This window comes from Cryptomeria japonica, chromosome 10 (genome assembly GCF_030272615.1).
Source record: "Cryptomeria japonica chromosome 10, Sugi_1.0, whole genome shotgun sequence".
In the NCBI taxonomy this organism is placed as follows: Eukaryota; Viridiplantae; Streptophyta; class Pinopsida; order Cupressales; family Cupressaceae; genus Cryptomeria; species Cryptomeria japonica.
The window spans coordinates 471,432,949-471,505,037 of record NC_081414.1 but is presented as its reverse complement, the minus strand read 5'-3'; the positions used below and the strand labels follow the sequence as shown (position 1 = coordinate 471,505,037).

The following is a 72,089-nucleotide window of genomic DNA, read 5'->3' as shown; positions in this document are numbered from 1 at the left end:
TTTTTTTCCTTTTTAGGATGAATGATCATCTCAAGAGGGAGTATTGTTTCCTCATGACCACTTTCGTATCTAAACCATATCATTTTGTATTTTAAATTCTATATCAACTGTTAAATACCAATTTTTACCCCACAAAGCCCTAAAATTATAGAAGTTAGTAATTTTTAGGGTCAACAGATTTATTTAGATTGTTTTGATGATATGGTTAATGTCACTCTCAATTTATGGTCAAATGATCTTATACTTTGGTTATTATATAGGCTAGATTTCAAATGAAGATAAAATTCCCATTTGTTATATTTGTATGATAGCATTCCTTTTTTAGTTATGGTGACCCCTTCTCAAGTGTCTCCCCAATTGCACAACATAGGGTTGTGAAAGCTCCTACTCAAGGATTTTAGTGTTCTCTACACGAAATGGTGGTTCTCATTTCCCTCATTGTTCAATCTATATAGATATTATTTTAATGGACAACTTTCAACTGCCATTGCAATCATATATTTAACTTTTAAGGTTCATGACCATTATTTGCTTCCATATTCATCTCTCCACCACCTTAATTCTCAAACTCTCTAGTCAAACTTTTGTCATCCTAATCCCATCTTTCTTTTGGGACCCCTCAATCTCCCTAGAATTTTCAATATGCTTTCCTCCTTAAAGGCACCCATTTATGGATTACTCAAAATATCCTATTGAATATCCCCACCTTAGGCTCGTATATTTCTCCTTCCAACAATTCATGTCTCCCTTGCTTAACCCCCTTAATACTCGAGCACTAACATGTCTATCTCCCCTAATTTTAGTGATTAGTGGTCTCTTTATCGTTACATGTATCATCATTTTCATCATTGCATAGAGATGTCATTTTTTACGAGTATCACTTCTTAATGTATCACCCTTGTAGGCTAAGCGATGAGAAGCCCAAAGTGGTTAATTAAATTTGGCATTCCTCCCCTATTAACAAATTGTTAATATTCTTGGATGCTAGGCCATTTGATAATTTAATTATGAATTCTTGTGAAATCCTTTGCCTACTTAACAAAACTAACTATTGTCACTTCCTAGTCAATGTTCCTTTTAGTGATTTTCCTTTTGAATCCTCTGTAAGTAATGCTGGCTCATAATAATGTCAAAATCAAATAATTTTAAAAGTAAGGATCCTCACAAAAAATTGGGGATAGTTCGCAATTAAGAATTTTGCTTGAAATTGAGGAAAGATCTCAATGAAGAATACTAAAGACTAAAAAAACACCCTATTGCCTCTAACACCATTAATCAATCCCTTAAATCTAAAACATCAATTTAACACCTTGATACTTATACATATCTCATAGACCTTATAGAACAAGCTAGACATTTTGTAATCTTCTCCATAGTATGTATTGGGTAATTTTCCTACCAATTGAAGAAAGTGTGTGGAAGAAACCCTTACATATCACACGTTAGAGTAACAAGATAATTAATATCCTTGGAATAATAAATCCTCTCACAAACATCAATTTTATCCTGTCAAGTCTAGATCACGCCCAAATACAAATATAGCTAAAGAAGTTAAAAATAAAGATTCTAATTATCTTATTTAATGGCTCAGATTAAAAGTAGCTTTAGGTGTATGCCAAAGTTGTTTGGAAGGATAAATGACAAACTATATTCAACAAGAAGTGTTAATAAGTGTGTAGAATTGAATAACTTACATAAAAATAAACAATGAAAAAATATGGAAGTTGCCTAAATAGAAAATTGGTCATGTGATTTGCACCATTTCTTGCACCAAATGTATTGAATCTATGACAAAAACTTGTGAGAGATTTGATCTTTCATAGAGTATCAATTATCACTTATTCTTCATTTTTTCTTAAATCTTATGAGATTCCTTGTGATTTCTTGTAAGTACTACAAGATAAAAACCAACATAATTTCTTAACTACATCTATTTCGACCAAGTATTTCATGATTTTATCTTTTTGTATCATTGTAAAAATATTACTCATCAATAGTCAATTATGTTCATAGTCAATTTTGAGAATTCTTGATAATGTGCATTATATCAAATATGTACAAATATTCTAACATGAAATAATAAAAAATTGACAACAAAATAACATATATCAATCTATTCTTAAAGAGAACAAAATAATAAATATTAATTTGTAATTACTTTTTTAAATTATTGTTTTGAATATTTGTGTGCCATAGGGTGGTTTTTTATTTCCCTTATCTTACCATTGAAGGCATACATGTGTTAATTTCACAACTTGAACTTATTTTCACAACTTGAATAATCGCATTTACCTTTTATTTAAATATTTACAAATTCTATAAAATAAAATAAATAGTTTTTAAAAAAAGTAATATTAATGTATTATATTTGAATATAAAAATTATACTATACAAATCACAAAAATATATTTAATGTGGGGATATTAAGGATAGTCTAGCAAAGCCATGAAATTTGATTGTTCTTTTTCCAAAAGGCTAAGATACATCATAAATGTTTGTTATTATTCCATAGTACCAAACTATGTCGATATATTTTTTATCATGTTTGGAACATTCAGCCAATAATGTGTGTTCATCATAACATAAGATATAGTCATCAGTACACACATCATGGGACAAAGAATACAATTCATGCAAGATTTAATCTCCTAACACCTTGACCAACTAACTGACTTGGGTTCACAATTTTTAAAATAATGATAGGTAATGGAGTGACAAACATAAATTTATCTTAATATGTGTGGTAACTTTATTCATTCAACCATGAAAATGTAAATTTCATGTTCATCAACAAGAAAACTATGGGCATACATAACAACATTTTTTAGCATATCTCTCAAGACATGCTTTCAATTTGATATTGTAATCAAGCTCTTTGTGTAAGACATACAAATTTTGCATGTTCTTCATTATTATTGACCATCCTCATCAAATGATGATTCAAGATCATACCCGCCATATTTTTATCATCACATGTGTCAACTTTTATCATGGATTGGGACACTAGATCAACATTTCAAGACATTAATTCAATCAACATTGGATGAGGGTATGGTGTATGGTGACTCGTGGGTTGACAAAGAAGGTAGAAATATGGTTGCATCTCTTCAACAGGTAATGAAGGATGTGGCTAATTTGAAATCTGATTATGAAGGGCATATTGTGGCTCTAGAAACCAAAATGGAGAATATCAATGCCGATCTGGTAAAGTTGGTTAATTTTATGTACAATGTGATTAAAGGGTTTGCGAGTGATGTGGGGGTATCCCCTCTCTGTGAGCAATCTTGCATCAACCAAAAATATTGCTTTTTGTTCTTGTTGCAATTTTTGTGTTCTTTCAGTATATTCTGATAGTTGTTCCTTTTTCATTGTGGATCAAATTTTTGGTTTCCTGGCATGTTTTTGTTCCTTGTTCCAGATTTCCAGTTCATTTGGATTCTTTTCCGGCAAGTTATTCCTTATGGAGTGTCTATTTCTTGGTTTTGGGGCAGTTTTGAGCTTATCGTCTATGATGGAGATTTCTTCTCATGCAGAGAAATTTCTTGGCTTGCAGATCAATTTGGCACCACGCTCGATGTACTTAGGCCCTTGGTCAACCCTCCTTTGTGGTCCTCACTTCATGTTTGTTCTCAGTGGATGAGATCTTCACGTTTTGGGGCCAACCTATTTTACATGTTTCATTTTCCTTCCTTGGTAAATGTAATCTATTGTGGCTAACCCGAATGTGTTCTGAATGGTATATATATTATTGTATGTGATCCTTTGAGATATATTGTAATTCGGATACTTCTTGGAGATCCGGATGAATTGTGTTTCGGGATGTAGTCTGTAACTGGGCATGTTAGCCTGCATGTAACTCGGATGTTATCGGATGTTCTATGATGAATATATGATGATGCGGATGTCTGATTTTTAATTTTCTATGTTATGTGTGGTTTCTTCCATTGTGTTACTCTTGTTGCATGATTTGGATTGTTCTCCTTGAGGACCCTCTGGATCATAGTTGTGTCAGATAGTACCAGAGTTGGTTGTGAACCTTGAGGCATTCCTTTGGGTGATAGATTGTTGAATTGAGGCAGGTTGCAAGTGTGTTCAATAGATCGCTGACAGAGAGGTAATTGAAACCTTGTAGTCAGATCGTCGAGCTGAGGAAGTTTCACTAGAGAAAAGGAGGAGATGTCATCAAGAAGGATGAACCCTAGGAGGGTAGAGCAGATGATGGAGGATTTCAATAATGAGATGAGGAATGAGATCCAAAATGCGATGGCTGGTTTACGAAGGAATATGGAATTAGAGGATGAGTATGAAGAGGCAGGGGAACAGCTAGAGGCTGAAGAGGTTGAAGGACCAATAGATGAAAGAGAAGAAAGACTTATTAGAGTGGTGGGGCAAGTGAGTCAAGTTCATAAAGTTGAGGTTTCTAACTTTCCAGGTTCATTGAATCCAGAAGACCTGATAGACTGGATCGAAGAGTTGGAGGACTACTTTGAGTTTGAAGATGTTAAGGACCCACAGAGAGTCTAGTTAGCACAAACTAAGTTAAAAGGGCATGCTCCTTTATGGTGGAAAGAGTTGCAAAGAGATAGAGTGGAGAATAGTGAGATGAAAATCACCCAATGGAGGTAGATGGTCGCGAGATTGAAGGCAAATTTCATTCCAGGAGACTATGAGTTGGAGTTGTTCAAAAAGTTGCAGAACCTAAAGCAGAAGGACATGCGTGTGAAGGAGTATACTAAATAATTCTACAAGGTAATGATCAGATCTATTCATCGAGAGATGGATAGGGAGAAGGTGGCTAGATACATAAATGGACTTCAATTTAACATTCAAGATGAGATGAGTATTTTGAAGATTTCTACAATTGAGGAAGCCTATCAATATACTTTGAAGGCTGAAGATAAAGTGAAAAGGAGAAAGCAAAATAACCCTAGAGGAAAGGAGAGATATAAGGGGCAGGTGAATGGCAATATAGAGAAGCAGAATGTTGAAAAAGAACCAAAATATAAATCGATTAAAGAACCGGTTCAGAAGACACGGAGAAAAGGTAGTGGTAGTAGAAGTAGAGAATTTTTAGGTAGATGTTCTAAGTGCGGAGAAACCAGACATAGATCTTTTGAGTGTAAGCAAGGAATGGCAAGAAATTGCATGGCAAATGAGGATCAGGAAGCTAGAGTTATCAGAGAAAATGTGTTAGAACCATAGTAGGGAGAGTCCCTTTTGTTCAGAAGAGTCTTGATGGAGTAGAGAAATGAAGATATCGGGCCTACTCAAAGGAAGAATCTTTTTCAGGCTGTGTGTAAATCAGGAGGTAAGTGTTGTAAGGTTATTGTGGATAGTGGAAGTACTGATAATCTAGTATCAGAAGAAATGGTAGAGAATCTTGGCTTGGAGAAGCTTGAGCATCCTAGCCCTTACAAGGTGAGTTGGTTGCAAGATGATCCTAAGGTGGAAGTGAGAGAGTAGTGCTTGGTGAATTTTAATATTGGACCTTTCAAGGATGAAGTATTGTGTGGTGCTTTGCCTATGATGGCTTGTCATGTTTTGTTGGGTAGACCTTGGTAGTTTGATAGAAGAGCTATTTATGATTGTAGAAGAAACCTGATCACTATTGAGAAGGATGGGCAGAAGTTTACTCTGGCTTCTTTGAAGGAGAAGGAGAAGGCGGTGAAGAATTTGAGTCTTGTGAAGAATTGTAGTGTTGAGAAGTAGGTTGCAGGGGTTACACTAGATGGTGGCATGGATTTGCAAAAGGATCGAGTGGATAGGTCTGATAGCAAGGTGGTACTGGATGGAAAATTAAGTTTAAGGTGATGGTGGTAGACTGGATGAAATTTTGTGGCAGAAATAAATCAGAGTTGCAGAAGAGAAATAGTCAGAGACAGTGTGGAGGTATGAAATAAGTAAAGGGGGATAAAGAGAAATAGAAGCTAGAGAATTTGGTTGAGGTTCCAAAAGAGGTTAGGAAGAAGTTTGCAGACAAAGAAGACATTTGGATCATAAATGAGCATTGGATCTATATCCCGAATCCTCTTCAATGTTCATGAGTTGCCTCTCACATAACATCTTTTTCTACCTGGGGTATCTTATGCAGGAGCATCCCCGGTCTATGAGCAATCTTGCATCAACCAAAAATATTTGCTTTTTGTTCTTGTTCCATTTTTTGTGTTCTTTCAATATATTCTGGTAGTTGTTCCTTTTTCATTGTGGATCAAATTTTTGGTTTCCTGGCGTGTTCATGTTCGTGTTCCTTGTTCCATATTTTTCAACTCATTTGGATTCTTTTCCGGCAAGTTATTCCTTCTGAAGTGTCTATTTCTTGGTTCTGGAGCAGTTTTGAGCTTATCGTCTATGTTGGAGATTTCTTCTCATGCGAAGCAATTTCTTGGCTCGTAGATCAATTTGGCACCACACTCAATGCACTTAGGCCCTTGTTCGACCCTCCTTTAGTGTCCACAGTTCATGTTTGTTCTTGGTGAATGAGATCTTCACATTTTTTGGCTAACCTATTTTACACATTTCATTTTCCTTCCTTTGTGAATGTAATCTTTTGTGGCCGACCCGGATGTGATCTGAATGGTATATATATTGTTGTATGTGATCCTTTGAGATATAGAAAAGTAGTATGATGATCTAGATTCATAAATTGTAATTCGGATACTTTTTGGAGGTCTGGATGAATTATGTTCTGGGATGTAGTTTGTAACTAGGCATGTTATCTTACATGTACCCGAATGTTACTAGATGTTCTATGATGAATATATGATGATGTGGATGTCTAATTTTCCATTTTCTATGTTCTGTGTGGTTGCTTTTGTTGTGTTACTCTTGCTGCATGATTTGGATTGTTCTCCTTGAGGACCCTTTGGATCATGGTTGTGTCAACGAGCAATATGAGGATGTTGGTCAAAAAACTTAAAAGATTGCAACAATGTAAATCTCAATTTATCAATATGGAAGACAAAAGTAATCAGATTGGTGCTAGAGATGAAAAAGGATCATGTACCCGTACCAAGATTCATCTCAAGAAGGTTGCAAATTAGTCTATGAAGGACTTACAAGATATTAAGAAACTTGTTCAGGAGGCCTGCCAATGTGAGGTTGAGGCAGCTAAGGCCTTGAATAATCTTAAGTAGCCCCTACTATTTGAAAGGTCTAGCGAGTTGATTCCTTTAGAAGAGTAGGGAACTGGCTCGGGGGAACTAAAGATTCCTATGCAGGGGCAACCAAAGCTTCATGAGAATAATGGCAGTGTTCATAGGCAATATAACCCCCCACCCATAACTAGAATTCTCGGGTATGCATGCCCCTCATGAATAGTAGGGCCCCCTAGTTTGTTGTCTTTTCTATTATTGGCCTAGTGCCTTGTTGGTAGTATGCTTTGTGTTTCTGGTCTTCTAGCTGGCTGCCATTTTCTTGTTGTTTTGTTGATATTTTGTTGAAGGCAGCATTTTGTACATAAGGTTTCAGGTCCCTTCAAAACTTGTTTGACCCTTTAATCAAAAACATTTCAAGACTTGTAAGATATGAATATCAATTTATATTTATAATGTCAATAAAAGAAACCACAAACTTTTAGCAATTAAACAAAAATAAAATAAACATAACTATGAAGTATGAAAGCATTTTCATAATAACTCTTCAAGGAGAATACTACAATAACTATATCTACAAAAAATACACCACCATATGTCAACAATAGTAAAGAAACAAATAATAAGAGAGATGGAATAGAAACAACCACAAGAATTAGAATGATATAATTATACCTTAGGAAAACATTTCTTGAAAAAATATAGCATCCAAAGTAGGAAATTAATGTATCAACCGGACTACTATAGCAAGAAGCATTTTCGAGCGAGCCTCTGGGATCTCTTGTGAACCTCCCTATGATGTGGAAGAGGGGGCATATTAGGGGAAGAAATGATTGGAGATTCCCCTACGAAGAGCCAGATGAGGGGGGGCCTTCACATCCAGTTTGGAGAGTGAAGATATCTCGACCCTACTATCACTATGCCTTTGCAATATCATTCAACAATAAACAATCACAATACAATATGAAGTTATTGCCTTAACATGAAGATCAAAAACCTCTTCCTTTTGGTGGAAAACACCTTCCACATATCCTCCATCTCGTGCCTCTAATATGTGGACTTTAAAAGGCCCAAAAAGCCACCATAAAATAATGTGGGCCCAAAACAAAGTCTCAAATTAATATGGTATGTATTCTTGTGATCCTCACATTTGGAATAGAAATGCAACCTCCATTATGAAAGTTGGCATATGTAATTTCAAAGCATTTCCCTATGTCTAACTAATTGCATCTCATATCTAAATAAAAATAGAAATACTCTTAAGTCCATTATGTAGCCCCATCCTCAATGCTCTTATGTGTCATAATATCTCTTACACAACTATCTTTGTCATAGATGATCTTACACATCCCTCATAACAAAATATCATTTTAAATGTATATTTACACATGCAATATCAATTATTATACATGGTATAGGCATAAAGTGAGACATCTTATTTCGTGAGAATACACAATATAAAAAATAATTAAATAATACAAACATTAAAAGTTGTAAAATGTATGACACGCCTAATCCTAACATATAGTAAAAAATAATAAAAATTAAACAAAGGTGAACAAAAATTTATCTACTGTGATGGCTCCCACTCCTCCAACTAGAAACTTTTTGAACCGCCATGTTCCTGCCTAGCTCATTGCAATTGGTTTTGTCATGGGGTTACCCTTGCTACCATGGGTGTGCCCCCGACCTGTCTCTAGATCTGCCCCTTCTGTGGTGTTTGAAACTCCTACGGATATAGTGAGTGATGTGGTTCCCCTTGTTGTCTCTTCCTCTGCAACTATCATGCATGAGACTCCTCTCCTTGCTACAACTATTTCTCATGAGGGGGTTTGCCTTCTACTGTGGTTGTGGGTGCTAGGGTGCCCCCTCTATAACTTTTTTCTTCTGCTAATGGATGAATTTTTGCTCATGTTGCCAACTCTATTGCTACTCATCCTCCCTATGGGAAATCTCACCCTCTTTCTTATGCCAAGACCTCCCCTATTGTGGTTTGTGGTCAAGATGTGGTGGGCAATGTGAATTTCTACCAATATGTGGGTTGGTGTGTATATTTGTTGGTCTTTGGCCTTCTCTCTCGAATATGCATCAATGGGTGGTGGATTCTTGGAAGCCCTTGGTTGCTAGTAACATTGAACTTTTCTCTTGTGCCAAGGGTTTCGTTGTTGCTACTTTTGTTTCTTTGGTTGACCGTGATTTGGTATTGTGTAAGCTATGGGTTTGGGGCATTCACTCCCTCTCAGCTAAATTTGAACAACTTCCTTTAACCCTCTTACTAAACCACTCAATGTGTGTTTGGTGTCGGTTCGTCTCCCCAATCTTCCTCTTCATTTTTGGGAGAGCTCTTGCTTTAAGGCCATTGGTAACTCTATTGGTCGCTTCTTGAAAATTGATGATACCATCTCCTCCATGGGTCTTTCTACTTTTGCATGCATCCTAATTGATATTTTCATCTCTATTCCCCTTCTTGGAGATGTGGTTCCCATGGTTGGGGATAGGCTACAGACTCAATCACTAGATTATGAGGAGCCCCCCTTTCAATGTTGTCACTACTCTACTAGTCATTTGGCCACTAATTGTTCTCTCTCATGTCGTAAGGACACTGCCAATTGGTGGAAGGATGCCAATGATGATCACCTGATTGTCCTAGCTTCTGACTCTTCCTCCAATAACTCTTCACAAACTGTTGATGAGATCTCCCAAGTTGATGTTCCTCCTGCTAGTTGATTGGCCTCCTCAAACCCCATGGATTTGTCTCTACCTCTTGTTGTTGGTGTAGCCCCCTATATCCTTATGGACTCTTCTCTTCTTGTTACTCGTGTTTAGCTCCAACCTTTGGTAGTTGACATTTCGCCTTGTTAACATTATAATCCTTGTGCTAACAGTCTCACTATGGGGATTCCCCCTCCTAATCCCCCTTTTGATGGCATTCCAAATGATAGTATTGTTTGGATTGTTGTTCGTCTATGAAGGAGAGATTTCTCTTCCTCCCAAACTCTTCCTCGGATTGTGGATGTTTTTTCTCCCCACCCTTGATATGGGTTACTAGTTGTTCTACTAATGTGTTGTAAGTGGTATTTTTTGGCCTTTGTTGTCAATGGCATGCTCTAGACCAGTTGTTTGTGGCCTTTTTAGTATGTCTTTATACAAGGTCGGGTCCCTTGTTTTGTTGCTTTTTAATCAAAAACAAATATTAAATAATTTTTTTTAAAAACTACTTATGTATTCTCTCATCTCTAAGCCTATTCACTCAACATTTATCATAAATTATATGTGTGTGTATGAAAAAGTGAAACAAGTCTGATAGTTGCAGGCACAAAACTTCAATTAAGTCATTACATGTATGATTAAACAAATATAAGCATGAAGATGAAAACCATAACAAATCGACTAATTGCCTTCTAAAAGATGTGAGTATAAGATTGCTCTCAAATTTGTATAAGCAATACCAGTGACTAGACTACACCAAGACGAACGATTTAATCTATATGAGCATGATATTAAGCTAAATGGATGCAAGATGGATGAAAGACTCAAGCAATATGGATTCAAGCAATCATGAAATATGCAAAAAGAAATTAAACTAAGATGCAATAATCTCAAAAAGCAAGCACAATATATTCAATGACTCTAGAGCAAAAAGTGTATAATAATAAATTTCCAGGGTGTTTTGAATGAGAGCTAAAGACTGAATTTATATAGAATTACAAGAGAGATCAAGAAAAAGCACAATTTAGTATTAATTGAAATAATTGAGAAATCAGATTCAGTTAACCATGAGATAGATTCCAATTATAGCTTAATTGAAATGCATTCAGAAAAGAAGTTTGAGTTGCATTAGAAATAAGATTTAATTAATTCCATGCATTTGTGATAAAAATAGGTAATTCTTTGATTTATTCAAGAAAAGAGTCTTTTAAATGCAACTGAACTTATTTTTCTCAAAAGCTTTGAGTTCCAATTTTAGAGAATAATTAAATTCCTTTTAATTGTCTGATTTCAAGTTCTCAATTTAGAATAAAGAAATAATATCTCAAGTTTGATTTATCTCTCAATTCAATTCTTTTATTTTATTTTCAATTTAACTCTTGCTTTGTAATTAATTCCTCTTTTGTAATAAATTAATTATTTTCTTTATGATTAATAGCAAATTTATTAATTAATTAAATATGCTAGGATATTTAATAAATTAAATAGGATAATTGATCAAAAAGATATCCTTGGAATGATCCAATTAATTAAATAAATATTTAATTAATATTGAGCTATTGATTTGCAATGTGACATTTAATAATTAAATAATCAATTAATGTGCTCAAGATTGATTTAATTGCCTTTGGTTAGGACCTTGGTGATGTTGTTGAGATTAGGGGTCCATGGTTTAAATGACCATTTTTAGGGTATTACATTTGCCCCTCTTTGAATTAATGTGCAAGCAGCATGTTGGTTCAAATAATAGTTGATGTCTAGGAGATACCGGTTTTGAACTTGATTGATCACGAACCAGATGAAGAGCAAGGTGTTTAGCTTGATTTGAAGCGCTGAAGCTAAACAGAGTTGATTAAAGTGATACCGATCTCGAACTTGATAGAACTAGGAACGATAGAGAGCGAAGATACCAAACTTGAACTTGATTGATCAAGAAGCGGATCTTATTGATCTAGAAGTTGATTGAACTAGACACAGTGAGCGAAGATAAAATCGGTCTTGAACTTGATGGATCAAGGCACGATGAGTGAAGATAAATTGTCCAGCTTGCTTTGATGTGATGAAATTGAACACCTTCTTAGATTGAGTGTGTGGTCAACGATACTCTTTAAACTTTTGATTGAGTTTAAAAGAATAATCAACTTGATGAAAAGCGATGAAACTATTTAACGTTAAGAGATTGATTCAGATGAAGGCAAACATCAACTTGATTTGAAGCGATGAAACTGATATGTCCCTAGTGATTGATTCGATTTAGATGATCGAGAGATCTCAACTTGATATGAAGCGATGAAGCTGAGATGCCCCTTAGCAAGAAGAATTTGATTTTCTTTAGTTGAAAAGATTTTTGCTCGACTTTTCATGAAGATTTGAAAATTTTCTCAACTTTGAAGATGTAAGGTCATAAGGTCATGAGTATGCCCCCTTAGGAGCGAAATTGAAAGATAGCAAGGGTACATGATTATAGGCAATTTTTGGCGATGATAAGTGATTTGAGCACAAACGATTCAGAGGAATTTTAGAAAATTTGGCATTGATTGATGAGAAATTGAGTGCAAAATTGATTTGTAGAATAAATTGAGATTCAGCATTGATTCATGAGAAATTGAGCACAAATCGAAGAAAGATTGAGTTTTTAATGAAAAGCGCTAATTGGTCCAAATTTTGGAAATTTACTAGCAAAATGATCTTGAATTTTGATTTCGATCCCGAAAATGGAATCAGGACAGGCAAATTAGCTAAGGGTACAATTTTCATGTCCATCGAAGCAAGTTGAAAAATTAGGGTTTTGGCTATATATGGTGTGGAAGTGTCATTTTAACCCTCCATGTTTGAAAATTCAAAAAGCCTTCTATGAAGGAAAATGGTGGTTCCCACTCAAGTGCATCGATTCAAGCACCAGAGATGACATAATCAACCTCGGAAGCGGTAAGTGATCTATCTTGAGCCTGTTATTCATTTCAATTTTGAACTTTTTTGTTGAATTTTTCAAATTTTTGGCATGTAGAAGTCGAACATTCTCGTTTTGTCGTGCGAGACATGATCCTGTCTCATACGACAAACTGATTAAGTTTGTTTTATCGTTTAAGGTCATTAGTTTTGTCGTACTGCAACTACCCTTATGTTGTACGAATACCTTCAAATGAGCCCATTTTGTCATTCTAGGGCTATTCCTGTGTCGTATCAAACTATTTTATCGTACGAAGCCTATTCCTGACTCGTATGAGTTACTGTCTCTGTGATGTTTTGTCGTTTGAAAAACAGTAAGCATTTTTAAAGGTGCAAACTTGAAATTTTGATTTTGCAATTGATGTAGTTGGATTTGCATGATGTTTTGCTTCTCTTATAGGCTAATTTGAAATGTTTCCTGATGCGTTGTTGTTTGATTTTTGCAGGTTCGATTGCCCCATGTGTTATTCATATGTGTATATCCACTGACTATGACACTAGTTTGTCAGTTATCTCATGTAGATTGGGCTCATATAGATTTGTGTGGATTGACTCATCTTCTCGAGTTGCCTGATATCCGTGTGAATCACGGTATGCTCACTACATTAGTTAAGAGGTTCCATTTAGAGCATAATACATTTCATTTACCAGTTGGGGAGATGATGATCACTCCCAAGGATGTATACAAGATTCTTTGTATCCCTTTTGCTGGGGGTAAGGTAGATTATGATGTAGCACAACGTCCTGGGCTACTAGCTGTGAGACAGGTATTTAGGGATGCAGACATTTTGACACGTTCTATCAGTTGGGACGTTATGATGACCAGGTACAGTGAGAACTTTCCACTGGCTTGCATCTTGGCAGGTTTCATTAGCTTCTTTCTTATGCCGGACAGGGGACAGCAAGGCTTTTTATGTGGATGGGCAGGTTGTTGGAGAGACTTGTGGAGCAGCCCCAGAGGTTAGGATGGGGTTCATGTATATTGGCACACATGTATCGCGAGATGCATGAGATTGTCTACCGAGAGGGGACGAGTATGGCTGCAGGACTTTTGATACTACATATATGGGCTTGGGAGCATCTCCCAGTATGCAGACCAATTATGGATGACGCCAGAGATCCACAGTAGCCTATTGTTTACCATTATTCTAGATATATTACGTAGCCGCATCTGGGAAAGACTGATTATTGGAGACGGCAGCTAGACTACTTGACAGTCCTGATATGGAGACCGTATGGGGGTCTGGAGCCTTGGGATGATTAGAGAGTTGTGCGCAGAGACCTCTTCATGACACGGCCTCTCATAGGCAGATCACAGATAGTGGTCGAACAGTTTGTTGTTACTCGAGTGATGAGGCAGTATGGTAGACCTCAGGGGATCTCACAGGAGTTTACTGCATATGCGCGTTATGCAAATGAGGAGAGCCAAGGATGGGCGTTAAGGCTATCTTACGTCTTAAGCATACAGGAGTTGACTGGGTTACAGCAATTGAGATGGGATTATCTGGATGATATTGCAGATGCGGGGGTATTGCCCCAATACAGGGATTGGTTTCAGCAACATCCTTTCCGAAGATTTACTGATCGAGCAAAGTTGGCACCTCGTATAGAGGAGGTTGAGGATGATGCCCCTGCATAGGCACAGGGATAGGGACAGAGGTAGGTACCGAGAACCAAGGCTCCGAGGCGAACAGGTGGCGATCCTGGCACTAGCAGCAGCAGGGTGCCAGTTGGTGGTAGGCAGCAACAGCAGGATGCCAGTTGGTGGTAGGCAGCAGCAGAGAGGAGAGGGTGGATCCCTAGGGACTGTTGGGGTGAGACTTAGCGGAGCGAGGGTGTTGGAGGGTGGAGGTGAGGAGAGAATAACTTCGAGACAGGTCTAATAAAGGAGATATGAGCAGGGTGGAGCCGGAGGTGGAGATGGAGGAGGTGATGGTGGCGGAGATGAAGGCGAAGAGCCTACGAGGGATTAGGGGGCTAACACAGCACGGTCGATAAGAGCATGCCTAGTGGGTTTACAGTCATAGCTGACAATGGCAAAGACTCAGTTGGGGGAGAAAGACCAACAGCTAGCAGAGATGAGGGTTGAGCACGATCGTCAGATCGCATAAAGGAGGGCAGAGACAGACGCTTTGCGGTAGGAGGTTCTTCATTAGATGAGTCAAGCAGCCTATTATGTTGCGACTTACAGCATAGCAGTTCCATTAGCACATCAGGTTGTACCGTATTCTCAGTATATGGCTCGATCAGAGGGAGCTCAGACACCTAGGCAAGATCCAGGTCAGCAGGCACCACCTCCTCCACCACCTGGCAATGAGGGAGAGGCAGAAAGCTAGATCTTTTTGTGTAGCTCTTAGATTTTTTTGTAGACATGCCCATTTTTTGTAGCCCTTATGATTCTTGCTTCGATGGGAGATTGTATATGTCAGTTGACATTATTTTGTACCTTGAGACTTGATCATTATATAAATACGAGATCTTGATTTTACTTTATTGTACTTGTGTCGATCGATTTATGAGATGTCTTTCTATATGTTTTATTCTATATGTATGCATATCTTTTCAGAATGGATGTAATCCAAATGAATATGGATGTTTGTTTTTGTTTCTTTTCATATGCAAATAAAATGAATGAAAATGAGTAATGAGTAACACAAAAAAAAAAAATCTATGCAATAATATAAATGTAAATGAATGTATGAATCTATATAAGATGATTATGTATGCAGCTAACATCTCAATACACAAGTACTCGATCGGAGAAGTGATGAAAAAGAAACCACTTAGCTAAGAAATGATGATGCTTCCAACTCTCATTCAGAAGATAAAGAGATAATTGTTACCATACTGAAATCACTCGAAATTTACAAAATACAAAATGAAATGCAAAATGAGATGCAAAATGAAATGCAACCTAAACCTAGTCACTGGATTTGAAATGCTTAAGTTTCATCACTGAGCATTAACAAACATAGCAGGCATATTAGAGTTCCTTTCTTTTCATGTGCAATATTAATTATCTTGTCCACAATGACCCTTTTTTCATTCATATCCTTGGACAGATTTCACAAGGACCCGTAGTGCATGATAAAGAAATTCCCTCAAAACAGACAAAGAAATTATGTGAACCTCCCTATAGCATACAAATAAGCAGAGTCAAGGTATGTGTGGCAATTTCACCTCGATGTGAAGGCTCTTATCACAGACACCTATCTTATTAGATGTTTCCAGATCATCGGAATCATTCCTACAAGCAAAAAACAAAGAAAATATTATTCCCCCAATCCTTGCTCCTCTTAGTCAAGATAGGCTTCCTCGAGTTACTCAGAGGGATAATAATCGAAAACCAATATAAAGGACAACACACAAAGAAAATTTTCATGCATAGCTAAAACTGTTTAGTTATTGTTTTCAGTAATGTTGTTTGCTTGTGTACTCAGTGATAAAACTCTTTTGTAGTCAGGAGACAGGTGACTGACTCGGAGTGGACGACCAGGTTTCATTGACATAAAGTTGACTTGGTTGATATTGCTTAGGACATGTAATGTGCTCTGTCGATTAACCTAAGACTAGGACATTAATCAGTTTCAAGCCATGAGGGTTCTAACGAACCGAGATGTCACAAAAGTGACTAAAATATATATAAGCGAAAGCATAGATGCAGCACTTCAATACATGAGATAAGACTAACCTGGACAAAATCCAGCAGTCATACTAATCTATGTCATTGTTTTGATTTGATGATCATTGATAGGAATGTCTGGTTTCAAATAGTAAGTACCCTGTATAAGACCGATCTGTCTGGTTTCAAGTGTACCCTTCCTTGTATAAGACATGTTGATGTTTGATAGAGTTTAATAGATTGATTAACAAGACATGCGATAAGTTTGATTGCAGACTTTGAGATTTTGTCTATGGTTGATTTGGTTTGAAGGATAGTTTATGCTTTCTTGCTTTGATTTTTCAGTTCTTTTGATTTTGTGAGTTTTTTATTTTTAGGATTTTGTGCAAGACATTTTATGATTTTTTTTATTTTTTTTATTTCTCAGCTATGCCCCCAGTATGCAGACCTATATGACATGATGATCTGTAGAATGCATATGGAGACAATGATTTTTCGATATGACCTATGTTAATGCAATATGCATGATGAAGATGCATTTCCTATTCAAACAAGGATGAGCGTGTTTGTTTAGCACTTTGTAATACACCAATTGAATTGGAGGTACAAAACATTTCATAGATAAGCGGTCAATCAATCCTTAAAGTCCCTTGGAACATCCAAATTAACACACTTCGTGACTAGGATTTACAAATGGAGACGCGGAAAACTTCCCCATAGATTCTTGAAACTTTGATCTTCTTTTGCCCATGTGAGTGCAAATGAGTTAATTCCTACTCTTGTGTTCACTAAAGATCCTTAGCATCATATATGACTAGCTATGTGGATTATTCTAGCTTCAAAAGCATCCCGAATAGAGCCTCGCTATGTCCAGCAAGTCTTGAGAGCTCTGACGAGGTTATAAATTGTAAATTCTTGAATATTGCTACATTGCCAGTAGGCGTCCATAGCCCTGATGGAGTTACTCGCATGTTCCCATAGTCAAAAATTTTGTCGCACTTGCATGCATGATATTTCAGGTATATATCATTGCTCTTTTGCCTTGAGATGAATATTTGGCATAGCACTTTTCTTTTTTTCTTTTTTCTTTTTTTTGCCTTGACTTGTAAGTAATGAAACCTACTTGGGTGTGACAATTACATCGGCGCTGAAGTAGAATTTTAGATTTTTCACCAGTCATATGATCAACTAGGTGTCTAGATTGAATTAGAGATTTTTTAATGTGTTTGAGATATAGCAATTGATAGATTTTGGGTTAACAAGTCTCAAATAGTGAAATCACTACCCAACCATAAGTAAAGTGTCGTCACAGGGTAATGTTGAAAATGAATGACCTTATGACCTCAAAGACTTCATGTCTGAATATCTAAGAAAGGAGACGACCATTGTTTGTCTTAAATGCAAACAAATGATAAACTTGGATAGTTGCCTTGTTTTATTGATGCTGTTGTATGCAAATGCAAAAACTTTATGAATGGGATGCATTTGAAAAAGAAACTATATGTGATGCAATGCTTTGAATAAAATGATATGCGATGCAGAAAGAAAAACCTGAACTAACCCAGCCCTTGGATATGATATTGTTGAAGGTGCATGTTGTTCATAGGGTCAAGGATTTTTGTGTCAGTAGTTCATTGGTCTAGCATAAAGATGTCTTTCCAAGAAGGACTCAGCTAAGTGTACATGTCCAGCATCTCTAATGTTGATTTACTTAGTTTTTGGATTTTGTGATGAAACTTGGGTAAAGTCTTATGCAAAGGATTGGATAAGGGGTATGGAAGGATGAAAATGAGGTGTTGGATAATGGACCAGATATTGAAAGTTTGGTGCATAAGCGAATGGAAACGTTTGCGGTATCACCATTGGCACACATATTGAGGGATGGTGGATTGATGGAGGAAAAGTGGATCTCATATTTTGAGATTTGGATGGAGGAACAACTAGGGATTTTGGGGCATGAGGATCCAAAATAGATGAAAGAGGTGACAGAGAAATGGATTTGGAAGGTTTGAATGGGGGAACAACAATCTTGGCTATTGATTTGGATTTTTTTTAGACAGTTGTGCTTCAAGGAGACGCTTAGGGATCCACATGGTTTTTTATTTTTCATGTTGTTGCAGTTTCTTGGAACGCATTGCTTCTACCAGTGCCTTAGGAACCCATATAGCTTTTGATTTTTCTTTATTTTGCTCAGTGAGCCTTTGTGTCTTTCTAGATGGATGGAAGGTATGCAAAGATGTGCGCCTTTGTTGATCCTGCACAAGGGATGGAGGAATATAGGGTCCTAAAATGGATGGAAGATATGAAGGGGAAGGCATGTACCTAGATTTTGGTTTAGCAGGGATACCAGCATTTTGAGGAATGTCACTGAGACCATGACCCTTAATATTGTCTTTAACATGAACGGGTTCTTTCTTGTGAAGGTCTACCCCTTTACATTTATAAATATTTTGACTTGTAGGATCATGAGAAGGCTTTGTAGGCATGATGGATCCTTGAGGTGAACGTGGAGGATTATGACAAGGAGATGAAGGTATACTTTGATCTTGACGTGGAAGAGGACCATTGGATAGAGTATTTGACTCTTCATTTTGAATAGGATCATTTGAAAAGGTGGAAGAGGCATCATGATCTTGCTTAGGAATTATGCTTTTCTCTTGAGACGGAAGGGGATCATCTTGGAACAAATGGAAAGGTATAATGGGATCATCATGGGATTCCAGTGAGATAGGATCTTTTTCAACCATTGGATAGGATGGCCCTTGAGATAGCCCTTGAGGATCAACATGAAAAGTTTCATCATTAGGTTCATTATTTGAGGGATATGATATGGATTGTTGTTGAGAAGCCTTAGGAGATAGCAGCATCATGGAAGAGATGTAGGCTACATGTAAGCCATTGCTAGACACAGGTTCATAATTGTGATCATGCTTGGAAATAGTTCCTTCTTCTTCTTTAGGTGAGTCACTAGGATCTTCAATTTCAATAACACCCTCATCAAGGAGGTCTTGAATTTTATGTTTTAATTCCATACACATTGAAGTCTTATGTTTGTTATGCCTATGGTATGCACAGTATTTACTCAAAACTTCACATCCCCGTGTGGTATTTTTAGGCAATATGATAAGATTGTTCTTAAGAAGCTCTTCAAAAGCTAACTCAATAGATTGCCCCAAAGGTGTAAATTGTCTATCTAGGGGATATATGTCTTTTTGTCTTGGTAAAGATGTCTTGTAACCTTGTATGAGATTTAAATTTTGATTTCCAATTACTTTATGTTCCAACTAATGTAAGTGTTTTAGCATTTCTTGAAGTCTAGTGTTCTTAATATCATGAATTTTTATCTCAAGAGGAGTCACTGAATATTTTTGTTGAGCTTGAATGCCATATATTTCTTTCTTCAGATCTTGAACTTGTTGGGCCAAGGTAGCCATGGGCTTCTTACTTTTATCAGAATTTTAAGAAGAGCTTCTGGTTTGAATAGGCATTTAGAACCAATAGAACCGAGAGCTATATGTGATGCAGAAGTCAAGATCAAAATTGGAGCTAGTTGTTCAGTTAACGTAATGATTGAGAGAAGCAACTAAGATTTAGTCTGGTTTTAGGAAAGATCTATCATGTGTAAGATGTTTATCTAAGTTGATCCGAGAGAAGTGACTAAGACTCGGTCTGGTTTCAGGAACGATCTATCCTATATAAGACGTTATCTAAGTGACTTAGGTTTGATAAGTAGTTGATTGAACTAGTTGAAAGATGATCGACCAAATTGTGCAACACAAATGGTAGAGGTACATTGTCTTGATTTATTTATGCTCAGGATGATGATAACCAGTTTAATGCTCATTGTAGACTGTTTTAGGCAAGTTTGACTGTTCTGGACTAACAAAATCAAAGATCTATACGACAGGTTTTACAGGACCAAACGACAGTATGCTAGCTTCAAGATAATGACAATAGTGTTTCGTACGAGTTGTTGCCTAGTACCGTACAACATATGGGTATGTCTGGAATGACAGAATGTTCAGTGCAAAAGGTTATTGTACGACACAGGATGCAAGGTTAAACGACAATTCTCATAACCGGACGACAGACAATCAGAGCTCGTATGACACAAGATGAAGGCTCAAACGATAGACTGTTAGGACTGATGGAATATCATACGACATAGAATATGAACCAGGACGATAAATAAGAAGACTTATACAACTGTTTTCTGGACAGAGGCAAAATGCTGGGTTTTCAATGACTGAGTATGACCAGATTTGAGATGAACTAAGTTTTTGACCACTGACTGACGATGAGCAGTTTAGGGGTGGACTAAGTTTTTGACAGCTAAGGTATACTAGTTTGTGACACAAACACAATTTCAACTAGGATAGACTAGTTTTGGATAGAGTTTCGACTTAGGATAGACTAGTTTTGACACAGACAGAATTTTTGATCACTGAGTTGTTTCTTGTTTTCTCTAGTTTTGGTATTCCAGTTTTAGTTTGAGGGATGAAAACACAGAAAATACATAATATGAATAATAACTCCAATCACAGCATGCAAACCCTACGGAATTTGGTGAGAGAAGAAAACCTTTGCTTGTAGACTCAGGTACACACCCAATAGCTAATCAGAATACGATCGTTAAGTCTCACGCAATGGATTCTCAACGTCGTATTATCCGACTCCAAATGCTAATGGGGGCACGAATTGACAAGTATCTTGGGAGAGTTACTATCTCTCTTTTACAAAGATTATCCCCCCTTTCGGAGGTGAACCGGGTAGCTTCTAATTTTAATTGGAACTACTAAGGGATCTGTTCGGCTCGTCGAGGTATAAACTCAATTAAGAGGTCTCCTTGCCTTGAAAACCAAGGTTTAATATACTCGAGGGTACAGAGGGGAGTTATTCCTGAGCACTGTCGTTGACTTGATTTTCATCAAATCACATTTATTTTATAGTGGGTCGGAGTACTTAGTGTTTAGTCATTCCCACTTGGGTCGTTCCCCTCTCACCGATCATAATGGCTATAGAGTTATTAGCTCCTCGGGAGGGCAGGCCCGCTAAAGATGTACAAATCTCAAACTTAAAGAAAATGCCTCAAGGGTCTGGATTTCTGATTGTCTATAAAGACAAGAGCATACTCTCCTACCTCTCTAAATTTTCTTAAAACACGAAATACGAATTTTTTCTTTAACTAAATAGCAAGTTAGGTGCCTAAAAAAAATGAATTTAATGAATACACAATGTTTGCTCGAATCTCCTCAAGCAACCTGCAAAGACAACGAATCAGTAGTCATAATGTCTTTGTGCGACAAGCGTTCTGCAAAAACTGATTAGGCTATGAAAATTCTTCAGATAAACAGATAACCAGCTAGGGTCAGTGTCAATGTAATCAAAATTGAACAAAAAACCTGAAGAATGAAACTTGCTTTTTAACCCAACAGAATAAAGAATCGTACGACAATTCTCACCTACTCGTACGATAATTCATATAGGATCGTACGATAATTGAAGTTTGTCATTCTGGCATATAGGAAATGTCATACGATAATACGCAGAAACAGTATGGAAAAAAATCCGAAAAGTCAAAAATCTAAAAAATAAAAATAAAAATAAACAGTTAGTCTTGGAGGATGAAAAAAAGGTAGTCTTCTACCCCATGGTGGGCGCCAGAGATGTGTGTGTGTGTGTGTGAAAAAGTGAAATAAGTCTGATAGCTGCAGGCACAACACTTCAATTAAGTCATTACATGTATGGTTAGACAGATATAAGCATGAAGATGAAAACCATAACAAATGGACTAATTGCCTTCTAAAAGATGCGAGTATAAGATTGCTCTTAGATTTGTAGAAGCAATACCAGTGACTAGACTACACCAAGATGAAGGATTTAATCTATATGAGCATGATATTAAGCTAAATGGATGCAAGATGGATGAAAGATTCAAGCAGTATGGATTCAAGCAATCATGAAATATGCAAAAAGAAATTAAACTAAGATGCAATAATCTCAAAAAGAAAGCACAATATATTCAATGACTCCAGAGCAAAAAGTGTATAATAATAAATCTCCAGGGTGTTTTGAATGAGAGCTGAAGGCTGAATTTATAGAGAATTACAAGAGAGATCAAGAAAAAACACAATTTAGGATTAATTGAAATAATTGAGAAATCAGATTCAGTTAAACTTGAGATAGATTTCAATTATAGTTTAATTGAAATGCATTCAGAAAAGAAGTTTGAGTTGCATTAGAAATAAGATTTAATTAATTCCATGCATTTGTGATAAAAATAGGTAATTCTTTGATTTATTCAAGAAAATAGTCTTTTAAATGCAACTGAACTTCTTTTTCTCAAAAGCTTTGAGTTCCAATTTTAGAGAATAACTAAGTTCCTTTTAATTGTTTTTCTGATTTCAAGTTCTCAATTTAGAATAAAGAAATAATATCTCAAGTTTGATTTCTCTCTCAATTCAATTCTTTTATTTTATTTTCAATTCAACTCTTGATTTGTGATTAATTCCTCTTTTGTAATAAATTAATTCATTTTTTATGATTAAAGGCAAATTTATTAATTAATTAAATATGCTAGGATATTTAATAAATTAAATAGGATAATTGATCAAAAAGATATTCTTGGAATGAATCAATTAATTAAATAAATATTTAATTAATATTGAATTATTGATTTGCCATGTGACATTTGATAATTAAAGAATTAATTAATGTGCTCAAGATTGATTTAATTGTCTTTGGTTAAGATGTTGGTCATGTTGTCGAGATTAGGGGGCCATGGTTTAGATGACCATTTTTAGGGTATTACAATATGACATCAATGTTGGTTATCCAATACAGGGATGCCTCGTGGCATGACGGTAAGTCATGAGCCCTGTTGATAGGGCAGTTTCGAGTTCAAAACTTGTGCCCTTCACCCCACCCCCCCCCCAACAGAAACCAAAGGCAGCAACGGTGGCTACCATTGTGGAGGCAGTGGTGGCAATGGAAGATGTGGTTGTGGTGGCAACAAACGGGAATTATAAGGAGAGGACACTGCCATTGTGGAGAGATAAGGAGATAATTGTGCCAACAGAGAGATAAGTTGACGCATGTGCACGGTAATTGAGAAATAAGGTTTCTCTTGCGCGAAGCAAAGGAGATGTAAGGGTGAGTTGTCATGCATGTTCAATAGAGTGAAGATGGAGATGTCATGCACGTGCAATGGCAAAAAACATCTCTGAAGATCATGTTCGTAAAAAATGTGGCCTCATTGGTTCATAGCTCTATTCAAAAGCGTTAACGACTTCAGCCCATTACCGATCAAAAAAAAAAAAAAATGTTGGTTATCCAATACATTTTTTAAAGGTAAGTTGTACAAGATTCTCACCCCGTTTTCAAGAACGTCAAGCTTGATTTGCAGTATATAGTCGCATTACTTCAAAGAATTATTTGTATTATTAGCACTCATTAATAACTTTAATCTTCACTTCAATTGCATTACTTTGAAGAATTGTGTGTATTTTAACACTTATTAATAACTTCAATCTTCACTTCTAACAAGAAAAAATATTGTTTTGCAATCCTAAATTACTTCACCAAAAAGCCTCAATTTTCCTTGTCATCATAGACTAAGCACATATAAGATATTTAAACCACCAAGCTTCAACCTATGCTCCAATTCAAATGGACATTTTCCCAATTTGTTGAGAATCCCCTTTGCTTTGAAGGCGTCATCTTAATGATATATAAGTCCAAATGTGACTCATAACAATCAAATGAACTAAGCATTCAGAATGTTGGCATTTTGAAACCAACAATCCCCTCCATTTTATTATTATCATTAATGACTAGGTCCACCAAAATATATTTTCTAAATGCCCCAAAATTGTATTCCATCAAAAAATGTCCTCAATAAATTTATAAGGGGGATAATTACTATAATTCCATTCATGTCACATAGACTTTGTTGTGACAACCACTTAGCATAGAAACAAATTTGTTCAACACATTTTATTGTATAGAAGATAGCATCATCAACCAACCCTTTATCTACAATGTTATGGGTTCCATAGACTATTGAATATACAAGTAGTGGTCAAGGTCTTTCCAGTTTCTCAGCTTAAGATTAACAATCATTTTATGTTTGGAGACCTCGTCTATTAGAAATATGATGTTGTATCACCACTTATTGAGATTCAAGAGCTTCCTTCAACATATGTTTATCACTAGGTGTGCATGGCATGCTCTAGATGTCAATTTTGATCTTAGTTGATCGAGATTTAGAGTAGGAATGTCACATTAATCCACTAGAATCTCTCAAACATCCTCACAATGTCAAGGACATTATAGATCTTCCAAACCATGTCATCATCAACATTATTCCACTATAATCTCTCAAACATCCTCACAACGTCAAGGAAATTCTAGATCTTCCAAACCCCGATCATATGAACCAAGGACATCTCAAATCACCAACTTTCTACTAGTCATGTCATCACCATTAAGTTATGGAAATTTTCTAGCCATGTACCATACGCTACCTTGATATCATCGAATTTAACCCCATTAACAATATAGCTAGATTAATATGGACTTAATTTCACATTTTAAATTGGGCCATATGTATCTTAGAATCATCCAACCTAACCTCATTAGCAATATAGCTAGATTTATATGGAGTTAATTTCACATTTTATATTGGGCCATATGTGGTACTTGATGATGACACCCTTTCATTTCTTCTAATCAAATTTTCATGTTGTTATAAGTGGTATTTAATGATGACACCCTTTCATTTCCACTAATCAATTTTCATGATCATATTATATGCAGTATTTGATGATGACACCATTTTAGTCCTCTAATCATTTTTTCATGATGGTGTTATATGTTGTATTTGATAATGACACCCTTTCATTCCTCTAAACAATTTTTCATGATGGTGTTATACATGGTATAATATGATGACACCCTTTCGTTCTTCTAATCAATTTTCCATGATGGCTCTACATATCTCGTCTCTCCTTCAATATTTTTTACTTCAATGACAATTTAATGTGTTAAATTTTATCCCTAACTCATATGACCATGTCTCGTACTTATTTTTGTCACATTGACCTGAAGTTAATTATTAAGTGATCCATCTTGTCATCTTGATACCAAATTTATAGATTATCCATCTACTAATTTCTAGAATATATAATACCAACATAATGATAGTCAAGCTATGTAAACAAATAGAGAAACAACTATCCAGGCCCTGGAATGCACCACAACATCATAATCCTATATACATTATAATAAATGTATGATGCATTATAAGGAGTGGATAGCCCTTTCCAACCAATAGTAGGACACTTATAGAAACAAAACAATGCAATGAGTACATGTATACACAATAATTTGTAAAGGCCAAGTGAAACTCTCTTAAATTGAAGGTAGGCGAGATTTCTGGAAGGCCCGACGAGACAATTACTAACTACAAGTTTAACTACTGCTTTGAGTAGCAAGAATGGCGTGGATTAATACGCTTCTGGCCCTTTAAGAAAAAGCTTTAATCCTAGAAGTGGGAGTCAAAAAATGCACGATGCAAGTTGTTAGAGTGTCGAAAGGTTTCCTTTGCATAAGAAAACACTAAGGACAATAGAATCCAGGCAACACGTGATTTTCTACTAAAAATCACAAAGAACTGCATAAAGATTTAGTCTTGTTAACTGCAGAAGTTCTACGAGTTTTTAATTAACGTTTTAATACCAACACCATGAGAGTTGTTTTAGCTTCAAAAGCTAAGGTCAGTATGATGAGCTTCTCTATGCAGACCGATTCTGATGAACCCTTTTTTTAATTCAATGGCCGTTCAGAATTATTTTTTGGGTTTCTTAGTTATTAAATACCAATTCCAATTTTCCATGCTTTTTCCTATAGTATTATAAATTCTTCTATAAGACGCAGTTTTTTGTTGTGGAAAGATTTCATGCCGTGGCCCTTTATTTTCACGTTGTTTAAATTCTTCTTTTACACCAATACCATGCAAGTGTTTTTTTGGCTTCAGAAGCCAAAGTGGTTGTAAAGAGCTTCTGCGTGCAGACCATCTGTCGTGAGTCAATGCAAATTAAAGGGCATTGAGAAATATCATTAAGTTTCTTAATGTTTAATATAAATTACCAAGACATGCAATGAACTTCCAGCTTTCTATGTTTTTCCGTCTGAAATTATAAGTCATTTTACAAAGCCCAGTTTCTTGCCTGGGCACTTTATTTCCATGTTGTGCCCCTGTAAAAGCATAGTCCAGGTTAAGGTTGTGCACCTTTTCTCCATTCTTTAAATATATCATGATTTATAATTTTACTTAAACTACTATACATGTATTAGATAAATCTATGTAAAGAGGCCACCGATATTCTTCTTCAGGTGCCTGTTCTACAAATTTCATAAATATAATAACAAATTAAAAAACAATAAATAATTAAAAATCAAAACCATAAAACCATTTAAAAATATTATTTTAATCTGATTTTCTATTTATAAATATAAAACCCAAGGCAGTAGAATAAAATAAAAACTTACCATACTTTCAATATATTTTAGTAGAATAAAATAAAAAAATACCATACTTTCAATATATTATAGTAGTTATATGTTAAATGTGGACATGTTTCTATTACAAATCCTTCAAAAAAATTCAAGTTTCACTTCATTTTATTTTATGATTTATTCTCTCTTTAAAAATATTTTATCTTAAACTTATGCTTTAAAAAAAGTCGTACGAATATTTGTTAGTTTTTTATTTTTCTATTTTTGATATTTTATGTACAATGGTTCACTTCCACCCCCGCAGTGACTGTAGAATGCCTCTCGGTATAACAAATTAAGCCCAAAGAAGGGAACTATCTGCTGACCATACATCACTTGAATCTAGCCATCACAACACACATACGTTTCAAGGCATTTTAAAGGGAAAATTTTGTATTCTATATCAAACAAGAATAAAGAACGATAAATGTCGTGCTGACACAAATCAATGCAATTTATTACTGAGGTTATGCAGTAATGATTGTAAGTGTTTGCACTCACATGACGGGCATGTAGAGAAGGTTATATTCAAACAAAAGGTAATTATACAAAGGGATCACAATTACTGTTTACCACTTAGCAATCCTAAGGCTGCAGCTTGTTGGATTGAAGATCTGCTTGAACAGATTAGCACACAAGATAAATGCCAATTCAGTTCATAATTATGCAGCGTCTTGAATGCTTTAAAAATACATCTTTACAACATTCTTTAACGCCAAAATTGTTAGTAAGTACACTTTTCAACTTCAGTAGTACTATTATCTCTTTCTCTTATTCATCTTTTCTAGATTTTCTGAAACAAGAGCTGTCAAATTCAAGTTCTCTTCCCCAAGGTTCGCAGCCCTGAAAATTAGGCCATAGTAAATGTCAGCACATTTAGTTCAAGAATGGTCCAAGAGGCATAAAAACCACCTAAACATAATTTATTAATGCATACTAATTCCAGAGGCCCTGCCTAAAGCATCCATTCTATTTCTACTCAAGAATGTAAAAGTGAAAACCTGGAAAAACATTGAAACAGCACAAGTTATTACTTACTTCGGATCTAATGTTAACCTCTGTATTTCTTTCACAGCTGAACTCACTGCATGCAGAACCATCTTCTTTACCTATAGAAAATCATATCGCAATAAACTTGAGTTTCAAGTTTTCTTAAACTGAACTGCTCTCAAATGTTAAAAGTCTTGTTCACATCTGGACAGAACAATACCTGTAATTTATCTTCCTTAGCTCTATGATTCTTTGGGAGTAAACGAAATTCCTCATTCAAGCGAACACATTCTTGTAAATTTTCTGGTGACACAAAGTCGAGAGCCACTTTTATGCATGACTGCAGCATGGAGATAAGATATGTTGTAATGGCAGCATGGCAAGATGATAGAATAGTGTGAACCTAACTTTGCTTATTAAATACATTATCAGCAAAACAAAAATGTAAAAACTATCACTGGCAAGCACTGAAACTCGTTCAAAGTTTGTCTACAGACGAGATATCACTCAGTAGAATATATACAGCATGATATTATTTTGATGATTTAATAGAAACCACTCAGTATTATGTTTTAAGTAATTTCCAAAATGCACACATGTCAATGTTCAGTGAGACTTTCCTGCCAAAATGTGTAACTTAAGGTAGAAAGTCAAAGAAGCAATAAATAACAACTGTGTTCTATTTCACCAAAAGTGGTTCACAACTGCAACACACCTGGCATTGTGCAAGTCTTGGCACAGTATTCGTTACTAATAAATTAATCCTTTTCCATATGTTACTACCATGTTGACAATAGCTATGCAGCAATTATTTTATTATCAGACAAAAACTAGAAAAGTTGGATTCGGCCTCTCATTCATAAACAGAGGGTCAACAGGCTATGGTTTAAAGCTTGAATGTGCACAAGGGCCAATAGCAATAAAAGAAAGACAGAGAAGAAGCTGCCAACTTTGGAAGCACTAATCCCAACTTAAAAAAACAATGATAATTGATAAATATCTGAATCACACTCGTGTCCTGGAAAAATAGGATTCTGAAACACCTTTAAATAATAAGAAAACAAAAAAATTATAGCAACAAGACAGGCTACTAAAACATCACATTAGTAGACACAAATACAAAAAGCCACACTACGGAAAAGTTCTTCAGGATGAGAAAGCCAAACTGTGAAAATGAGCTAAAGCCTAATACAAAATAAATTGTTAAATAGTAGCTGGGAAATTATTACAAACAGAAAGCCTCCCATTCCTCACCCTCATACATAATGCAGCATGCAATTGCTTTCTTTTCCTATGCATGATACTCCCATAGAAAGCCTCTACCCATTTATTAAATGAGCTAGATTTATTTCCTATCAGGCTATTTCTCATCCTACAACAAAATAAAATTCCAGAATACAAACCCTGTAATTAGCATATTGTAATGGTAAAATTTGCATAACCATGCTAATTTCCAAGTTTTGGACCCATTTTAATTGAACATCTTAATGCAATCGCATATCAACAAGTGGCACACTCTTGTGCTAAGTTTGGCTCAGTCCCCGATCCTTATCTACCTCATTTACTTCCACTTGTACTTATTACTAGACATTCACCATTTAATTCTCATTATTGTACTCATATTCACACCCACTTCCATACATTTACTCTCCCGATGTGCACAGGATGGAACCTAAATTTTAAATGCTTAAATTTTGATTCCAAAGCTCCAACCCTTTTCTACTAGCCATTGTGAGCTCACTTGATACATATTTGCACAATTCATTGCCATATTATGGTAAGACATTCACTGTGCAACTAATTTATATGGTCGAATGAGTAGAAATTACTAGAGCGCACTTTGATTTTCTATGGGACAAAGAATTAGAACCTACATCAACTGGACATAGGCCATCTGTATGCTTCTGTAAATTGTCCTCAAAACCTCACTTAGAGCTGTAAAGCCAGTCAATTCAGTGTCTGACTTGGGAGAAATCAATCCTAGTGATTCAGCAGTCCCAAACATTGTCTATAAACACCACAGTTCCCTACAAGATATTCAGATATCAGAGATCAGAGCTAGCAGGATTTGGTGGCTTTCACATTAGTCAGACATGTACATTCGAGATCGTTTCCACATTGCTTGGGATCAATCAACACAGTTTTGGGTCTGCACAGTCTGTAAATCCTTTGTGACATCAGCATCCACTTGTCATCATTGGTTTCAGAGCTATGTAACCTTGTCCACTGCATTTAATTTTTGAATGTTCATTTCTGATTATTGACCCATTTGAATTAAATCTTTATCCAGGTTAATTGTGCAATTACTTATTTCATGTATTTATAAGCCTGGATGTATATGTAAACCGATGTATTTTTCAGATTTTCTACATATATTTAGTTTACTATTTAGTATTTAACAAAAGTGACAATGCTTTCTAATTATTTTTTTCAGCACAAGTGCGTATATCAATTATCAAAAAAAAAAGAGCCTATAGACCACTGGCACGACTTCAAGGGAATATAGCTCTTACTATCTCAACAGAACAGAGAAATTGCTTTAAATCCCTATAGATTATAATCTTATCTTACTAATACTAAAATTGATCATACATTGGAAACAAGGCAACAATACAATAATCTTATCTTACCAATACCAAACTCAATCATACAATCATGCAAACTGTTGTTGCACCAAGCCACAACCTGCAACTTTAGAAGACCCACCTAAAGACAAACTCTGGAGAACAAAGTTGAGCTAGACGTTAAGGTGAAATTCATGATCAAACTGCAGATGGTTTGGGCCAACCAACAAGAGTGGGTGACTCCCCTACACTTCTATCTCTAATAGTCAAAGAAGGGTATTCCCACAAAGCTTGCCTACTATACCTGATGCACAAAATTAACTCAAAATATTGTCACTAATCACCCCTTGTGCTAGTTTACTGGTCTTCTCGATGATCTCCTAAAACAGTAGATTATAACTAGGTTATAAATCAACTAAAGATGCAAATCCAAATTAATTTCCCATATATAATGTCATAGTTTCTTACTTCACATGCAACTTATAATAAGCTAAAATATGCACAGCTATCTTAATGACAAGTGCAAGCTCTGGTGATGTATATAGCAAAGGTCATTCGCCATGCGCTTGTGCAAACTAATTGAGACTTGTGTTTGAAAGATGCAACCAATTGACCATTTTTTACGGGTGCCTACTCCAATGGGAAATAGAATCAAGAAGCCAGTAAAAGGATTAAACATGGATGCAAACACCTTTTTAGGTAAATTAGAATTTAATTCTGGAATCCAAGCAATCTGGCTACAAACAGACCCAAAAATAAATTCAGTGGATTCAAAATATATTAATTTAAGGATTTATTCTAGAATCCAAATGATCCACAATATCCCTTATCTGTGTTTGAAAAACACATTTATATCTAGCACTCAATCATACTATCATAACAAGCATACAAGAAGTCAGTAAATGTGACCCCTAAAACATAACAGAAGTGCTTGCTCCCTGAAAGATTGCACTAACTGTAGCAAATTTGCCCCCAATGAATGTTATTTGCCTACAGATCCTTCCCCAACCCTTAAATAAACCCTTAACAACACCTCTTCCCAAACAATACCTCATTTGATCACCCAAGAATACTTTATAGACTTCCCTATACACAAAGCCAGCCAAAAGATCCTATTTTAGCAGAGAAAAATTGCATTATATATTTATATATTTCTGCCCGGATTTTCCAAATAGATGGCACCTGTTTACTTCGTCACCAATAAGAAGAACAAGAATTATTTCTGCAAAGCTCTTCTGTGTCTGTCTACAAATATCAGATAATATTTGCTTTTGTGCTCCAAAAAGGTAAATGAAGAAACTATATGTTGGTTAACAGATTTGCTCTTCCTTAATTTTACTGTGAATGACTCATGTATGCCCTTTTTGAAAGGCAAATGAAACCAACAGTTGGGTGAACCGATTATTGGTTTACCCTCTGCATAAAGGTGCAGCTTCCCGTATGATATTCAATGAATTTTTAAACATAAACGAACATTAACTTCACTTTTAACCAAAAAGTGAGAAAAGGCATTCCACATTCATTAGTCAACACCACATGAATGCTACAAAGATAAATACTTTATATGCAAAGCCCACATACTTACAATCAGATCAAGTCCATTTCACGGAACTACCCTTATTAATGAAATCAAAAAATCATGGACTCTGATCAAGTCTCTCTCATGCCTCAAAGGACAAGGGGGATCAAAATATCCAAACAAAAGTTAACAGCGGATTTTATTTATCAGATTCATTCACAGACTTATGATAAGTGGATAATCAAGGAAGTAACATATTCTGCACATAAACATATATCCCAACAGTGATTTGTTTTCCACATTCAAACACACAGATTTGAAAGCTGCAGAAAACGTATCATTTCATTCACAGATTAAATGTCTTCACTGAAAATCCAAAACATGCTAAAGAAAAAAAACAAAGTCTGCTAACTCCACTCAAAGTTTTTCAGACCCTCCAAAGTCTTGTGAAAATGCATTTATAGCCACAACCTGGCCAACAGTTAATTAGGGAAACACGGAAATTTTTACTTTCCACCCCGCAGTTTCAAAGTAGTTTTTAAAACAGAAAAACTAAACCTAGTTCCCCAAATGGGAAAAGCAATCAACAAATATCAGGAGGACATCTGGCTGAGCTGAGGGGCACTTTTATCGGTTTCAGGAGACGTGGCAATGGTGGCTTTCTTCCAATTTGCATGAGTTGTGGAGAACTTTTGGATAAGCGCAGAGTGTGGGAGGCCGATGTGGGTGATCCTTTGTTTCCACACTTCTTTTTCTCTGCAGACCTGCTCCACCTGATTAGCGTGATCGCCCATGTGTTCAATGCAGAGGAATAACAGGGATTCGATTTTGGTTGTGGTTGATAGGTCACTTGAATCCAATGCTTTCGCTTCCTTCATATAATTGATCTTACCCTCAAATGATTCTGTTATAACTTCAAGACTTTCAATGGTCTTTCCATCTTCTTTTAAGCACTTAATCCCTATGCATTTGAGGTCATTCTGCATTGATATTATCAATTCAGCAAGATGATTCATCAACTTAGCCAACTCACCATATGCTTGTTGTATTATAGAGTTTCTCCAGTCTATGTTCTTTTTGCAGACATAGAGAACATTATCATCAAGGCTCAGCACAAGCTTTTCGTTCGAGAACTTCATCACCCCATATGTCTGCACCTCCTACATCTGCATTGCTACCGCCGCCCATTTTGATTCCTCCTTTTTCCAATCTATAATTTCTGTCTCCAATTCCTTCATGACTGACTGAGCATTTTCATATACCTTGCTTAAGTTAATAAAATATTTTGTTCTTGATTTACGAATTCCCTCAAGCCAATCCATGAAAACCTCAATTATCATTCTGCATTTTTGAATCTACTCAAGGGCCTTCTGATTCGCTGGTGATTTAGGGTTGAAGGAGGATGGTATTTGAGACAGAGGTTGTGGATCTGAACTATGGATTGCTTCTATGTATTCTGCCATATGTCGCAAGGTCTCCTTTAGTTCTTGCTTATCCTTTTCATCTTCCAAGACCGAGTGACAATTCTTTTAGTCGATGCCTCCAGATGATAGACATTTGCTGCCCTTGTTCCGACTCCAAGGTTCACCTTTTCAATGGAAAAGTCTTTTGATGAAGGGCTTTCTGTGGCTACATCCACATTAGGACAAGCAATTTTTGTTGTCCAATTCTTAGTATCTTCATCAAAGTCTATTCTTGACAGTCTTCAATTTCTTTGCCTTTGGAGTCCTTCCCAAAATTTTGCTGACCATATCATCTATTGGTACCGAGGTAGGAACTAAGTTCCTCTTCTTGCTGGTCAGGGTAGTATCTAACCAATGAGGATGCTCACTACCGGTTTCTTTTTTAGTAAAATGTTTTGTTGGGCCAGAAGTGGGTACCATCATGTAGTTTGATATATCAGTCTCGTCTGCTCCCAAGCCTTCTGCATTACCCGCTTCTACATCTGTTATCTCAAGCTCCCTCTCTGCCATTGCGCTTTCAAATTCAGGGGATGAGTCTAAGTCCACAATCACCTGAGGTTCCTTATTGCCTTTCCCTCTGGTTTTAGATCTTGTAACCCGTGGTGATGACGCTCTTCCAATGAAGCCTTTGCACTACCAGCTTCTAGCTTGACCTATGAAGCACTTGCAAGACAAAGCCCAGCACGCTTGTTAGATGAAACTTTCCGGACTAGATCAGGGTTTCTTCTGACGGTTAATTTTCCAAGTCTTTGCTGCCTTAACCATTGTTCAGTCCTGCGTATGACTGGGAAGGATGTGACCCTTATTTGATCTTGCTCATCTTGGTTCCAGTCAATTTCTGGAAGCGGAGTCCCTTGTACAGCTTGTGTATAATGAGGGTCTACCAAGTCTTCCCCTGTATCTTCAACTTCAAAGATGGTCATCTGCAACCCAAAAGAATTTATCTGATATACAGTGAACCGAGAAAACATTCTCCTACGTACTTCAAATTCATCGGCATAGTCTACCCAAAAATCCTCTAGTTCAGGTACATGACTGAAACCATCTCTGAGAACTAGATGCTCCCGTGCATATCCCTTACTATCAAAATTTTGCCGAGGAACATAGTATTTGAGATTTAACTTCTTAAAATCAACTTCTAAATTCAATGCATCCGACACTGTCTTGCAAATATAATGGCCTAGCTCCACTAGAAAAGCAACTCCAGAATCCTTCCTTCCTATAGTCTTTTTGTCAATATGAGCTAACTGTCGGCAGACTTCTATCAACACAAATCGATCCAATGCATACCTCAGAAGTTTCATGGGTTCTCCCTCAAAGCCACCAACCCTAACATATGTGAACCGAGGAAATTGAATGAAATGACTCCCATATGAACTAACTAATTGTTTTGCTTCCTCAAACATACGCTGGTTCACATTACCCTGCAACTCAACAATCAACCTGCCAACAAACACATCATGAACCCGCCTATAATTTTCATGACACCTCTTCGCCTGCAAGTGCGGGTAATAATCATAAATTAGCATATTATCAACAAAAGGTTCATGATAGAGTCCAGGCCATGGCCTAACACAGGCTAAGCAATAAAACAAGTACGAAGTCATGTAGAAATTCTTGCTTCCCAGAATATGACTCAAACTCTCATGAAGTCCATCCGCAATCATGCTTGCCCAGTCAATGTACCTGTTTTGGTCTAAAATCACTTGGATAAAGAAATACATCCAATCCTCCCAAAAGAAGGCATGTTGACTACCTTTAACCTTATGCAACAAAATCACAATGTCCCTAACCTCCTTTATCATATGTTCTCGGGTTAAAGGTTTTGAAAGCCTAGAACCTCCCTTTTGAAATTTCAACAACCAATTCCTAGCTATAACACTTTTGTATTGGGGTTTCTTCTCGCTAAAATAGCCGTAGGAAGTAGTGATGGTCCAGTTTTCGTAGGCTTCTTGGGCAGGAATTTTAAACACAGCCATAATGGTTTCTCTGTTTACATTCAACAATACTCCACCATTGGCATCCCTAATGCACATGTCAGCCACATCATACCGGTTCATACATTCCAAATCTAGTTCCGGAAATTGTAGAGCAGGTGGGAAAACAGCAGCTTCTATAAGACCACTATCTACAATCCTCTACATCATGGGAGCTTCTATAAGACCACTATCTACAATCCTCTACATCATGGGAGAATTGGCAGGGTTTCTAGCTCTTTCCATAAACTCCTCAAGGTCAGCATGAACTAGAGATGTATCACCAAACTCTGAGAGAGAACTAATGAGACTGGCTTCGGCAACCATTTTGGGAGGTACAAGCCTCATTTTGACAATGCAGCTACTTCAACAATAAACTACGGCAAGCAAATAAACCCAAAACCACCACAACAAGAAACTGAAGAAATCTTCTCTTCTATATGTGAAATGAAAGAAATGGCGAAGACTGAACTCACCTGTCATAAATTGCGCCGCTTCCGAGCTTGAGAAGGAGAGAATTACCTTTCCTTCGCTGAATTGTTTGTTTTCTAATTTTGGCTTTTCAAACAAGTTTTAAAGTACTTTGTTATGATTAGCATGAAATTCGGTGACACAATCCCCATACTGCTTATGCATGCGAGATAACTCTGAAAAGACAATTCCTGACGCATGCATTAATTACACATCATTTCGTGAAAGTACCTATCAAAGTAACGATCACTTTCCATTTTGAAAAGTTACGGCCTGCTCAGAAATGCACTTCACGTGCTCGGAATATTCCTTCGCGGAACAATGATGCCCTTCTTCTTACATCCTATCTTGCTTGATCTTTGAGCCTAGCGGCTGAAAACATCGAACCATGGAACCGCTGAACCGTTGAACCATAAAGGTTCACTAGTTCAATGTTCAATTGGATAGCACAAAGGACTAAGACATTCAAACCCCAACAAACTTGACTGACTAATGACCTCATTGAACCAATGTACCTATGAACCTTTGAACTTAACAGATTGGTTCAACAAAGAAAAAGGTTCGGCCTTTAATTACACGACTTACAAAATGGGGCCGAAAGACAAAGACGATTTAGACTACAACCACAGGAAACTTTCAAAACAATAAAAAGTCCACAAGGGAATAAAACTTACATGGGGGGAACAAATGCGGAATACGGGAGTAACACTATAAAATACCCACATTTTTAGGCACCGCATAAGATCTCAAAGCACCAATGTTTCCTTAAGATCACAAAGCATATAAATCATTTTAGTAACACACTTGATATTCCCACATATGCCTTGAATCCTCAAAATTTCCACAGGCTGACCACTGCTTTGGAATTGCCGCATGGCACGTGAACATCCCAAGCACCCATGTCCACTTTATTATATATGAAATATTTAATCGCACACTTCACATGAAAGCATTAAAAGCCAGTAAACATTACCAAGAGGCCCAATAGTCAATCATTCACTCTCAATGATCACCCTTTGCCATCCATAGCATAAGAGTAGTTTGCCAAAGCATATTACTAAGCAAAATGACATATTTGTGACCAAAATTTCAAGAATTTTAATGTGGAGCATAAAGAATATCAGCCTGCTCAATTTATTTTATGGTGACAAAACAATTAAGGCCAAGGCTATCACCACACAAGCACCCAACACCACTTGGAAACCTGATGAATCAGCTGTGTAACATGACAAAGTCTGGCCTATCTCGTACTGATCATCATTATTCACAAGGTCACGTGGAACTGCCTAGAGAATGCCATGTGTACAGCAGCATGGGCACCAAGGATCCTGATGACTCATACTAAGGAACCTCACTAGCAACAGCCTTCAAACTTGATTGTTATACCAAAGCATAACAATGGCTCAAAAAGAATATCAGAATATCTACAAACCAAACTAAATAAGCATTTTCCACAGCCCTCAATACTTATTTACGTGGAACATGTATACCATGTGGTATAAGCCACCTGTATAATAACACAAAACAAGACACTTCAGGTACATTCATGTAGAGGGTCAACTGAACTGGACAATAGTTTGCATTAGCAGGATCTAAGACAATACAGAAACTCAGGACAAATAGCTCGTAGAAGAAAACAAAGCGAAAATGCATATACGCACAATGCACATGATACCCATAAGCCAATATAACTGGGAGCTAGTTAGCAATGAAAACCAAAATAATGCCACTTGCTGAGCAATTTGTTGCTCCAAAATGCGGCCGTACGTTGTCTCACAAGAGAAGGAGCAGTTTCAAGTTCAACTTCAACTACAGATTCTACAGCATAGATCCTACCCATTGTCAAAGATTCCACCTGTCGGAACAAGATATGCTATTATTTTCCTGCTTATCCTGAGGCTTCAACACCATCATGTCAAACATTCCAAATTTGAAGAATAAGTTTACCTAAATGAATCATTCCCAAACCCATGTAGGTTGATCGTTCCACCTCTAATCTCCCATGTAGGTTCAAATTTGGGTCTATGTCCCTTGTAGTAATTTTGGATGGCCTACTTGGCTGTCTCCATAGTCTCATTAATGTAGTTGGATGGCCTACTTGGCCGTCTCCATAGTCTCATTAATGTAGTTGGATGGCCTACTTGGCACTATGAATGAGATGGTAGAGTTGATTGTTCCACCTCTAATCTCCCATGTACATTCAGATTTGGCTCTATTTCCCCTGTAGTAGTTTTAGTGTATTGTCCCCTTTTGGAATTGCCCTAAAATCACACATTCCATTCAAATAAGAAATGTAAGATCATTAGAGGTATAACTTTACCATTTAAAATGCCTTTTAACAATATAAACCCTGATTTAAGTCCTGCGACCATATTAAACGATATCAATATATATATCAATTATTTCTCATTAGGGTTAGTAATCACACATACAAGTACAAATACATATAATCATAATTCATTACACAGGTCTAATCACAATAGACTTTGAATGAAGAAGCATGTTAGGATGGGCCTGAAGCAATCTTCACAGTGAGCCCAAAAGTGGACACTCACCCTCTTGGCCCCAAACCCTAAACCCTAAACCCTAAACCCCTATCCATGTTTCCTTATTCATCCTCTTGAGAGCGTGATGAGTTTCACTCAAAGGTTTTCCCTACCAACCAATCCACACTATGGAATCCCTCGGAGAATCATATAAGATGCCAGCAGCTTGTCCTTTCAAATCAAGCCCATGAGTACGGAACGAACACCCAATCATTCAGCCTCTTGGCCCCATCCTAGGGGTTGGCATGCATGATGGGGATGTCAGTGCTGCTGCCTCCTTATCATGTATTTCTTTCTTCACCCCACAATGGGATGGTTGATTGGATCAAAGTATTAAAGGGATCTAAATTAATATAATTAATTATGCATATACTAAGAATAATAGAAAGAATGATAATATACATTAGAGGCGTTATATTACGTATCAGTCCCAAATATTATTAAATTGCAGACATGCTAAGTGGATCAGCAAGACAAGTATTATGTGTTATGCATCATACCAAGCACCTTGTAAAATATCAAAGTCAGCTGACTTTCTTCCTTATTAATTCTGAAATCAGATATTTCTCTTTTGAATTATTGACTTCCTTGATTATTACTTCAAATAAATTCTCCCTCCTTTTATATCCTCCAATATGAGGGAGAAGTCATGGCTCTTCAATATTTTTACCCCTTTGGAAGAGTCACAACTCTTCCTGTTTGAAGCTTAATTATATTTTAATTATCTCTTATTCTAGAAAATCACTGCCTTTTGATATTAAACATAATCACTACTTTAAATCAATTGCTGCCTCTTGAAAATATACTCACAACCTTTTATTTGATAAACACTACCTTCTTAAATATGCCTTCACTAATATGGAATCGTGGTCTTTTATGCATTCACTGTTATTCTTAATATAATGTCTACACATTAACTAATGCTATGAAGGTATATTAGTCGATGTAGCCCCTAAGTCTTCCTAAATCTAACATAGCATCATATTGATTGATGCAAGTTCAAGGGAACCAACAACCTATGTGGGTCGTCTGCTGAGGACATGGACTTATAATCGCATCATCTTAAGGAGAAATAAAATTCGTTTTAAGTATCTCATAGACTGTTTCACTGGTGAACAATTTCTGACAAGCTGAAGTATTGTCTGCTCCAAAGAAATACCAGCTAATGGGTCCTAAATGCTATCTCAGTAAAAATACATTTATTATTGTTTTCCTATTTAACAAAACTTTTTACCAAACAAGTTACAAAGCCCCATTATCCTCAGCTTGATGGGACGCGACATTTGGATAGCCTACTTGGCCCTATCCATAGTCTCATAAATGTAGCCCATTGGACTTTGCTCCCCATTCACCAAGCATAAAAACCCTAACTAAAGGCTTCAACACCTACAAATAAATTAGAGTTACAATAAAATTTAAAATATTAAAAAATGAACATCTTGTAACTAGAATTTTAAAAAAGTTAAATTGAAGGATACAATTTAAATTCAAAAATTTGAAGTTTAAAGTTATCCTATATCTCTGAAACTCTCTTTGTGAAGACATCATCAAAAGTTATCCACGTGACACACTCACCATCAACCTTATTTGAAACAAACAAGATTCAATCACGTTTGTCTCACAAACATCTGGATCAAAGATGCTAGCAAACCACATATTATTTGCAAGGTGAGAAAGTTTGTTGCAAACTGTCACACCCACTCAAGCTTGTTACTTTGGTGTGGTCTCTTACTAAGCTAGAAAACCCAAGGGCGACTGATGTATTTGGTGATGTTCTTGCCCTCTCCGACCATCAATCTCACCCAATCAATTTTTTCTATATCCTCTTAAGAGAAAGTAATGGACACCACAAGGGATTTTATAAAGTGTTGGGTGTCTCTCTTAAAATATTATCCTAGCTACCACATATGCTATTGCATTATTAGTTACAATCTAAACCACATTTTCAATGCCCACCTCTAACACAATCTCTTTTGTATTCCTTACCTTATTTGAGGTGTCCATGTACCTCAAAAAATACCATTTCAAGATTCAAAGCGGATGGAAAGTTGACAAACATGTGATTCCATCCATTTATCCACCCATCAAAAAATATGGTACGTCCATAGTTTCTCGATTGCCTCCTTTGCTCTTCCAGCATTATTTTTGCATTTGCATTTGTCTTTTAAAGCAATGGTCCACTTATGTCATGTGGAGTGGTACCCTTGCCTTGCAATGGTCAAGGTTGCAACCAAATTATCCTAATATGGGTTCCTGACCATGTTGCAAGGAAGATTATTGTAAAACCAGAAGTTAGCACAAACCAATGTCTACTTCCTCATGCTTGTCAATTTTACATACCTCCAAACAAAAACTATGATCCAAATATTTTCCAAAGAACAAAAATAGCCATGTGACTGACTCTAATTGAGCTCATTGACATAAATGTGACGAATCCAGAATATTCCCAATTAAAATTATGCAATATTTTATGTAACTTTTTTGTTTCTATGAAACAAATTAAAACCAAACAGCCAATGGTCAGATCACCAATTTCAAACCCTAATTTGCAAATAAAAATCAAAGCTTGCTGATGAAACCCTAGGAAGCTGGAAAACTCAACGAAACCCTCAAATAAAATATTTTGTTTATTCTAAAAGTTCATTAGAATTTTACAATGCTTTTGCACTCTCTAGCATATTGTATCAAGTCCAGTGAAGAAAAACTCTGCAAAAAATCGTGATCAGTCGTGATTAATCGCCAATTGCCGAGGTTGCGGAATTTTTCTTGAAAAAGTCGGATAAACATCAGTCAACGATTTCAACGCTTTTTAATGCGTATAATAGAGATAAATTCGTGCTGATTTATCGCCAATAAAATGCGTCAACAAGAAAAAAGCCCACAAAAACCCTAAATACTCACGAAATGCAGAAAACACAAGCAAAATCTTTATAAAAACCTGTCGCGCGACACCTTCTAGTCATCAATGAGTGTAGAAAGAAGGGCTTTCTGAAGGCAGAATTTTTTAGAGGTGAAGAAGAGACCGCTGGGTCACACACCATTGACAAACAGCAGAATACTCGCTGAAAGCTGGGTCAAAGACTTGCAGAAATTGCCAGAAAAGCAAGGGTTTTTCTTGAGGACATCTGCCGCACATGCCTTCTACAGGTATTTAAATATTTGCCATTCAAATATTTATCAAGTTTTTTTTTAAGTTTTTTTTTCTGTTTATCAAAATTTCTTTTGATTGAAAATTAGTTTTTTTAATGAAACTTTTGTATAAAAAATACATATGAATTTATTAATATTAATTAAAAATTTATATATTTCTTAATTTATTTAATTTTTTTATTATTATCTTTCTAATAATATATATATTAATATTATAATCATATCAAATTATTAATATATTATTGTAATTTTTTATAATTATAAATATTATATTAATATATTACTGATACGATTTTTTCCCCATTTTTTCAAAAAAATCTTATACTTTTGGTTTGCCGATTTTTCCCCCAAAAGATTAATGCTTTTATGGTATCAACTGTATGGCTGGCTAGAAATGCTTGTAAATGCTATATGGCCTAATCTAGGTTTTGACCTGCTGCTCCAGAAAATTTGTAAGTGCAAACAATCCTTGTTTCTCCCTTCAAATCAGTCTGTTTTCCTTCGACCCCTGACTAGTAGGGTTAGCTAGAGATTTACAGCCAGTACGGAAAATTCAAATCTGAATTGAAACCCTTGAAGACTGTCAAATATGCTGCTCAAAATTACTTTTATCTTGGAAACATTGGCAACATTTTAGAAAGTGGCTTTAGCTTCAATTGGCATGCTATGTGATGACTGAAATGATGAGTGCAGTTGCTGGTTTAACTAGCAAGGTTCCCTAAATATCTGAATTTTACCTACTCAATGTTGCACCCAACTAGGGTATCTCAGATCCAGCACCAAGTTTTGTCCAAAATCCACCAAAAACTTGAAACTCAATATATTAACCTTCAAATATGCTTAGGTGATGCAATTTCAAATCATCCATCACTGGGATCTTGCTTGAAATCTCCAAAAATCAATAACATTGTAGCAAACTGAAAAATGTCTTCAAATCCTCACAAATCAACACAACTATGAACCCTGGATGAAATTACCCAAAATGGGAAACACGGGTTTTTATCCTTGATCCCAAATGTGGAATCCAAGAGAATTTTTGTAAACACCTATTTCTGTCCACTTGATTAAATGAATTTTATATTTGTTTAAATCCAACTATTAATTAAATTCACATTTAATTAATCCTTTCCCCTTTTCCAAATATTAATTAAATTAATATTTAATTAACTTATTCCAACCCTCTTCTCCTATTAATTAAATAAATTATTCAATTTATTTGATTTAATTCACTTAACCAAATTCAGACCATTAATTAAATAAATAAATCATATTTGTTTAATTAAATCCTCTTTCACATTTAAATAAATTAATATTTATTTAAAATCCCCAAATCCCATCTCTCATATTTAAATAAATTAATGTTTATTTAAATCCCTAAAATCTCCTTTCTCACATTTAATAGATTAATATTTATTTAAAAATCCCTCCCCCACTTGCACTTTCTAGAAAATGCAAGTTGCAAGTTATCCTTCCTCCTAATCTTGTCTAAACCCCAATTATTATCCTAATCACCTTTTAATGGTTTGCACATTTCTAAACCAAAGGTTAACCCAAAACCCATCAACTCAAACCTTTAATGACTTTCTTTAAAGTCTTCAAGCCTTTAATGGTTTGTTGAGACATGGACCAGCTAGGACACAAACCTAGGACCTTCCATACGCTGCTGGAGTGCTCTACCACTGAGCTACTGGCCCCTCTTGGACCAGTCCATCGTCGGTCCAGGTGTGGCTTATTTCCAACACCAACCCCCCCCCCTCCTTAAGCCACACCTCTTGTGTGCTTGGGGCTTCTAGCCTAGACCTGGCTCTGATACCTTGTTGAGACATGGACCAGCTAGGACACGAACCTAGGACCTTCCATACGCTGCTGGAGTGCTCTACCACTGAGCTACTGGCCTCTTGTACCAGTCCATCGTTGGTCCAGGTGTGGCTTATTTCCAACACCAACACGGTTTTCTTCTAGAGTCTTCAAGCCTTTAATGGCTTCCTTTAAAGTCTTCAAACCTTTAATGGTTTCATTCTAGAGTCTTCTCGAGCCTTTAATGGTGGCTTCCTTCTAGAGTCCTCTTAAGCCTTTAATGACTTCCTTCAAGTCTTCAAGCATTTAATGCTTTATCCCCCTTCTCATTTAAATTAGATTTATTTAAATAAAATCCAAAATTCACATGCACATTTAAATAAATAAACATTTATTTAAATCATATTTATCCTCACCCACTTGCATTCTCCTACAATATCCACTTGCACACTAACCCCCCTTCTAAATTCTTCTAACCCCTTCTAGATTAGCCTAACCCTTGCACATTCCTAAACTAAGGATTAGGAAGGAATCACTTCTCAAAAACATTAGAGGCTCTTACAAATATTAAAGTCTTCTTTTCTTCCAACAAGTTAACCCCCAAAATCTTCATAAGCCTTAAAGGCTTTAAATCTAACTAACCCATCTTTGACCCTTGGTTAGAGACTTTTCCTCTAACTCAACCATCCATCTAACCCCCAAGTCTCTTCAAACATTCATTGTTTTGACTAAGGTAACCATTAACCCTTGCACATTCATTTATCCCTTGGATAAAAGGATTATCCATTAACTTAACCTTAACCAAACCCCATAGGGTAACCATCATGTCTCTTTAGGCATTTAATGCCTCTTCTCTCCCCTCTCAAGCCTTCTCATATTGACACTTGTCAACATGGGATTGGTTTGAAAGTATCACATGGATTGAGGATCATGCAATCCTAGCCCTTGTTAAGATAATTCAATCTTAAACATCCAATTGCCCATTTCTTCTATAAATAGGCCACTTTCCTTCATTCTCTAAGGTCACCAATTCTTAGTCTTAGAATCCACATTTTGTCTCTCTTTGTTTATCTCATAAAGCTTAAGCATTTAGAAGTATTTTATCATTAGCATATATCATGTTAGCATAGCATCTCTTTATCAATAGCATAATATATAGATCTTAGTTGCATCTGCATATAGATCATTATCAACTCATCGCTCGTTCTTTAGGTTGTCAATCTAAAGGTTGATTGCTCAATGATCTGAGAGCAATCGTGACTTGAAGAATCCTTGAAGATAGAAGACAATGGGACTCTTTTGAAGGATTAGCTTGTTTAATTGGTTTACCAAGTTAGTCTTTATATCTAATGTTTCATTGGTATGTTATTTACTTGTTTTTCTAATTGATAAATTGACTCCACTAATCTAGCATACAGTTTTCATCCTCGAGATCTCGATCAAACCAAGGGTTTTCATCCTTGGATGCCTTAAAATGAACACACTACTCAAATCTGAAAATTGGATACAAAAAGGATAACTTGAATTGATGATGAAATGAGGAAAAGTGCTCCTTTTATAGTTGCCTTTTTCAAGCCCTCCATTTATTTTACTTTATTTTCCCTCCAAGAATTAAAAATACTTTTTTATATTAAGTGTTTCTAAATAACACTTTTTTAATTCATCAATATAATATTATTAGAACTAACTGGGCCCAACTTAAAAATATTATTTTTCTTTTTTAATCCAACAAAGGGGACATTTGAAAATCCATGGATGATAGAGCCAATAGTCCTTGTCATATCCACCTATGTTTCTGATTCCATGTAAAAATTCATGACTACTATTATGGTTGCATCAACTTGAAACTTATTTGATCGCTCAAACAAGATTGCAAATCTAGTGCAAGGAAAGGTGGAGGGTAAAATTCAATTTTTGGAGGCCAAAAAAAATTATTGCACATTTCTATGTGAAAGCATTTCTGTCATGTATACTCATACTTGCCCCCATGTTTTGGCAAGTCCACAATATAGACTTGGCTACTTGGTGAGTCTACACTACAAAATTGCCAAAAATACAAGGGTGAGTATGTGAGCAAGCTTCTCACCTGGTAATTTGTCTTGCAAAGCTTCGTGAGTATCTGGAAAGTTTGTATGTACAAAGTGAATACTAAAACTACCTCAGAGGTCCACCCATAAATGAAGCGTGTATTCAATCCTACTACATAGATTAGGACAAGGGGCAGAAAGTAGGGATAGCTTCCAATACAGGTCAAAAAGAGAATCCATCATCCAAATACATAAAGAAAGGCACATGAAAAGGCAAATACTGAAAGGACTATTACTTTTGTTAATAAGTACAAAGATCCTAAAAAGCCTTCTAATATAGATGGCCACACAAAGCAGTTAGGAGAAGTAAGTGGAGTGCTTCTACAGAAAATGATTTTGGAAATCTGTGTGTGTTTAGGATGCACTGTGGTTGGCTTACAAGCCAGTGGATGCATCACTCAGCCCTTATTTGGGAGCACTATGTAAGAGCATCCCATGCCCATAAGCAATATTGCATTAACCTAAAAAATATTTATTTTCAATTTGTCTTGTTTTGCAATTCAATACATGTCTTTTCTAGTGACTTTGTTCTGCTGCAGTTGGAGTTATCTATTATAGTCATAGTTGTGCCCTCAGGCCAGCAGAATTAATCATCTATTTGGCACCATATATTGATCAGATCGACTTGTGATTTCATTTAGAACCTCAATAGGGAACCACATGCACGTCCATGTGTCCCTTTCAAATACTTGATCATTTGACTATGTGATGTGCTACGTTGGCTTAAAAGAAGCCTACAAGTGTCGGATATTTGAGCCTTGCACCAAGGGTTAATCACTTGAGGAGCCTTGTTGGTCCCCAGGGGTCATGTTTGCAACCACATTGATTTTGGAATCATAATTCACATCTTTGCCAACCAAGAACCTTCTACACCAAAAATGCACTATAAAAGGAGGCTAATCCATTTACAAAGGACAGCTGAAAGAAATATCCAAGGATGAAGTAGCACCCAGCAGAGCAGAGCTTAGAGAAGAGAGATCAGCACAAAGAGGTCAAAACTTGTGGCCACACTCATGTGAAGCGCTGGTATTGTAATGTAATCAAAGCCTGAACCGATATTGAAATTCTGATTGTTGGGCATATATACCAAATCCAATTAATTGTAACAAGATCGTGTTGACATTATCTGTGCACAGATTGTGTGTGTTTATGTTGATGCTGCATGGTTGACTCCATCCATGACTGCACCACAAAGCATTAAAGGAAATGCCCAAAATGAATAGTTGAATCACTCTTCCAAGTGGCAAAGAACTCCCAATTTTGGATTAAATTTTGTGGAAAACGGACAAACACTTTTCAGAACTCCAGACAAGTTTTGAAATTATCCATAAACTACATATCAAATATTCACCCCAAATTTAGGGGGTTTAAATCAGCATTTAGTCAAACTTTACGCAAGCTTTCATTGATTTTTTTTGCAAGGTTGTCCATTGTTTTTCATTGCACTCCTAATTCCAAGTTGTGTGACTGAAGGGAACTTCTAATGATTGTTTGTTTTACACATGTTCTCTTGAATTTCTCCAAAATGAAAATAATTTGCAAGGTATCATGTAATTTCTCCAACCGGAGGAGTGAGCAAATCAGCTTCATCATCGGGATCAAGTACTTTCTTCATGACCCCCTTCAAATAGTAGGGCTCACTGGTGGACGGGGTGAATTATCTATGTACTAGTCAAGGTCTCACTGTCACAATGGACTGACCTAACCCCCCTGCGCAAGGTGGGGGGGCTATAGTGGCTATTTCCTCCGTTGAAGCAAAACAAACAAGTGTTCTTTGGAGGTCACTATGTTATAAAGTGATCCACCGAAGCACGACCAGCTATATAGATAGGGGGCATCTCTAAGAGTTAGGTGGGTAAAAAAGAGATCGCAGGGCCCCGATCCGGAAGAAGCTAGACCAGCTATATAGATAGGGTGGGGGTGGGGGTCGGGGTGGGGGTGGAGGGGGGGTGCTATAGTGGCTAGTTCCTCCGTTGAAGCAAAACAACCAAGTGTTCTTCGGAGGTCACTATGTTATAAAGTGATCCACCAAAGCACAACCAGCTACATAGATAGGGGGCATCTCTAAGAGTTAGGTGGGTAAAAAAGAGATCGCAGGGGCCCGGTCCGGAAGAAGCTAGATCAACTGGATGGAGGATTCTAGGAGGGCATAGCTTTCGATTCATGTGTAAACCACACTTACAGTACTCCACATGGAATATGAATTCTCTACATGATACGGATAGCCACCATGCAACCCACTAATTTCTACTGCAAGCATAATTTTGCCAACACAATGAGAGCCTTTTTAGTTTTTACAATAAACGCTATTTAATAGAATTATCTCACACATTCAGAACTCTTGGAGAAAAAAATAAATAATACAATTGCATTTACAGTCGAGTTGATTAGACACATCTGTGAATTCAATTGAAAAATATTACAAGGCCATTATCACTATATTATTATTCAAGGTAAAGACCACTAGATAGAAAAAACATTCTCCACATACAGAGATGTGGCTACTATCAACATGTAAATTGAAATAGTCCAATCTCACCTTCAAGTTTCTCACTTGATGAGGGCATCCTGCTGGAATAAAAACAGCATCACCAAGGTGTTGTTCAAAAGTCCATGGTTCTATTTCTGCAAATGTATTGAATATTAGTCAACACTGCACAGACAAATGGAAACAAATGTTCATTTTTAAACAAAAATTTGCACAGTATGCCTACAGAAGTTACAATCATGAACAATAATAATACTCACGGTAATCCTCCTTCAGCTTCCTTTTATGTTCATCAGTCAAGTAAAATGACTGGTCATGAATAGGATGAACAACCTGAAGAAGAAATATCAACCATTAGAATTTAATCAACTGATAAATTTCTCACTTAATTCTTGTCAATAAATAACACTTTCTATTTAAATTTTGTAGGCTTACAGAATCAACAGGGACGCCTTTAATGTGTCTGAATTCTTGGCAGTGCTTTAACAAATATTCTTGCAACTTTGGTACATCCTCTCGCCGAAAAATGTCCCATAGAGCTCCACCATGAGCAACCTCTGTCCCATTATTCTCTTTATTAGTAATGTTACCTTCTACCTTGGCCCGTATTGTACCATGTTCCCTCTGTTCACTACTATTAGCTCTCCACTTTTCTGGACCATCTGATTTTAGTCTATTTATTTCTCGATCCTGTTCATCATTGCAATCAATATGTTTTATCGTCAAACTAGATTCAATATCATAATCATTAATACATTCCTCTCTCTCCGAAGGTGAAGAAGCCTTTTTATTGGTAATATTTTGAAGCAGTGAAACATCCAACATCGCTGCCTGAACTTTCGTTGATCTTCCTTTCTCCCCATCACCAACTTTATTGTCAACCCTCTCTGAATCTCCATAGAGTTCCTTCGAGTCTAATGCTCTATATAATTTTTGAATCTTATCTATCTTAACTTGCTGCCATCCTGGGAACTTGACTTCAGCTGTATGTGTCAAAACATTAACCTGAAAGGAACACAAAAAGGAAGAATACATGATAAGTTACAACTGTACATAGTGATTCCTGCACAGAAAATGGCATACACTAAAGAAAAAGCACACTAATAAAAAGAATTGCCAAAAAGGTCAAAGTAAGAATTCTACAATTTGTTATGAAATAAAATAGTAACATGTTAGAAATTTAAGATATAGTAAATTCTCCAGGGACAGTTAACAAGCATTTCTAAATTTCAGATAGAAAGGTAGTAACCTCTATAGTGTGTAAATTGAGAAAACTAAACCTATCATCGTGAAAGCAACCCAGAATATACCATTCAGATTTCATTGGAAACCCAGCCCAGCAATATCTTCAATGCAGAAAGCTTGCTTGAATTGAAAATTTAATAGACAATGCCAAACCTTGATTCTATGGCAATTTTCATGATAAAATCTAAAAGAGAAAATGTTTTTCAATTGGGCAATAATGCAATCCAAGAAGACAAACAAATGTAATGATCTAAGATTCTAAAGAATCAAGCCTTCTAAAATTGCAGGTAAACTATAAAGACATGGTGTTACTAGTATTAGTTTGTAACTACATAAGAATAGTACCCACCACATCAGCCATATCACAGTGCAGTTTGGTGACTGAATCACCTCTACCAAGTTCTTCAAGTGTCCCATAAGCAATGTAAGTTTTTGGTCCTAGATCTGACTTCACGAAATTCTCAGGAAGCTTTGCTGCCAGATTAAGAAGACCCCAATTGGGATGTGTGTATTCATGAAAGGGCAATGCATTAATAAATTCAGCTCCATGGCGAGGCAAACGTTCTTCAAAAAAATTTGAAGGTGGCCAATCCTTCAATTTCAACATCTCAGGCCAACCGTTCTTATGCATCCGACCCTCTGTATATCCTTTGAAAAAATGATGGATGCTTATCTCAACCTGCACCGCCAAGTGTTTAAGCAATCAGCTCTGTATGCCTTATGATCTATTTTACTGACAGTTAAGAAATATATAAGAAATAATTAAAAGAAAAAATACAACGAAATACAAGAACTTATTTATCACCAGCACCATGAAAAGCTCAAAACAAGTTCCCACTTGACATGTGAATGTAACTCAAAACTTACATCCATAAAATAGCATCAATGAGAAGATATAACCTTAATGCACTCCATACTGTTGAGAGAAAACAGAACATACCTCACACCAATCCAAGCAATCAATAGCCTTTACTGTCTTCGTCTCATCATTGAATTTTCCATTAGTGATTTCCCGTACAGCTCGCCACATTACCATTGGCTCCCAGCTCAAACCAGATGTGCCTTCAAGTACATTCTGAACTATTACAGGCTCACCTCTAATCCAGTGTTTCTGAAAATGCTCAAGACCTTCTTCTTTAATATTCTGTACGGTGGGAGAGTATAAGAAATTGTCATTGCTGTCATTCCTACATGCTGCTTGGCATAAAAATTTTCCTTGATATCCACTGTTTCCATTAGAACCATTTTTATAGCATGAGATACATGGACGAGAGGCTTTAAAGCCATCTGAAATTTTGCAGCTACTAGTCATTTCCTTTGCATTTTTCTCTAGCTTTGCAACCCAATTCATTTTGAATATGCGTTTTAATTTTAACAAAGAATTGCCACAGCCACCACATTCTTTTGGGGGACATGGAATGCTCCCATCACTATTTGATTTCCAATCTGATGATCGATATGTAGAATCCATGCTGCTATTGTTATTGGCCTGGGAGGGAAGATCCAAACCAGCTCTTCCTCCAGCCACTTTTGTTTGTTTATTCCTCTGAATTCCATCTCTACCATGAGAATAAGGTGTATCTATAGACTGCTGAGCTGAATCTGCTTTATTTACTCCAAGCTGGCAACCTTCCCTAAGCTCCGAACAACAGCTGAGACAAAGATCATAAGAACAAAATGGGCAGTTTCGGTGGTAATCAACAATTGAAGTTTTGCAGTTATCACTGTAAAATAGAAACACAACGGAAAGGTTAGCATGTATAATTGTAATTTTTCATTTCAATCTCTAACATTCCCCACAACTTGTCCAGGTAGAACCTGACCTTATGATATTTAGATTACAAAACCACATTTTCATTCAAAATATACAAATTATTTTTTGGCACGCACCAATATAACTTCTCATCAGAATTAAGTTTGGCTCTAGGAATCTCCAACTTTGTTTCCATTTCACCTAGCATAAAGCATATTTCAAGCACAATGAGAACTCGTGAAAAAAATACAGAAAAAAAATGAAGCATGTAACAAGTACTTAGCTCAGCAACAGCCAAACCAACAGAAAACTATCTACTCTTACCTTGAATCTTGGCTTCTACCTCCTGTTCCAAACACTGTTCCTTATGGATCTGCTTAAGCACAGGAAGAACCATGGAAAGGAAATAATGGAGATAGCGTAACTTCTCAATGCTATCAGTTTCCTGCATCCTTGCCTACACATAGATAAAATAACAACTTCAAAAGTGAATCATTAACATCATGTGCACTCCAGATTTTACAATATCTATAAAAGAAGGAACAGCATATGCAGAAAAACCGGTAATAATTTACATCTGTGACATTTCACAATCATAGAAATTTCAGTCTGGTGATAACTTAAATCTATAACAAATCATAGAAAGATCAAATACCTTAACATGTCCATTTCCACGCAAACATGCTTTACAATTACATTTCCCTCGACAAACAGGGCATGCCGTCTCAATATCCTCTTCTTGTAATTCAGGGTACCTGAATCAAATTAGAATGCACCAATGTGCAATCTAAAGTTACATACTACCCTAAATATAAACAAATCATGTATTCTTTCTCATCATAACAATTTATTGAATATAGTTTAAAAGGTGATTAATGTTAGATACAATCCAACCAGAAAAAACAATTTTACCATTTAGAAATGCAAGGTAGGCAGTAGCGCTTTCTTTTGCATTTTGAACAACGAACCACCCTTCCTCTGTCATTCCTCTGGCATTGATGACACATTGCACTTTCTGCCTCAGCTAGAGTACCAGTGCTCTTACTAGAACAATCCTGAAAATAATAGCATGACATGTTCCTCAAAAAAAATCAATGATTCTAAGTTCTAACTGATGCTCCTATCATCTAAAAATAGAGCAAGCCATCTCCAAGAAACATAATGAAATAAAATGAGATGCTCCAAAACAAAAACAATAATAACCAATTCAACTTACCAAGAGAGGCCTAACAAATTCAACTTACCAAGAGAGGCCTGTGTACAAAATCTTTCACAGTTTTTGATTTTGATGGAGCTGTGGGGATCTTATACACCTGAAAATCAGGCTCCTTTTCGGACATGCGACTTCTCGGAATGTCCATCTCTGCTTCTTCATTCAACAATTGAGATTGGCGTTGCCCTATACGAAGAGGAGCTGTGTGCATGACACCTCTGGATTTTGATTTCTTATTCGAAGGGATAGTTGAGAACTCCCCACCAGCGGTATCAAAAATATGCCGTTTTTCAACATCATTCTTCTTGCTATCAGGAACTGCCTCACTTCCCTCCTCCTTTTTCTTTAGCTTTTTCTGGCTAGCTCGTAAGGCAGAGTTTGCAGCTCTTTTTTTGGCTTGGATATAATGTTTTTCACAAACAGTTTTGTCTGGCATGGATCTTGCACTGCATCTCCATTGCTTCCCATCAGATCTTTTGCAACGGAATTCCTCTGGAATAACTTCGGCCTCATCCTTTTGTGTGTTTCCAGATGCCATTGGGAAGTTGAAACAGGCAGCCTAAGAAGTACAGAGGGCACCTCTCTAATAAATACAACCCAACATATGAAACAGCAAATGCTTACCCATATGGTGGGAAAAATTTGGGATAAATTAGTCAGAATTTTGTCGCTGTCACAAAATAGAAGCCATAAAATCCTCAGTATCTCCAAGTCAAAGGTTTATCAATACACAGGGACCTGCATGGCACAAAGCAAGAAAACTTCAAGGAAAGAAACACACATGTTTTGCAGACTTCCTATCAGAAAGCAAAACATGCACTACTAACATATTTTATCATATACAGAAAAAGAATGTAAATAAGCATATAAAAAACATTTTTTCTGTGTTTAAATTGCATAGAAAATAAAGTACATTTTATTTCCCAATAAGAGTAGTGAATTTGGGCCACTAAAATCCAAAGAAAATCTCAGACAAACAAGGCAGCTTTATAGCTGAAAAGCAGATTTTGAATGGAACTATAATTACTAATGAAGCATTGCATTTATTAAGAGACCAAAAGGAGAATGGAATGAAGATAAAATTTGACAAAAAAAATAAGTCTTACAACAGAGTGAACTAGGCATTCTTAGGAAAAAACTTATTCAAGTTCAGTGAGGGATGGAAAAATTGCACAGGAAATTGCTATTCCACTTAAAAATAACTACACAGCTTAACGCCAAATCTCAATGCAACAAGAGGCCCATCATAAGGGAACCCAAAATTCACCCTAATTGTATATCATACAAATCGATGATGACAAAATCTAATATAGTTAGTGTATCAATGGTTATTTATCAATTGAATCCACAAGGAAATGAATAGATAGAAATAAAACATAAAGTAGTTGGGCATCTGGAAGACTGGAAAAGTTCTAAAAAATCAATAGCAACAAGTAAAAATAAATGAATAATTAGCCTGCACGGGTAGGTGAGTTGGCTTGGGCCGTGGGTTTGCTCCCCATTGGTCTCGGGTTTGACTCCCTCCCAGATTCAAGCGGGGGGACTGCTTGCGGGCTGCGGATCCTCCCTGCAGGGGACTAGTCTCACCTCAGCTCGCCCCTTCCTCGACCCCAACTTGGCAATATAGTATGTCCAAGGTAAGGCAGATTGGGCGCTGGGCTGGGTCGCAGGGATACCCCTGTCGTAACGAAAATAAATAAATAAATAAAAATAAAAATAAAATAGATGAATAATTAAATGTCATTGTGCGATTTTCAGCCTTTCCATACATGATTCTCTTGAATAAATGAAAAGTCAGAAAAACAGTTGGTAATGGGTATATATAAGCCTTGAAAAGGATAATCAGACAGAGACTAGTTCAATAGAATGGACAATTAAAACAGATGGTTGTTGCACAAGGAATACTTTCACTCTCCTATTTCTAATTTGTAGATAGCAATTTTTTCCTTAAAAAAGGTCCAAACACAGAAGTATTATAAAACCACTTGAGACAGCTACTGAACATTGAACAAGTATCAAACATAGAAAAAATTGAAGCATACACTCCCAAGGTAGGGTGAAAGGGAGAACACAAGTATGTAATATACTGACTGACCTACAATTGGTAAGTGACAATGTTATTGAGGTAAGGGTTCAATCAGGGAAGAAAGAGCTTTCAGAACTACTATGGAAGCATATGAGACAGCCATTGCAATATATTATAAATATTTTGGATCAGTTACAGACAATATTGCAATATACTACAGTAGAATAACAATTGCTAGAGAGAAGAACTGGAAGAAATTTGTCTCATTGAAGGTGATCTGATGATAGTGATGAGTACTATAAGAATGGAGATTGTGCAAAATGCAAACCAAACAGAATCATCAAGGTAAACACTGACAATGATAAATAGGAGTTAAGAATATAGATGCTTACATGTTAGGCAAAAGGGAAATGCAGTGATGAATTGATTAGCTTGCCAGTAAGGCTATGGAGTTAAAAAGGAACAGACATAATCTAATCATTAGATCATCTTTGCAACCTCAAATACTAGTGAAAAAAAAATCAGAAAGTGATTCTAAAGACTTGAGAGCCTGATAAAAAGGGGTATTCAACAATGAACCAATGACAGCAGAAGAGTCCTCAAATAAGGAGAGTTGATAGAATTCAAAGACTCTGGCACATGCTGGTAAAGGAAATAAGAATTGAATCCAATTCTTCTATAGGTTAAGCAAGCCGTGGTGTGATGTCCCCTTCTAGTTGACATCTGTCAGCTTGGTAGATTAGCCTATCACTGACCCTCGTAGCTTGATGAGGTTGGTTAGAGGGTCTCCTGGAGAACGATTCTCCATCTTCAGAGTGAACAGTATGAGCAGTGTCAGAGTATTGTTTGGCAATCTCCAGTTCTGACGGCAGGCATTTCTGATGAGTACTTGGAGAGATATCAATATTTAATTACTTTAATTAAATATTATGTGGCAAACTTTAATGTTTTAATATTTTTAAGTCACTTTAAGTTATAACTTAAGTGGGGGTCTATTTCTCATTGGATGGGGCCACTTTAATATTAAACTGGAAATGATTTATTTTTGAAGCCTCAATAGTCAAAAATAAATATTAAAAGTTAAAACATCATTTAAATGCCAAATCATACTTTTCTTGGGAATTGCGCCAAACCCTAAAAGAGGAGATAAAAGAAGTTTTTAGGTCTTCTTTTCATTATGTGATGATTTGATATTGAGTTTACTCTGAGGAGATTTTGGCTTGAGGGTTTCAGCAGGGGTTTCTTCCTGCGGATGATCTGAGAGTATCGGTACAGGAAAACAATGGATTTATGTGCATCAACATTAGAGGCTGTGAAATATCAGTTGATTTTGCTTTTCAGTTGGTTTTAACCAGGAACCAAGATTGGGCAGATTAGCCAGGGTTTTATTCTTTTTAGGCAAAGGATTGATTAGCCATAGAGTCAGAGCAGAGGCAAAAATAAGTGTGTTTACAGCTGGGGTTTTTTGTGCATGTATGGCCTGCAGATCTGCCATACCTTTCTTCCTTGAAAGGGTACGATTTTGTTGAAGGAGTCGTCCATAAATTCTGAAATAAATCCTAAAGGAGACGCCTAGTTGGTAGCTTCAGTTTGAGCTACTAAACTCACCATTCCGGGTAGTCTGGACTGATAAATAATTTTGCTGTCATTATTTACTGCTGTACGGCAGCAAGGACAAATAAGGGGTTTCATAAATTTGAGGTATTTGACAATAAAACTTCCTGGTCTTGTCTGATTTCTTTACTGAAGGTGTTTATGCAAATTGGATGTAATAAGGGTTTGATAATCCTATTTTCCGAAGTTCAATTAATTTCAAGCTCTTTTCAATATGGCTTTTATGCATACTATTTGTTCAAAACTAGCCCTTGTTGTTAGAAATTGCATAGTACAAACATAAAACGCAACAAGTTCAACTAAACCTCCGTTGTCTGAGTTGAGAGCCCTTGGTAGGTTCTTACAGTGGTATCAGAGCTAAATCCTGCCATCCTAAGGGTTTAGAAGTTACATGCAGTCACAGGAAGTGGGTTCACACAGTTATTACACACGCAGCAGAGCCTTCCTTAAGGAGAACAGGGTCTTAACAGGCAGTCAGACACTATGGGTGATAGGCATTCAGCAGCCCATCCAGAGGCCACAGAGCTGAGGATGAGGAGACGAGAATTTTTTAGGACTATGGCTACAGGGCAGCAGCAAGTTGCTCAGGCTTTACAGGCACTCACCACCATGATGGAGCGTATGAATCCTCCAAACTGACACGATCAGGAATCAGAGGATAATAGGGGTCTAGCTAGTATTCCTAGACCTCACAGGGCAGCTACACGCACAGTTGACAGGCCTTCAAGGCCTAATTTCTTGGCAAAAGAACCTGAGGATATTGCTAGAGTTGAGGCAGAGCTTGTTTTTGTGGATAATGTCATGACTGTGCATGATGAGTGGAGTCTTCTTCCACCTGATGTTAGGCAGAATCTGAATTTTGATCAGTTTATGAGACAAACAAGTGAGGTAGAGAGATACAGGCGAGAGAGGAGGCCTCGTTTCCAACATAGAGATCTTAAGTTTGCCACAAGCAAGCTCACTCTACCTTATTATGATGGCAGCGGTGCAGTTACAACTAGGTCCTGGATACATAATTCACACTGAGACCCATGACTGAAAGGGATGCAATTAAGTTTTCAACCTTACATTTGGATGGTACTGCACATGAGTAGTGGCATAATAGACTCATCACACTCCAACATGATGAGATTACCACCTATCAAGAGTTTGCTGATTTGTTAGTGGAGAGGTTTGATAAGAGAAATCCAAAGTCTTACTTCCGTGAGTTAGCACAACTGAAACAAACAGGGAACTTGGAGGTGTATGTTTCAGAGTTTTTGAAATTGTCATGCATGGTAAATAACATGTCAAATCAGCGGTTAGTAGTCTTGTTTATAGAGGGACTCATGGAGCCTTTGAGAGGTTGGGTCAAAGCATTTGATCCCCCAACACTTCTACTTGCCATTAAAAAAGCACGAAGTATGGATGTGACAGCCACACAGAATAAATTTGGGTCAAAAGGATCAACGTCTTTCAAAGATAATAAGAATTACAACAAAGGGAAAGAAAAATCAGACTTTAGAAATGATTACAAAGGGAAGACAGCAGCTCCCCCCTTAGATCGTGAGACACTTAACGATTTGAAGCAGAAAAAACTATGTTTTTATTGCAAAGGTCCATATGATGCCAACCATGACTGTCCTTTGAGACCTAAGGGCAAGGCAAACAAAGTAATGTGGGCATATTATGAAGATTCAGAATCTGATCAAGAAGGTCAGCCTGCTGGTTATGATGATTTAGAGGCTGAAAATGACACACAGGGTCACAGAGACATGACAAGATGGATGCAGAAGGTGATGAACACCTTAAGCAGGCACTTCTCACTAGTATTCAGCAGGAAGGGTCATTCAGAATGAGAGGAGTACTTGCTGGTCAGAAAGTTATTACCCTACTAGATACTGGAGCCACACATAACTTTATTGATGCCAGGTTAGTTGAGAAGAGAGGAATCCAAACAAAGGAGTTTGAGAGCATCCGTGTGAGGGTGGCAGATGGTTACACTTTAAAGTGTAACAGGATGATTACACAACTCCCATTTCGTGTAAACAATTATGAGTTCAAAACTGATTTCTATGTGGTTCAAATGGGAGATACAGATTTGGTCCATGGTATGAGGTGGTTACATGAGCTAGGCAAGTTTACACTTGACTTGCAGGAGATGGAGATGTCTTTCACTGTTGATGGAAGGACACATGTGCTGAAAGCTATTAAGGACAGCAACTTTAGGATGATTACACTCAGGCGGATGGAGAGGCTTGCATGCCACGATCAAATTGAGTGGGCAACAGAGTGTATGTTTATGCCTATGCAGCAGGATGCTCAGAAAGTTGAATATCATCCTGACATCCAGATACTGAGAACTAAACACAATAAAGTTTTCAGTGACATACCACCAGGGAAGCCACTAGATAGGGGTTTTGAGCACATCATTGAGCTAGAGGAGGGTGCAAAGCCAGTGATGATTACTCCATACAGACATCCGAAGCGCCTGAAAGATGAAATAGTGAAGACCATTCAGGAGCTTCTGGCTATGGGACATATTCGGCCTAGTAAGTCCCCCTTTGCTTCTTCAGTTGTTTTGGTGAAGAAGAAGGATGGCACATTGCGGATGTGTATTGATTACAGGGTCCTTAATAAGAGGACGATCAAAAACAGCTATCCCATTCCGCGTATTGATGAGCTCATAGATGAGTTACATGGTGCCTGTTATTTCTCAAAGATTGATTTGAGGTCAGGCTATCACCAGATTAGTATCCGTGAGCAGGATATTGAGAAAACTGCTTTTCGTTGTCATTATGGACATTTTGAGTTTGTGGTTATCCCATTTGGGCTAACCAATGCACCTGCTACTTTCCAGTCCACAATGAACAAAGTCTTCCGACATCAATTGAGGAAATCCGTATTGGTGTTCTTTGATGATAAACTGGTTTACAATCGCACTTGGGAGGAGCACCTCAGTCACTTAGATACAGTTTTGAGCATTCTTGATAGGGAGTCCTTGTATGCCAAGGAGTCCAAATGTGACCTTGCAATGACTGAGTTATTGTACTTAGGCCATATTATCAGTGCTGAGGGAGTGCAGATGGATCCAGAGAAGATTCGTGCTATTGTAGATTGGCCTACTCCTGTGAACCTTACTCAGTTGCGTGGTTTCTTGGGCCTATGTGGTTTCTATCGCCGTTTTGTTAACGGTTATTCATGCCATGCAACACCTTTGACTGACTTGATGAAGAAGGGTGCCTTCTTATGGACTCCTAAGGCCCAGAAGTGTTTTGATAGGTTCTAGGAGCTCATGACTTCATGTCCAGTACTTGCTACACCTGACTTTTTGAAGTCATTTGAGTTACAGTGTGATGCCTCTGATGAGGGCATTGGTGTGGTGCTTATGCAGGACAAGCACCCTATTGCATATGAGAGTAGGAAACTCCGTGGACCTAAGAGGAGTTACAGCATTTATGATAAGGAAATGTTGGCCATAATCCATGCACTGGCCAAGTTTAGACAGTACTTAGTGGGCAGCAAGTTTTGCATTAAGACTGACCACAATAGCTTGAGACATTTCCTGGGGCAGCGTGACTTAAATGGCAGGCAACAAAAGTGGGTCAGCAAACTTCAGGCTTATAACTTTGATATTTCCTATATCAAAGGCACACAGAATGTAGTTGCAGATGCCTTGTCACGTCGTCCCCACCTGAGTTCTATGGTCCAGATAGCAGAGGATTGGGAGCATATTATATTGGCAGAGTATGCCAAAGATAGCTGGGCTGCAGGTTTGATAGAGGGATCAGTAGTGGACAGCAAGTATACAGTTGTAAATGACTTGATCATTTACAAGGGCAAAGTGTACTTGATCCCAGGATCAGAGTTGAGGAAGGTTCTTTCATGATGAACTGAAGGGAGGACATCCCGGGTTTTTCAAAACCTACAGACAGGTTCATGAGCGCTTCACTTGGAAAGGGCTCAAGGCGGATGCTCTACAGTATGTTAGAGAGTGCCCTGTTTGTCAGCAAAATAAACAGGAGCATACGTACCCTGCTAGTTTACTTCAGCCACTTCCAATTCCTTACAGGAAGTGGGAATGTCTATCTATGGATTTCATCACAGGGTTGCCAAGAGCACAGGGACGTGATTGCATATTTGTGGTTGTGGATCGTTTGACGAAGTATGCCCACTTCTATCCGATCACCACCACTTATTCAGCTATTCAGGTAGCAGAGTTGTTCTTTAGGGAGGTATTCAGATTACATGGCTTGCCTCGGACTATTGTCAGTGATAGGGATACTCGGTTTATGAGCCACTTTTGGCAGGAGCTTTTCAGATTCTGTGGGACTGAGCTTACACCGAGCACCAGTTACCACCCTCAGACTGATGGTCAGACTGAGATAGTTAATAAATGGGTGGAGGGATATCTCAGAAACTACATTTCAGGACAGCAGAAGGCGTGAGTGAAGTGGATTTATCTCTATGAGTATTGTTACATTACCACTCACCACATGTCCATTCAGATGACACCATTTGCAGCATTGTATGGGTACGAGCCTCCGAGTTTCATTGACTTATTGCTGAGTGACAGTAGGGTGCCTAGTGCGGGAGACTTGCTACAGGAGAGCCAAGACATTGTAAAGGCTCTTAAGGAGAATATAGCAAAGGCACAGAATCAGCAAAAGCAATATGCTGATCAGAAGAGGACAGAGAGGTCATTTGAGGTAGGAGACATGGTGTATTTGATGTTGCAGCCATATCGACAGTCTACTCTTAGGAAGATTGGAGCAAAAAAACTCAAGCCACGATATTATGGTCCTTTTAGAGTGACCAGGCGTGTAGGGGAGGTGGCTTATGAGTTGGATTTACCGGCAGACAGCAGAGTACACAATGTGTTTCATGTGTCACGTCTCAAAAAGGCGTTAGGACACCGTATTGTTCCTTCTACAGTTTTGCCACCCCTGGATGATGAGGGGAAGTTAATACTTGTACCTAAGGCTATTATTGAGTTAGGGGAAAGGAATTTCAGGAGGCGTACCATCACAGAGTAATTGGTGAAATGGAAGGATTTGCCGGTAGAGGATGCTACTTGGGAGAGCGAGGAGATTTTACAGCATCCTGAGTTGAGGTTGCTTGAGGACAAGCAATTTCAGGAGGGGCGGACTGTGATGTCCCCTTCTAGTTGACATCTGTCAACTTGGTAGATTAGCCTATCACTGACCCTTGTAGGCTAATGAGGTTGGTTAGAGGGTCTCCTGGAGACGATTCTCCATCTTCAGAGTGAACAGTATGAGTAGTGTCAGAGTATTGTTTGGCAATCTCCAGTTCTGACGGCAGGCATTTCTAATGAGTACTTGGAGAGATATCAATATTTAATTACTTTAATTAAATATTATGTGGCAAACTTTAATGTTTTAATATTTTAAAGTCACTTTAAGTTATAACTTAAGTGAGGGTCTATTTCTCATCGGATGGGGCCACTTTAATATTAAACTGAAAATGATTTATTTTTTAAGCCTCAATAGTCAAAAATAAATATTAAAAGTTAAAACATCATTTAAATGCCAAATCATACTTTTCTTGGGAATTGAGCCAAACCCTAAAGGAGGAGATAAAAGAAGTTTTTATGTCTTCTTTTCATTATGTGATGATTTGATATTGAGTTTACTCTGAGGAGATTTTGGCTTGAGGGTTTCAGCAGGGGTTTCTTCCTGCGGATGATCTGAGAGTATCTATACAGAAAAACGGTGGATTTCTGTGCATCAGCATTAGAGGCTGTGAAATATCAATTGATTTTACTTTTCAGTTGGTTTTAACCAAGAACCAAGATTGGGCAGATTAGACAGGGTTTTATTCTTTTTATGCAAAGGATTGATTGCAGCCACAGAGTCAGAGCAGAGGCAGAAATAAGTGTGTTTACAGCTGGGGGTTTTTGTGCATGTACGGCCTGCAGATCTGTCGTACCTTTCTTCCTTGAAAGGGTACGATTTTGTTGAAGGAGTCGTCCAAAAATTCTGAAATAAATCTTAAAAAGGAGACGCCTAGCTGGTAGCTTCAGTTTGAGCTGCTAAACTCACCATTCAGGGTAGTTTGGACTGATAAATAATTTTGCTGTCATTATTTACTGCTGTACGGCAGCAAGGACAAATAAGGGGTTTCATAAATTTGAGGTATTTGACAATAAAACTTCCTGGTCTTGTCTGATTTCTTTATTGAAGGTGTTTATGCAAATTGGATGTAATGAGGGTTTGATAATCCTATTTTCTGAAGTTCAATTAATTTCTAGCTCTTTCCAATATTGCTGTTTTGCATAATATTTGTTCTAAACTAGCCTTGTTGTTAGAATTGCAAAGTACAAACATAAAACGCAACAGGTTCAACTAAACCTCCCTTGTTTGAGTTGAGAGCCCTTGGTAGGTTCTTACACATACAAACAGCATATACACTGTTTACAAAATCCTAAAAAACATTTGGTCTCATAGGCCCAGATCATTGCTGAATTTGCACTAGAGAGCCTTGTCCAAAAAGCTTCAGAGTGATCCAGAAATCAGCTCGAATCATCCCAGTGACAGTTTAGACAGAATTCTAAAAGTTTCTAGAAAATGTATGTTTTCAGTATTTTCTACATTTTTTTGAGTGGGAATTTGGCCTTGAGATTTTGTTTGACTGTCTTGACGAGCTGCTTTTTCATGCCTTCAAGAAACCTAAGTTAGCTCATGACCTAAGCTTTCCACACATATATGAGCTTTGGAATTCAAGCCACAGTTAGAGTTACAACCTCAACAAGTGGGGCTACCAAAAATTAATAACTTCAACAAACGTTTTTGGTTTTGTAATAAGATCGCCCTCATCTAAGTATCCATTCAACTTCCAAGAAGAATACACATCACTGCCAAGTGTGGTGTGCCTTGAGTTAACACCAAAAACCCTAATTTATTATTCTTTTTAAGCTTCCTGTTTTGTATTCTATAGTCATGCATACATCCCTCCCATACAGTTTGTCAATATTGTATATGCTCTTAGTTAAAATAAAATTCTATTTTGGTCAGCTGTTTAAAAATTGCCAATTTTGAATGGTCTCCAATACATCATGCAAACAAGGGCAAACTTTGGTCTCACAGCAGTACTTAGAAGGATTCAGTGACACTTGATGGGAATCATGAGAATGGAACAGTAGCAGCACAGGCTAATGTCTCCAGTGGTAGGAACTGTGAAGGCAGAGCTAAGATTAACACTGGCCATACTGCCTCCCTGGCTCTGACTTGGACGGGCTGCAAGCTAAGCAAGCCCAAGGCATGGCTATGGTTCCCAGAGGATTGTGGAAGCAATTGAAACTCATTCCCTGGCTTGCAATATCATGGAGGCTTCCTCTATAGGTGACTGTTTGGTACTGAGCTCAGATCAGACTAGGGTTTCGAGACCACTCAAACTGGATATGGTATCTGGAACTTCCATCTATTTCCTAACAGCTTCTGCCTTTTCCCCTTCTTTCTGCCCCTCTGACCATATTCCCGAGCAGGCGAGACAAAAGACAGAGAAGTATACCTACAGGAACATTTCCTTTGTACGTAAATTTTTCAAACTGCAGCGAAAACTTTACATGCTTGGATAACAAAAAAGTGAAAAAACTTTATGGAGGGTAAAATCTTCATTTACCCTTGTCCAATGGAATTTTTAATCCTTGAATTTGATTCCCTCAAGGATAAGGAATGAGTGCTAAAATCTGGGCCTTAGGATCTAAACAGCTCCTTTTTCCTCTGCATATTTGTGGGTTCATTTGTCCTACCTACTGCTACAGCTCTGGGAGGTAGAAAGTTTTAAAGCTATCTGAAATGGTCTAAGGAGGTATTGTTGTTTATCCAAAGAGACCGCTCACTTCTCTTGTTCCACTTATGCCCGTCTCTATGTGGAGATGGACCTCTTCAAGGGGCTTCTTTCTAAAGGTTGGAGACAGAAGATGGAAGCAACAACAATTGACTTCAAGAGCAGAAAATAATTTTCTATTGCACATTATACATCCAAATGGCACAAAATCCGGTTTCTGCAATATGCAGACAAATACCATGCACAAAACCCACTTGATGGACAGATGGTGAGCTTCACCATCATGTCATTGCCCCTAGTGATGAGAATATCCCTGAATTTCTCATGACTGATGCCTCATAAACAGATGCTGAGATTCACTATCATGTTATTGCCCCTGGTGATGAGACTATCCCTGAAACTCTCAGGGTTGATATTTCCCTTCTCTTGCTTCATTGGATTCTTCCTAAGGTTTCTTTTAAGCCTGAGGCTTTGCCTAACTCTGAATCTACAAACAAAGATGCAGCTATTGAGCCTCCTGCAATTTTGGAAGCACAGAGATATCCAAGTTCTGTTAAGACTGAGTTGGTTGTGCAAATTCCAAGGGGTTAGGTGGAGCACAATATTCTGGCCGAGTCACAATCGCATGCTTTGTTTTCACCATGTCAGTAATAGACCAAGGCAATAAAAAAAAGGACACCTCATTAGAAAAAAGCAAAGCATTTGATGACTTCAAGATTATCGAAGCAGGAAAAAGTATAAGAGGTATAGTGCCACAAGTCCAGTGGCTTCCTCTGTACTTCATTGTGACATGACACTGGATAGGGCTTTTTCCACATTTGTCTTTGCAAATGTTTCGGATAGGTTAATGCTGAAGCACCTTACTTTGTTTTAAACCATTTAGAGCTCTGCCATGACATCTCTGGTTATTAAATTATTTTATTTTTATCTGATGGATGTGGGCCCTACCCGCAATTCACCTAATAAAAAAAACACTGCCAATTCTGTTCGAGTTACTTTTCATTAAAATTCTGCCTATAATATGCTAACTTATTCAGCTAGTGTGTTGTTCCCTAAACTACCAATTTGAATCAGATAATAGAGATTGATGTAATTGGAAGATGTATCATCAACCACTGCTGTCATTCTCCCCACTTTTGGGTTAAATGTTGTACTGTTCTTCCCTACAGGATTCACTTGAAAAATGTGGCCACATACAGAGGCTATATGATATGCAAAAATATAGAAGCATAAAGGCAGCATAAGCAGTTGAAACATTTGACAGAGAAGTCGCATGTGATAGACAATTGTAGGCAAATGATCCTCTTCGGGCTTTCAGGACTTCTCTCTCCCTTCTGTGTTCTTGTTTCTAAATTGATTTATTGTATAAAATATTTACCGTGTTGGTATAATGAAAGCAAAGTACTGGCAAACAACTAATTTATTGATTTTGCTTTTTTATCCTGTTTGTGTCATGTGACCATTGTGCCATTTGTTGGGCTGCCAGACAGTGGATTGATTTCTTCTATCTATGATCAGGCTGATGAGATTCTTTTCTTTGATTTTACTTATATAATCAACCAAACAGAATAGAAAGTAGATAAATATAAAATATGAAAAATGGCCACACACAACCTCCTACCAACGGTACTAATATCAGCTTAAGAATGGCCTAATGCCTATTTCTCCTATATTCAAAAGCAGCCTAACAAAAGCAGGCCTGGCAAAAATTTAAGACATACGTTTCATCAAATTCTGCAGTGAATGTCAAATAACAATTGAGCGGGTTAGAGAAAACCAAAGTTCTGCATGGCAAAACACATGGAATCTTGCACATATAAGCCTTCTCACTCCGAAAGTGACCAGATTTTGTATTGCCGACGTTCAAACCTTTCCAACTACATACCTGACTTGAAATAAATGACACCTTCCGGAGAAAAAGTTCTCTTGTCGAAGTAATAAAGCATTGATTTTTTCAAATCTAAGCAAATGAACTTCAAAGAAGCGAATTTTCACCCAAAAAAAAAAACCCTATATTCAACAAAGCTATATTTAGTAAAAAAGGGCAAAGCGTGGCTAACCGCCGAATTTCCAAATGAACATTCACAAAAGTTCAATTAACAATAGAAAAACAAAACGCAAAAGCAGCCCCCGTTCCCGGTAAATCTGACCAATTGCAGCTTCAAAAACATAGCAAGAACAACTTTAGGGGGTTTTCTGTCAATTACAATTACAATTACAAGGAAATTCAAAAATAGTGGCTGCAGCCTATCAAAAACAGGTTTTGATTTACCGTGACATGTTGCAACCACAATCTGTAAAAGCCTCCCGCGCTCACATATCGACAAGTTTAACAAAACTGAATTAAAAACTCGGCAAAAGAGATTTTAAAAAAACCTTGGAATTGCTATGTCCTCACAGGAAGCCAGGAAAACCACCATGAATAAGCACCCAAATTATGGAAATTAGAAAGGTAACGTACCTTATGAGCAAATTACTCCATTGCCAAACCAGAAAAAACAGGGCTCGCTTTGGGTAAAACAATCAGGTAGCAGGATGCAGGTACCTTCCCAGCAACCACAATCCTCTTTTTTGACTTGGGTAACAGTTTAACCCCAAGACTAAACCAACGTCGTTCCGGGGCAACACAGATTTCATAATAAGTACATTCTGTTAATTTAATAACAATAATAACATTTGATTACTATCATACCAGCCTCGTCCAACTGCAAATAGTTTTCACAAAAATTACATTATATATATATATATATCTTAAATAAAAATTATATTTATAAATTATAATTATTTTTTTTAATAAAATCTATTTATGGATTATAATTATTAGTTTTAATTTATAAAATATTATTTATAAATTATAATTTTAATGGGCTTTGATTTTTGTTTTATTTCAATATGATTTGTTGCAATGTTGAAATTGGTATATTCATACCAATTCTCACTCAATGTTCATTTCGATGTATGATTTAATGTAATTACATGCAGTGCATTTTTGTGTTAGGGTTGGTTCATTTTTTGATTTATCCATCTCTTTATACACTTACTTTCATACATTAAATCTTATGCAATCCTTACTTGTAACTATTCCCACACATTCACCACTATTAGTCATTCATTCCCACCTTGAGATTTGCATTTCCCTATTACAAGTCAATCTCATGGTGCTCAAGTTCAATCACAAGCCACTCAAGATTGACCCCTACGTTAAACCTTTTAAATTTGAATTGTTAACTTATGCACTTTTCACTAGTTATTGGTAGCTAACTTGGTACACATTTGCATATTTCTTTGTTATGTCTTAGTATTCAAAGACATTCATTTGTTCAATTAATTCACAGGGAATATTAAAAAAAAAAAAAAAAATTATGAGTTTTTCAATTCGGAGCTTAAAACAAATTGAAACTAAAATTTGTCTATAGGTCACCTACACACTCTTTTTCTATCGACTTGCATTCACTCAAGGTCACAAAAGCAACTACAACAAGGGAGTTGACCAAGGAGAATTCAACCCTTGCTTGAGAACTTGTCTTACAATAATTCTAAATATTGCATGTCCTTGCACAAGATCAAATATCAGAAATCAAGATCAAATTAGTTTTAGAAGTTCATTGTCCACTAGATTGATCCTGCAAGTTATAAGATAATCTCACACACAATACTAATTTTGCAACACATGGGATCAACTTCAATCCACTTGGATTTGACCTATAAAGAATTATAGGTCTACATAAAGCTCACAACAATGAGCATACTAAGGGTATCAAATTTTGACCATTGATGAGTGGATTATGCACAATGTCAACATTGATCTTTGCCATTGTTCCCTAAGTTAAGTACCCTATCCATTCATATTTGATTTCCAAAAGTAGCATTTCAAATTAGCAACTCTTGGTTCTTATTATTTCATATTGATTATGTTTTATTGCTTGCATGTATTTAATTAGCTATATTTATATAAAATATTTTTCTGCAATAGTTTCCCCCTCAAGATTATTTCTTTGATTGAGATTTTTAGCTATGTTAATGATTGTTGCATCTTATTTCCAAATATAATTAGGCCTTAATTATCCTTTCATTTTAATGTTTTATTGATAAATCCTCATTCTAAGTTAATTGTGTGAACTTTATTTTACCCACACTTATTAGAGCCTCTAGGGTTTTAAATTTGTGGATATGAATATTAGCCAATTTTGTTTAGTGATAACCACCAAACCACTATTGATTGGTATTCATCACTACACACCTTTCATCGTGGATTCTCATTCCCCCTCGCCCTTGATTGATGGTCATGCTTACCTTGTAGATTTTGATGTGTTTACACACTTCATCATATGATCTCATCATCCCTGATTCACTCATGACTTCCTAATTTATGGATAGAATTGCATTTTCTGTGGAGGTCATATTCCATCACGTGCTTTGCATATTTCTTGTGTACCTTTCTCTTCTAGATACTCTCATGTCACTTGACCACAATTTTAATATTTAATGCAGGAGCATCTGGGTCAATTGGCAATCCTGCATCATCCACCAAACGTTTCAGTTTCTGTTCTCAATTTTGGTTTGTTTGAGTTTTCCATCTCTGCAACTTTGAAGAGAATTCAAACTCTTGAAAGAAAGATGTAATTTGACATATGAACATTTGCCATGAAATGAATCTGAATCATCTTAACATCCCTAATATGAGCAACATTGCTACTCATGCTAAAATGGAGGCTTTGAAATAAGAAATGAAAATCCATTGAAGAATGAGTCGATCAAAATGCGAAACATAGGCAAGGTGTGAATAGCCTTTGTCAACGTCCTACTAGCTTGTGCGCAATTGGGAGTTTTGAAACAATGTCTGATGTTACATATGCAACTGCCCTGGACCCCTGGCGAACACATATGTAAAATGCGGAAGCATGGACAGGCACGTAAACTGTTTGACATATCGCCTCAAAGAAACATGGTCTCGTGGAATCCTATGCTAGCTGGATATACGCATAATGGATTTGAAGTTGAAAAGGCTTTAGAAACTTGCAAGCAAAAAAGCAATTGCCAGGTGTTTAAAAGAAACTATTGGTTTTCCTCACTCAAAGACCACAAAGGAATGGGGAATAAAGCAATCGACAATAGGAGTCAATGAAAGGCCGTGAACCATTAATTGAATGGTAAACTAGGAAGCCGGTACGTCATGGACGGAAGGGGGTAATTAGTTGTTTATCAAAATACTCCATAAATTAGAAATCGAGAGGACAAAGGGGAAATCAAATAGATAGTGATTCAATTGTAAACCAAACACTCAATGTGAATGCAAACGGTCCAATCAATTTGAGGAATGTGGAAAGATAGAAATATTGATTGATAAAAATAAGTTACACTATAAGAGGAAGCCATCGGTTTGAAAGGAAGGGCAGGGGGTGGGAGGGCAGGGTGATTGTGCATAAGAGGAAGGGGTTGTGATTTTAGTGGACATTGGGACTGCGTAGAAGAGTAGTGAGCAGTTTGTAAGAGGCCATACAATAGGTCATATCTGTATTAATGTTTGTATAAATTTGAGATGAAATGAAATTACGTTCTCTATTTTGTATTTTCATTTGTGTTAGTGAGTGAAGTTGCGGGCAAGTGGTTCCTCTTGCATCAATTTTATTTTCATTCCTCATGTGGATAGTGCTTGTGATGTGTCTAAAAATAATAATATTGTACTTTTGAGCACTTCTCATTCATCACATTTGTTTCGTGATACATATATTATGGTAAATATTCATGGAACACCTTTACCATCTATTAATGTAGATGATATATTATCTGACAAAGGTTTATCTACTTTACCTAAATATGGCATTGTTAAATCTTATAACGTTATTATTCTACATGTCATAATGACTTTACCATTCATATGGTGTATGATTCTCTACTCCCCACCTTTCATGTCATGTCAATATTTATGGCAGTCTCCCTGCCTTTCATGCTTAGGTTTTACCACAAGATTATGATATAATTATGCATGCATATCAAAAACAAATGCAAGGTATAATGAACATGAACAATTAACAACTACCCTACTCAAGCATCTCTTTGGGATTAGATGCATACATCTAATCTTTTGTAGTTCATCCTTGAATCAAGATTCTAACTTCTAGCTAAGCCTCATAATTTCTTGGCTCTTCTCTCTCCACTGTCATTGTAGTCTCTTCTCCATGATTCCAACTAATCCAAATTTAGTGGTGCCTCATATTCTCTTAATCTCTTTTTAGATTTTTTATTTTATTTTTATTTTTATTGAGCTAATTGATGTCTCAATTTTATTTAGATTCTTAAGTGTCGTATCATTTGATGATCTAGCTGAGAAACTACTTGATTATTTATTGCAACCCTCCTTAAATATTCATCAAGTGCCTTGTTCACCTTTTACATTATTTTTCACTACCCTTCTTCTCTTCTATGTCTTTGTTTTTATCTCTTTAGTTATCTTTCATTCCCAATTAGATACATTCTTGTGTTCTCTTCAACTCTTGTTTTAATCTTAGTAATGATCTCTCTCACTCTCTTAATACCTCCTTTGAAAACATTAATTTGATTTAGCTTTTATGAGCTTTTTGACTCTATAATCACATCCCTTTAGGATCACACCCATTCCACATTCATCCTTTGAGTGCTTATCCCCCCAAGGTCTATGACTTAGTGTTTGTTTTTTATTAAAATAAGCAGCCAAACAAGGGTGTTGGCCTTATATACAAATAGCTCGTAGGCGGCATAAAAGAAAGGCAATAAAACAAGGATGTTGACCCAAAACAAGCTCAGGTTAGACAGGCCTTTAACAGCAATTCAGTTGACCACTGTTAAAGGCATTCCAAACTAGCAACAACCCAAAAGGAATCAACTCAAGAGTGGAGAGAAACACCCAAAACTCGACACAAAGGAGTTTTCAAGGGGGGGGGGGAGACTTACCTTTCCACCTACGATAAATAACAGTCCAAGAAATACAATTATTAGGAACATCATAAGAAGGATCAAGTGGGGAGGTCCCCTCGGTGTTTCTATCCACAACTGGAGAAACAACATCAAGAACGGAACCTTACTGCAGAATAGGAGCAACATGAGTAAAATCCTCAAGGCCAAAGGAGGCCACACCAGTAGCAACCAGGGGGCCAAGAGAGGCCCCAACGATAGTAAGAGGCACAATCTCATCCTGGGAGGGGTCATCGTCTGCAAGTGAGGATTCATCAAGATCATCAGAATTAGAAGTCTTGACAGTCAAATGATCAGTAGTAGTGTCTTTCCACCAAGTAGCAACACCTCTATGGAATGAGAGAGAACAATCCAAAGCTAAGTGATCCATTGAGAAGCATCTCTAACAGTAAAATAGGAGGCCCTCGTAGTCCAATTATTGAGTCCATGGCCTATTCTCAATCATAAGAACCACAACCCTAGGGAGAGGCATAGAGATGTCAATGTTGATTAAAATGTGAGAAAAGGTAGAATGAACCATGGAGGATATGGAATCATCAACCTTCAAGAATTGGCCGATAGAGTTATCAATGGCTTTGTAACAAGAATGCTCCCAAAAATGAAGGGGGAGATTAGGAAGAAAAACCCATACCGAATGCACATTGAGTGGTTCGGTATGAGGGTTAAAAGAAGGTGTCTAGGGTTTGACTTAGAGAGAGTTGACTCCCCAAGACCACAACTTGCCTAGCACCGAATCACAATCATCAAAGAGAAGCAAAGGAAGCAATGAAAAAACCTTTAGCACAAGGGTAAAGCTTAATGCTTCCAACTACCAAAGGCTTTAAAGAATCAGTCACCCAACGATGGAGGTCAAGGAGAGAAGGCCAAAACCCAACAAATTTGCACACCAACCCACAACTAGAGATTATTTAGTGGCAAATATTCGCCAATGGTGAATTTTTTCACATCGGCAACCTGGGAAATGGCAAATATTTTGTACCAACTGGGGGTGGCCATGTCGCCAGAACATTATCAATTTTCGTCAAATTCACAGCCCGATCGCCATATGTTTTATGTAATTAAATGTTTCTATGCGAGGATTTCGCCAATACAATATATGGTGGACACACGGTAAATTTAATTTTTTCGCCTACACTCTCTGAGGTTACCTTAATAGACTACCATAATTTGCCTATAGGCATATGAATATTTGTTAGCCAGGAGGACCCAATTCGCCCGGTATTTTGCCAACACATGTCTCCATTCACCCCAACTTTCACCAACTATATTGTATTTGCCAATTATTTGGATGACCCGTAATCGCCTCGAAACTTACATAAGTCATGTTATAGTTACGCGTGATTCGCCAAATATTTGTATACCATATAAAATTACCACTGAATTAGCCATATAAGGATTGGTATAAATACATTCAAAGATCAAATCTATCTCTACACAATCTGGTGGGTTCTAGGCTCTAAATTCTAATCAATAGCGAAGTTTCAGACCAAGGAAAATCATTGTTGTTGACTGCATTGGCA

The 72,089-nt window shown here is 36.9% G+C and overlaps 1 protein-coding gene across 2 annotated transcripts; it reads right to left on the bottom strand.

The window, feature by feature from the left end:
• Positions 1 to 27,364: 27,364 nt before the first annotated feature.
• LOC131063378 (lysine-specific demethylase JMJ27) lies at positions 27,365 to 66,266 on the bottom strand. 2 transcript variants are annotated; one of them, XM_057997177.2, is made up of 14 exons: positions 66,080 to 66,266; positions 52,222 to 52,928; positions 51,890 to 52,032; positions 51,633 to 51,732; positions 51,302 to 51,434; positions 51,115 to 51,178; positions 50,165 to 50,948; positions 49,574 to 49,903; positions 48,415 to 48,984; positions 48,240 to 48,312; positions 48,031 to 48,116; positions 28,139 to 28,258; positions 27,967 to 28,037; positions 27,365 to 27,771 (listed from the first exon to the last, which is right to left on the bottom strand). In XM_057997177.2, exons 2-14 carry the CDS (start codon positions 52,726 to 52,728, stop codon positions 27,687 to 27,689), a joined length of 3,066 nt encoding a protein of 1,021 aa, XP_057853160.1. In that variant the 5' UTR covers positions 52,729 to 52,928; positions 66,080 to 66,266; the 3' UTR covers positions 27,365 to 27,686. The 2 variants fall into 2 exon arrangements, with proteins under 2 accessions (XP_057853160.1, XP_057853161.1); XM_057997178.2 differs by lacking the exon at positions 66,080 to 66,266 and adding an exon at positions 65,891 to 65,911.
• Positions 66,267 to 72,089: the final 5,823 nt, after the last annotated feature.

Excerpts from the sequence above, each read along its gene's own strand:
- LOC131063378 (XM_057997177.2), bottom strand. The coding sequence starts at position 52,728 with ATGGCATCTGGAAACACACAAAAGGATGAGGCCGAAGTTATTCCAGAG. Across the intron at positions 48,985-49,573 it reads ACTGTGATATGGCTGATGTG|GTTAATGTTTTGACACATAC; the intron begins GTGGGTACTATT and ends TGTTCCTTTCAG. Across the intron at positions 27,772-27,966 it reads AGGTTAACATTAGATCCGAA|GGCTGCGAACCTTGGGGAAG; the intron begins GTAAGTAATAAC and ends CCTAATTTTCAG.